Source organism: Magnolia sinica, chromosome 6 (genome assembly GCF_029962835.1).
Source record: "Magnolia sinica isolate HGM2019 chromosome 6, MsV1, whole genome shotgun sequence".
In the NCBI taxonomy this organism is placed as follows: domain Eukaryota; kingdom Viridiplantae; phylum Streptophyta; class Magnoliopsida; order Magnoliales; family Magnoliaceae; genus Magnolia; species Magnolia sinica.
Genome location: NC_080578.1, coordinates 42,049,817 through 42,121,905, shown reverse-complemented (window position 1 = coordinate 42,121,905; position 72,089 = coordinate 42,049,817). Strand labels below are relative to the sequence as shown.

Below are 72,089 nucleotides of genomic sequence, written 5' to 3'. Positions count from 1 at the left end.
CCCCGGGATGGAACATTGAAAAGTTCTGAAGTGGATCCTTAGATACCTGGTAGGTACTGTGGATGTAGGGCTATGTTATGGCGGATCGAAATCAAGCTACAAGACTATGTAGATTCAGATTTGGCAAGAGATATCGATAGTAGGAGAAGCACTACAGGTTATGTCTTTACTCTAGGTAGTGCTGTAGTCAGTTGGGTCTCTCAGTTATAGAAGACAGTATCTATCAATACAACGGAAGCAGAATATGTTATAGCTACAGAAGCATGTAAGGAGATAGAGTGGATGTAGGGTTTCATGGAAGAGTTGGAAAAGAAGTAAGCAGATTGCAAGTTGTACAATGATAGTCAGAATGCAATACACTTGGAGAAGAATTCAGCCTTTCATTCAAGGAACAAACATATTGACATCAGATATCACTTTTTACGTTCGTTACTAGAAGATGGATCGATCGCTCTGGAGAAGATTTATACAAGTGAGAATCCTATGGTTATGCTGACTAAGGTGGTCACACGGGAGAAGCTAAAGCTCTGTTCAGCTTTGATTGGTCTTCAGGCTTGAAGACGGGGAGGTGATACACTCCTGATGTAGAAGATGAAAGTTTATGGTGATGTGTCTCCAAGTGGGAGATTGTTGAGATGTGGAGCCACATTTGGATAGGGCTGTTGACTAGTCGAGTGCCCTGCTCGACCGGTCGAGTGCCTTGCTCGACCGGTCAAGTGGCCCACTCGACCAGTCGAGGGTTGGCTTGTAACGCCTCACCCAAGGACACAATATTGTCTGCTTTGCCCACAGGGCTCATGACTTTGTTCTTCGGGTTGCCCCCAAAACGCGTTGTATCCTTAAGGTGAGAACCCCACATATAGCCAGGTTGATCGAGCACTCCCTTTCCGATGTGGGATGAGCGCGCTGCCCCCGACCAATTGGTGCATTATTTTTGAAGCCCGACTGATCTCACATCAAGGACCCGGATGACAACCCATGCTCGGACCACAGCCCGGCTGGGCAGGCATCCACAACCCTTCAGGAGACAGAGCGTGCTCGCTCTGATACCATTTGTAACGCCCCACCTAAGGACACAATATTGTCTGCTTTGCCCACAGGGGTCACGGCTTTGTTCTTGGGGTTGCCCCCAAAACGCATTGTAACCTTAAGGTGAGAACCCCACATATAACCAGGTCGATCGAGCACTCCCTTTCCAATGTGAGACGAGCGCGTTACTCCCAACCAACTGGAGCGCTATTTTCGAAGACCGACTGATCCCACATCAAGGACCCAGATGACAACCCACGCTCGGACCACATCTCGGCTGACCAGTCGGGGTACTCCAACCATTCCATATCCACCGTCCATGGATTAGATGGTGTGGATGCAACACATCAAGTCAAGGTGGGCCCCACATGCTACCATGGTGGGGTCCACGTCCAATGTTAGGATATAACATATACGTCATGTTCAAACCCACCGTCCAGAGGTTTGGAAGGTGAGGATCTGAAGCACATACATCATGGTAGTCCCCCATGTGGGACCCATGGACGGACAACATGGTTGAAACCCATACATCAGAGGTGGGTCCATACATATGGGACCCACCGGCTTTAGATTAAGCTGATATTTATGTTTTCCCTCCATGCATGCCTGTCTAGACGAACAAGCAGCAAGCCCGTCTGCTGGACAATCCAACAAGGTGAGCCTGTCACGTGGACGACGTGGATCACAACACATGCTCATGGCAGGGTGCATCATGGTGGGCCACACACACATCATTATCATCACCATAAGAAAAGGAGAGAGAGAGAGAGAGAGAGAGAGAGAGAGAGAGAGAGAAGAAGAAGAAGAAGAAGAAGAAGAAGAAAGACTGGCCAAAGGGAGGGGACCCCACCACTATGGGCGCCTCAAAAGATCTAAACCATACATCATGATCATCATAAGGGTCCCATGCATGCATGGACCCTATAATAGAAAATCTGACATGGGGATGCCATCCCCACCATGCAAATTCAAGGGTCTAGATGACCCATCAATGAACTAGATCAAATAATGCATCATGGCTTGTGCATGCAACCAAGGTGGGCCATTGGCCACACCTAGGGAGTAAAATAGGATCTCCACCATTGATTGGTGGGTCCTACATGCCCTCAAGCAAGAATAGAATGAAGATCCATGGAGAAAATGAAAGAAACTACACATAAGATGCACCCACCTAGGATTCTTGAACTCCTTCCACCAATGGCTTCCAATGCTCCAAGGGGTGTGATTGAAGGGCTGAGATTGATTTTTGAGGGTTGGATTGGAGGAAATGAGCTTGGCATGTAGCTGGATTTTTTTAGGGAGCTTGGGATTGCTAGCAATGGAGAAAATGGAGAGAATGAGAGGGAAATAGAGAGATGAAGGAGAGAGAGGGGTAGGGTAGTAGGTTCTCTCACATAGGTTGGGTAGGGTGATCATTGCTTGTAAGAGAGGCATGGCTAAACTCATCATTGCCTTATAAGAGGCATGAGGCTATGGAGTAGGGTGGTAGGGTGGCTAGGTGTAGGGGTAATGTCATCCTCATAATGACCTAGGAAAATGTGTCATGGGTTAGGTATGTCCCACAACGTATGGTCCATGGCCATGATCATACACGGCCCACATCTCATGATCTAGACGTCGGATTGGCACACGAGATGCGACGTTGGAATCGCGGCGATGGCACGGTCGCAATGGCGAAGGTCTCGGGTTGAGTCGACTCAGGTTGATAGAGCATGACTTAAGGTCACGCACAAATGAAATCTATAAGTCGCGGGTCACCGAAATTTGACCGGGAGGACCATGAGATCCTAAGGAACAGAATGGACACTAGGACACGGGCCTGACAACTCTCCCCTCCTAATAAAAAATTTTATCCTCAAAATTTACTATCATGCAGGACAAAACAAGGGAAGAAGAGAAAGCATCACACACACACACACATATATAAACAATTAATGCAATACAAGGCATAATACAAGCACAATCAATCTGTAAAAAAATGGGGATAGCACTCCCTAATTTCAGCTTCGCGCTCTTAAAATGCCTCCTTAACAAAATGATGACTGCACTGAACCTTCACCAAAGGAATGACCTTGTTCCGGAGGACCTGCTCCTTCCGATCAAGGATGCGAATCGACTGCTCAATATAGGAAACATCCTCACGAACCTCAAGAGGCTACCAATCAATCATGAGAATGGTGTCTGACCCACACTTTTGTAGCATCAAAACATCAAAAATGTTGTAGATACCAGACAACTCAAAAGGTAAGGCAGGCCTATAGGCCACGACGTCAATGCGCTCAGTGATCTCAAAAGATCCAATAAACCTCAGGGCGAGCTTGCCCTTTGCTCCAAATTGAACCACGTCCTTCATGGGTGAGACCTTGAGATACACTCAGTCCCCAACTGCAAACTCTAAGGGACGATGCTGATGATCAGAAAAATTCTTTTGCCTGCTGTAAGCTATGCGCGTCTTCTGCCTGATGATGTCGATGACCTCTGACATTTGTTGTATAAGTTCGGGGCCTAGGAGACGGTGCTCTCCAACCTCAGCCCAACAACTGGGGGATCTACATAGCTTGCCATACAAAGCCTCGAAGGGAGTCATACCAATAGTCGCATAATAGCTGTTATTATATACGAACTTAGCCAGGCGCAAATGCTCATCCCAGTTACCCGAGAAGTCGATCACGCAAGCATGAAGCATATCCTCAAGAATCTGGTTGACCCTCTCGATTTGTCCATCGGTCTGTGGATGATACGCGATGCTGAACTGCAAGGCAGACCCCATCGCTCTCTGAAATCTCCTCTAAAACTGAGATGTGAACCTCAGGTCTCGGTCGGAAACAATCGAGACTAGAACATCATGCAGTCTCATGATCTCATCAACAAACAATTTGACAAGCCAGTCCAAATGCTAAGTCGTACGAATCGTAAGAAAATGTGCCAACTTCGTCAGAAGATCCACAACAAACTAGATGACGTCATGACCGCGCTGAGTCCCCGGCAAGCCCATGATAAAATCAGTGGATACGTGCTCCCACTTCCACATCAGGATGGCTGCAATGGACCTGGGGGTCTCTGATGATCGGCTTTGACACGCTGGCATGTGTCACACTCGGCCTCAAAATTGGCTATCTGGCGCTTCATCCTTGTCCAAAGATACTGACGCCTCATATGACGATCTATCTTCGTCGAGCCAGGGTGGATAGAAAACCACGATCGATGTACCTCGGTTATAAGATCTCTACATAACTCTAAAACATCCGAGACACATAATCAGCCTCTGAAGTAAAGTCCACCATCAGAACCAATTTGTCAGTCTAACTGACTCTTAGATGCTACCTCTACTCATCTGCCTGTTGAGCCTTGATCACCCTTGCGATAAGAGAGGGTTAAATCGACAGGCTCGATAATTGCACAATAGAAGGTTGTAAGCCAAACTCGAAGTCGAACGCTGACACATCCTCAAGCATCTTCCACTCCCAAATCATCATGTGCGCCACCAGGTCTCGTGGCTGACGGTTAAGGGCATCCGCCACCACGTTCGCCTTGTCCGAGTGGTACTGAAGATTCCATCCAACGTCTCTGCCTCATGTTCAACTCGAACTAAGAGAATAAATACTTCAAACTCTTAACGTCAGAGAAGAGCTCGAACCTGACTACATAAAGATAGTGCTTCCACACCTTCAATACGAAGACAGTTGCTATCGTCACCAAATCATGCGTGGCGTAGTTCAGGTCATGGACCTTAAGCTGGCGAGACGCATAAGCTACAGGCTTCTCGTGCTGCATCAGGACAGTACCCAAACCAATACACGAAGCATTGGTAAATATAACAAATCCATCACTCCCAGAGGGAAGAGTGAGGACAGGAGTAGTCGTGAAGCGGTCCTTTAGCTCCATAAATGCTCGCTCGTAGGCGTCACTTCACATAAACTCTGTGTCCTTCCGAGTCATCCTGGTTATCGGTGCTGCAATACGGGAGAATCCCTCGATAAATCATCGATAATATCCTGTTAAGCTAAGAAAACTGCGGATCTCAGACGCGTTCGTGGGCTGGCCCCACTGACGCACAGCATCAACCTTTGAGGGGTCCACAGCGACACCCTCCCTCGTCACTACTTGACCGAGGAACTTCACCTCCTCCTGCCAAAACTCGCACTTCTCCAGCTTCGCATACAGCTGGTGGGCATGAAGGGTCTGCAAGGCAATCTCCAAATGTTGTCATGGTCCTTACAGGTCCTCGAAAATATCAGAATATTGTCAATGAAGACTACAACAAACTGATCGAGATAAGACCGGAAAGCCTCATTCATCAACTGCATGAAGACCGAGGGTGCATTGATCAGTCCAAAGGACATGACCTGAAACTCAAAGTGACCATAGTGCGTCCTAAAAGCTGTCTTTGGGATGTCCTCCTCTCGGACTCGAATCTAATGATAACTGGAACGTAGGTTAATCTTCGAAAAGAACTGTGCACCCTGCAGCCGATCAAACAAATCATCTATCCTTGGGAATAGATACTTGTTCTTAATTGTGACCCGATTGAGCTCACGGTAATCCACGTAGAGCCTCAACGAGCCATCTTTCTTCCTGACAAATAGTACCGATGCTTCCCACGGTGAACTACTTGGACGAATGAAACTCAACTCTCACAACTCGTCTAACTGCTGCTGTAGTTCTCCCAACTCCATCGGTGTCATACGATACGAGGCCTTCGAGATAGGCACGGTACCAGGCACAAGAATAATCTGGAACTTAACATGCTGGCGTGGTGGCAACCCGGGAATCTTTTGAAATATATTGGAGAAATCATGGAGCACATGCAACTGCTCAATGCTCACTGCGATGGGCTCCTCTACTGCACATGACATCAAACAAGATAACAACTCCCCTCTAGGCTCAGCAACGAACTGGAATTGAGGCAAGCTAGGTATATAGAATGTGATTATCCTCGTGAAGCAGTCCAAGACAGCGTGGTATGTTCACTCCCCAAGTATAGGGTTGTGATGTAGTAATAAACTCGGTAAGACCGAGGTCGAATCCACAGGGACTGATACCTGTACGTTATCTGAAACCAAGTAGAACTAGAACTAGACTAAGATGCTATTTAAATCAAATAGAATTTAGGGAATAATTTGTGGAATAATTATCTAAAACTTAAGTAATTCAGAGGAAGGAAAACTAGGGATTCAGAGGATCCACTTGTAGAGATCAGGGAGATCTTATGCCTGCATCAAGGATTCAAACTGAACTTACTTGATCTGGTTTTCAAGAGATGAAAGGTATATGAATTAGAATGGATTCCATCATCCTACCATGCCCAGGAGACAAAGTAAATAACGGGATTAAACTAATTGCCAACCAATTGAAAGTACATGAAAGTTAGGAAGAGTACTATCATCCAACCATGCCTAGGAGACGATGGTGAACAACAGGGCCTCCTGACGTCATAAACATCAAAAGAGAAAAAGAGATATTCAAAGCCATTGCAAACCCATTGTAATTTCAGTCACAACAGACCATTAAGGACTGAGTAAATATTCTTTTAATAATCAACTCAAAACCAAGTTCAGTTCATGAAAAGCAGGAAATAGTGTCTCCCATCTCGCTACAGGCTTCACCTCTTAGCCCTAGCTAAGAGGATTAGCTACACATGATATGGGCTAAATTCTAATTAAAAGAAAGAAGAAGAAGAAGAAAAAGAAGAGGAAGAAGGAGAACCGTTTCAGCCGCTGTTCCTCTCTCTCTCACACGTCCACCTGCCTTCAGCCACACACGCTCTAGCAGCCAATCCGTTTTCCTTCCCACGTTCCCAACAGTAGCCAAACTCCTCCAAAAAAACACGGTCCCTGCTCTCTCTCTCCAGCCGTGGATAGCAGAAACCACCCTCCTTCCTCCACACGTCCCCAAAACGAGCGCTGATCTCCTTCTTATGCAGCCATCCGCCTCTGCTCCTCTCCATTCGCAGCAGACTCCTGGTGGGACTCTGCTCATCTTGCGTTAGTGAGCTGCTGGGACACAAGATCAGCTATCGGCTTTCTCAGACGTTCGCAGAACGTAACTGCGCATCCTGTTTTGCGCTGATGATTGGTGCAGCCCAAGATCGGGATTGGCCAGGAAATCCCATCCATCCATTGAACTTTCCATGAAATCTTAGCTCAGACGGTGAAATTTCAGGAGAAGTTTTGCGGTGGATGCAGAGATCCGATGTTTTCTTTTCCCGCTATCTGTCCGCTGTTTAAACAATCCAAACTGATCTCAAACTGTCTTTTACAATTTTTCCACCTAGGTGATGGTTACAGGCCTCTTTGGAATCCACTAGACGGTCCAGATTGAACCGATCACCTCAGTGGGTGGCCCACAAGAATCCACCGCAGGCTCTGTTGCGAAACAGAGCCTGCGCATGTGAGTGCTGTGATGGTCGGTGGGCCCCATAGTGATGTATTTTGAGAAATCCATTCCGTCCACTAGGTTCAGGATGAAAAACCCTCCGAAAATGAGTATTTTTTTTTGGAAAAATTGGTGTGGTCCACAAGCTTACTTACTCCGCCGTCCATCTGACGTTTAACAGGTAGGATCTTGTAAAATCTTGCATGGTCTCGAAATACCATGTAGGTTTGGGTCGTGGCCACCTCCAGAAGTACTTGGACGGTTCGGATCATCAATATGAACAATGGGTGGGGCCCACAGGCCAAAAACGGACGGGCAGCGGGTGCGCGCTGTCTCTGTTGAGGAGATGGATCGGGTCAGCGCCTGCTGACCGGTCCAGTTCTTCCGGTGCACAGCGAGTGTGCGTGCGCTGGATGTGCACGCCACTCAAGGTGGGGTCTACTTGGATGTATATGCGAGATCTGTTCCGTTCATCTCTTTTCTCATACCCTTATAATCGTGGAGAGCGAAGTTGAGGCACATCCAGATAGCAAGTGGGCCCCAAATCACGGTTTTAGTGGCTAAAGTGTCTATTGAGCCACTTCCACAGGGATCCGGGAGCTGATATTCGACATGTACGGTTCGTTTATGGTCCTCAGGCCATGTATGAAGTTTTGAGTTGAAAGAATGGAGGGAAGCCTGTGATCTTGCTTTCTGGACGTCTTCCAAGCCGCTTGAGTTTCAGTTTCTCGATTTTTGCAGCTCCCTGGCGTGTAATTCCGTAGATCTTGGTCCCTTGGAGTCCTTCCCTTGCCTTGATGCATTCTGGATGTTAAATCCATGCTCTCAGTACCTTTTCCCAGTCCAAGCTCGTAAATACGCCCTGCAATACAAATATGATTAAAATGGGCTATTAAACGGTACCTTGTTCATAAATCCAGGCAATAACTGGGTCTGATATGCAATATTTGACCCTCAACACAACCCCCAACCAGCATTTTGCTAGTCCCGAGCAAAGTATGCGAAAAATAAGTTGAGAATTACAGAACAATTTATAAACTCGAGTGATTTTTGCAGAGTAATCCAGATATGAGAATTTTTAGATTCATGACTGTTGGATATTACTTTCTCCTAGACTTCCAGCACACGGTAAACTTCATAATCAAGTTCAAAGTATTATTCCATTAATTAGAAAAAATCTAACCATTGAGATCTATGAATGTATAGTCTAATCTCGACTTGTCAACATTAAGATTCACCTCGATATTTAAGGATATCATTGGTAACAACTAAGAGAATTCACGATAACTTAACTTGGCTTACACATTATCTTTTTATTCTTTTAATTTTTTTAATTTTTTCATTAGAAGTAACGCCAAGAAGAGGGATCAGATCCTCACCTATAGGGAGCAAACCTAAGGTAAAGACTGTAGACCCAACTTTTTCACATATCATTCATGGGGAATTAAATCTACACCTATAGGGAGCAAACCTATGGTGTAGACCATTCACCCAATCCTTTCAATTTTCCAAGTTGGTTCCTTTCATGTTTAGTGATTACCAAGTTAATCTTTCAACATCAAACTGAAACCACGTGAGATGTGTCTGCGAATTCATGTCTCAATCAATGTTTACAATTTCTAGTAATGGATTAACGATTCAAACTTAGCTGTGAAATTTGATAGATAACCGAATCCAAGAGTCATAAAGTACCAACATCACGCATCTTGTAGTTCTAAATCCAAGATGGCCGTCAAAATCGCTTCGAATTCATATGAAATTCTAGAAAAATTTAAAAATTTTCACAATTTTTGTTCCAAGACCAAGAAAATGCTGGTTAGGTGACCTAATCTCTCACCCCCAACCTAAAATCTACATTGTCCTCAATGTAAAAGAAATAAGCATGCGATGCACATGGGACAAAAAGTAAATGAGAAGTGATAGAAAGATAATACCTGGATGAAAGAATCAAGAGGCTTTCCAAAGATTTCTACGTAAGAGCGGTCAGCACAAGAGAGAAACCAGCAGAAGTAAAATAAAATAACAAAAATACAATCCTACCTATACCACTTTCGTAGGTGCTCTCGATTGCATTTAGCGTATGCAACAAGCCTTTAAACCCCTAGGTTACCCCTAGTAGATGAGTTGTAGTCTCGTGAGGGTTTGCAGTAATATTACCCACAAACATTGAACTAACTATCGAAATGAAATAAAGAGCTGGGTTGCCTCCCAGGAGCGCTAAGTTTACTGTCTTTAGCCAGACAAATAAAGCAACTACCCTAGTCCTAAGAAAACAGGAAACCTACCTATACCTCCATCAGACTAGGAGATCAATCCTGGTAAACAGGATCAGTCAGAGGCATGGACATGTCCTCTGAATCAAATTTCTCGACAAATGGTTTCAATCGATGTCCATTGACTTTAAACTCCTTGCCATTGTCGGGATCTCTTATCTCAACGGCCCCATATGGAAAAACAGTGACAACAACGTAAGGGCCGGTCCAACGAGATCGAAGCTTACCCGGAAAGAGATGTAATCGAGAATTGTACAAAAGGACCTTCTGACCAGGCGTGAATGATTTTCGCAAAATTTGTTGGTCATGAAATGCTTTCATCTTGTCCTTGTAAATTCTCGAATTATCGTACGCATCATTCCGGATTTCTTCAAGTTCATTCAATTGAAGTTTGCGTAGCGAGCCAGCGTTGTCCAGATTGAAATTAAGATTTTTGATCGCCCATTACGCTTTATGTTCCAGCTCCACAGGCAAGTGACAAGCCTTCCCATAGACAAGTCTAAAGGGAGACATTCCAATAGGAGTTTTAAATGCAGTACGGTATGCCCATAAGGCGTCGGTCAATCGGATTGACCAATCCTTACGATCTGGGTTAACCGTTTTCTCCAAAATGTGTTTGATCTCCCTATTCGAAATCTCAGCTTGTCCACTTGTTTGTGGATGGTATGGGGTGCTCACCTTATGAGAGATACCGTATTTCTTCATTAAGCTCTCGAATGGTCTATTACAAAAGTGTGAGCCCCCATCACTAATGATGGCTCGAGGTGTTCCGAATCGAGAAAGGATGTTTTCTTTTAGGAATTTAATGACCGTGCGATGGTCATTCTTTCGACACGGAATCACTTCGACCCATTTAGTGACATAATCCACGGCGAGCAAAATATACAGATTTCCAAACGATTGGGGGAATGGTCCCATGAAATCGATGCCCCAGCAATCAAATGCTTCAATGATAAGGATGGGATTCAAAGGCATCATATTTCGACGGGACAATGCTCCCAATTTCTGACAATGCTCACAAGCTTTGCAAAACTCATGAGTGTCCCTAAACATAGTGGGCTAGTAAAAGCCACACTGCAGAATCTTGGCCGTGGTCTTTTTAGCAGAAAAGTGACCACCACAGGCCTCTGAGTGACAGAAGGAGATGACGCTCTGATGCTCATCGTCTGGTACACATCTCCTTAGAATTTGGTCTGGGCAATATTTAAATAAGTAAGGATCATCCCAGAAAAAGTTGCGCACCTCGGTGAAAAATTTCTTCTTATCTTGCGCAGTCCACTGTGTGGGTATGGCACCTGTAGCAAGATAATTAGCAATATCAGCGAACCAAGGTGAATGGGAGACTCTGAACAGTTGTTCATCAGGGAACATATCATTGATATGGGTTGCCTCAAGGGAATCAGAGGTGTTAAGGCGAGAAAGGTGATCAGCCATTACGTTCTCTACTCCCTTTTTATCTTTAATTTCCAAATCAAATTCTTGGAGTAGAAGGATCCATCGTATCAAACGGGGCTTAGAGTCATTCTTAGAAAGAAGATACTTAAGTGCTGCATGATCTGTGTAGATAATGATCTGGGATCCGATCAAGTAGGACCTAAATTTGTCCAAGGCGAACACTACAGCTAAGAGTTCCTTTTCCGTAGTCGAGTAGTTCACCTGGGCAGAATTTAAAGTTCTACTTGCGTAATGAATGACATAGGGCCGCTTATCTTTTCTCTGGCCTAGGACCGCTCCAAGAGCATAATCAGAAGTGTCGCACATAAGCTCAAAAGGAAGGCTCCAGTCGGGTGGCTGCATGATAGGTGCAGTGGTTAACGTGCCCTTAAGCTTGGTGAAAGCTTCCTGGCATTGCTCAGTCCACTCGTACGGAGCATCCTTTTGAAGAAGATTACATAAAGGACGAGAGAGGAGACTAAAGTCCTTTATGAATCGCCTGTAAAATCCTGCGTGTCCTAAGAAGGATCGCACGTCTCTGATGTTCTTGGGTGGAGGTAGGTTAGAGATAAGATCGATTTTTGCCTTATCTACCTCGATTCCCTTGGACGAGATGATATGCCCAAGGACAATTCCCTTCTGAACCATGAAATGACACTTCTCCCAATTAAGTACCAAGTTCTTTTCTTCACATCTTTTCAGCACACATTTAAGACTTTCCAAGCACTTGCTGAAAGATGGACCGTAAACAGAGAAATCGTCCATGAAGACCTTTAGATATTGCCCTACCATATCAGAAAAGATACTAAGCATGCATCGCTGAAAGGTGGCAGGGGCATTACATAGTCCGAATGGCATCCTTCGATAGGCAAAGGTGCCGTAAGGACATGTAAATATAGTCTTTTCCTGGTCTTCAGGGGCTATCTCTATCTGGTTGTAGCCCGAATACCCGTCAAGGAAACTGTAATAGGAATGACCAGCTAACCTTTCAAGGATCTGATCAATGAATGGTAAAGGAAAGTGGTCTTTCCTTGTGATGGTATTCAACTTCCTGTAGTCAATGCACATTCTCCAACCAGTAGTGACTCTAGTTGGCACGAGTTCATTATTAGCATTGGCTACGATGGTGATTCCGGACTTCTTAGGGACCACTTGAGTTGGACTCACTCATTGACTATCAGATATAGGGTATATAATACCCACATCCAATAGTTTAAGAACCTCGGCCTTAACCACTTCCTTCATGTTTGGATTTAGTCTACATTGTGGTTGCCGAGCGGTTTTTGCATTATCCTCAAGATATATGCGGTGAGTACAAATCGAGGGATCGATTCCTTTGAGGTCCGCTATCGTCCATCCTAGGGTTCCTTTATGCTCAATGAGAGTAAATATGAGCATACTCTCCTGTTCTTTCTCCAGGTGGGCAGAGATCACCACCGGGTATGTCTCATCTTGACCTAAATAGGCATATTTCAAATCAGAGGGCAAAGGTTTTAGGTCAAGCTTCGGCGGCTTGAGGTTAGACGGTAGAGGCACTACATCGGTTTGTGGTAATTCTTCAAATTGTGTCCTCCACCGGTTAACTTCAAGTACCGGTGCAGTATCAAGCAAGGCGCATGTCTCCCTAATCATGTCATCATCAAAATCATGGGAGTGAGCCAGGCACGTCTCCAGATGGTCGGAGGATAAGGTCAACGGTGTCGTATCTTCCACGAAAGAGTCAATCATGTTAATGTCGTGGAAATCATCATCATCCTCTGAGTTGCTGCCGTTATTAAAAAAAATGTTTGACTCCAATGTCAAATTTCCAAAAGACAGTCATGATACCATTCCTGCAATTGATAATTGCATTTGATGTGGCAAGGAATGGGTGACCAAGAATGACGGGAATCTGAGTGCTCATGTTATTGATGGGTTCGGTGTCCAGGATGATAAAATCTACAGGGTAGTAAAATCTATCGACCTGGACTAACACATCCTCAATTATCCCTCTTGGTACACGAACAGAGCGATCAGCAAGTTGTAGTGTGGTTAGGGTGGGTTTTAATTCACCCAAACCTAACTGTTTGTATACCGAGTAGGGAATCAAATTGACGCTCGCTCCTAAGTCAAGAAGTGCGTGATCAATTCGATGGTTCCCGATTACACATGATATGGTTGGGCTACCAGGATCCTTGAATTTTTGTGGCACGTCTTGCTTCAGGATGACACTCACTTTCTCAGCAAGAAGATTTTCTTTTGAATAATTTTCTGTCTTTTGGTCGTGCATAAGTCTTTCAGGAATTTGGCATATGAAGGTATCTGTTTAACGACATCAAGTAGAGGAATGTTGACTTTCACTTGTTTCAACACCTCTAGGATATCCTGAGAGTTAGAGAGAGGTTTTGGTGAAACCAACCGTTGGGGGAATGGAGCAACTGGCTTCTCTAGAAGTTCCGGTTCTACTTTTTATGGGGCATCACTGGATCCATCATTGTTGTCCTCTTTTGGTTCTTGAGGCTTTTCGGGCCTAACCGGAAGAGTTTTATCAATGATCTTCCCACTCCTAAGAGTGGTGATGGATTTAGCATGCCCCATCTGATTTGAAGAGCTGGGATCATTATTCTCGTACTGCGGTTTAGGATTAGGGAGAGGTTGTGCAGGAAGCATCCCCTTTTCTATAACCGTCATACGAGAATCTATCTTTTGCATAAAATCTGTGATTCCCCGCATTGCCTGAGCTAGCTCTTGTATGGGATTTTGAACCGGTTCCTCTTGAGGTTTCACTTTATTTGGATTTGATTGAAGAAACCTGGACGAGTCACCGTTTGTCCATTCCTCCAACTAAAGTTTGGATGATTTTTCCAGCCAGGATTGTATGTGTTGGAGTTAGGTCCAGTAAAAGGTCTTTGATAGTTGTTTACGACATTGGCTTGTTCATTCAACACTCCTCGAAAGGCGGGTATTGTAGGATAGTTTTCAGTTGTGTGAATGTTGCAATCACAGATGCCGCAAACAATTTCATTGACCTTATCCTTCTTTCGTTCCATGGCCTCAACTTTCCTTATGAGCGTAGTCACTTTACACTTGAGATCATCCTCTTCTTTCAAGAGATATAATCTACCTTTCTCCTTTAATTGAGTCGGCCTAGACGTGGTGTTCGCCATTGGGTAATAGTCCCAAGATTGTGTTTTTTTAGCCAGACTGTCGAGGTAGTCCCATACCTCGTCGACATCTTTATTAATGAACTCTCCATTACACATTGTCTCGACCATTTGGCGCATGGAAGATGTCAGTCCATCGTAGAAAAAATTTGTAATGCGCCACGTTTCAAATCCGTGTTGTGGGCATGAACTGACCAAATCTTTGAACCTTTCCCAACATTTGAAGAATGTTTCATCTTCCTTTTGGGCAAAGTTCATGATTGCTTTTCTGAGGGTAATCGTTTTATGATGTGGGAAGAATTTTTTTATGAATTTCCTCTGCATGTCGTTCCATGTGCTAATGGATCTAGGACGCAGTGAATGTAACCATGTCTTAGCTTTCTCTTTTAAGGAAAAAGGAAAGAGTTTCAGCCTAATTGTATCCTCAGATACATTAGGAAAACATAATGTAGCTATTATCTCATCGAACTCTTTCAAATGTAAATATGGACTTTCAGATTCAAGTCCATGGAATTTGGGAAGGAGTTGGATAACTCCTGGCTTGATGTCCACTTGTCCTGTGTTTTCAGGAAAAATCATGCATGAGGGCATACTCACTCCCGCCGGTTGTAGATAATCTCATAAAGTGTTGCCTGTTGCACCTCATTTTCATCTTGGGTATCCTCCACCCTTGGTGGAAGTAGAGGAGATTGGTCTTCAGCCATAACTTCAGTTAACTCAGGGGATTTCGAGCGGTGTCTAGTCCTGCGATGGATAGTCAACCCCTCAACCAATCCTCCTTCAGTCAAGAGACGTCGAGTGTTGTCACGGGCCCACTTGGGCATGAAAACACTCGCAGCCCTCAATTAAAAACCTAATCCTAAGAAAGGAAAAGAAAATCTAGAAAGAAAGAGAGGGAGAGTTGGAAAGGAATTACCAAATTGAAGCTCCTAAGTTAAGGACCTGCAAAATAAAACAAAAATAAGTTAGATTCTAAAAAGGAGAAAAACAATCCTTTAAAAGAAAGATAGCAGCAAACTGATTTCTAAAAGAAAGTGGAAAACTTCTAAAATGAATTAGGAAAGTCCTAAACTAGAAAATAAATTACTAAAAGAGAACTGAAAAATAGGAAGTAGAGAAAGAGGGTACCGAATTAGAGATTTCTATCTTAAAGGCCTACAAAATAGGAAGGTTAGTTTCTAAACAAAAATTTTAAAAATAAATTAGGAAACAAATTAGATTCTAAGATTAGAAAGTTACTAAAAATAAAAGTAGAAAGTTAATTAAGAAATAACTTAGTTTCTATTTCCTACAGATGAGAGGATACTAGAATTAGAAAATTTCTAAGATTTAAACCTTAATTCTAAAAACAGAAAAAGTAGAGAATTTAGGAAAGAATTACCAATTTAGAAATTTATGTCAGGATCCTACAAAACAGGAAACAAGTTAGTTCTAAAAATCAAATAGAAATAAAAATCTAAAACTAAAGTTAATAAAATCCTAATCTTAAACTAATCCTAAAACCAATTAATTTCAGAGAATCGTAACCATCAGTCCCCGGCAACGGCGCCAAAAACTTGTTCACTCCCCAAGTATAGGGTTGTGATGTAGTAATAAACTCGGTAAGACCGAGGTCGAATCCACAGGGACTGATACCTGTACGTTATCTGAAACCAAGTAGAACTAGAACTAGACTAAGATGCTATCTAAATCAAATAGAATTTAGGGAATAATTTGTGGAATAATTATCTAAAACTTAAGTAATTCAGAGGAAGGAAAACTAGGGATTCAGAGGATCCACTAGTAGAGATCAGGGAGATCTTATGCCTGCATCAAGGATTCAAACTGAACTTACTTGATCTGGTTTTCAAGAGATGAAAGGTATATGAATTAGAATGGATTCCATCATCCTACCATGCCCAGGAGACAAAGTAAATAACGGGATTAAACTAATTGCCAACCAATCAAAAGTATATGAAAGTTAGGAAGAGTACTATCATCCAACCATGCCTAGGAGACGATGGTGAACAACAGGGCCTCCTGACGTCATAAACATCAAAAGAGAAAAAGAGATATTCAAAGCCATTGCAAACCCATTGTAATTTCAGTCACAACAGACCATTAAAGACTGAGTAAATATTCTTTTAATAATCAACTCAAAACCAAGTTCAGTTCATGAAAAGCAGGAAATAGTGTCTCCCATCTCGCTACAGGCTTCACCTCTTAGCCCTAGCTAAGAGGATTAGCTACACATGATATGGGCTAAATTCTAATTAAAAGAAAGAAGAAGAAGAAGAAAAAGAAGAGGAAGAAGGAGAACCGTTTCAGCCGCTGTTCCTCTCTCTCTCACACGTCCACCTGCCTCCAGCCACACACGCTCTAGCAGCCAATCCATTTTCCTTCCCACGTTCCCAACAGCAGCCAAACTCCTCCAAAAAAACACGGTCCCTGCTCTCTCTCTCCAGCCGTGGATAGCAGAAACCACCCTCCTTCCTCCACACGTCCCCAAAACGAGCACTGATCTCCTTCTTATGCAGCCGTCCGCCTCTGCTCCTCTCCATTCGCAGCAGACTCCTGGTGGGACTCTGCTCATCTTGCATTAGTGAGCTGTTGGGACACAAGATCAGCTATCGGCTTTCTCAGACATTCGCAGAACGTAACTGCGCATCCTGTTTTGCGCTGATGATTGGTGCGGCCCAAGATCGGGACTGGCCAGGAAATCCCATCCATCCATTGAACTTTCCATGAAATCTTGGCTCAGACGGTGAAATTTCAGGAGAAGTTTTGCGGTAGATGCAGAGATCCGATGTTTTCTTTTCCCGCTGTCTGTCCGCTGTTTAAACAATCCAAACTGATCTCAAACTGTCTTTTGCAATTTTTCCACCTAGGTGATGGTTACAGGCCTCTTTGGAATCCACTAGACGGTCCAGATTGAACCGATCACCTCAGTGGGTGGCCCACAAGAATCCACCGCAGGCTCTGTTGCGAAACAGAGCCTGCGCATTTGAGTGCTGTGATGGTCGGTGGGCCCCACAGTGATGTATTTTGAGAAATCCATTCCGTCCACTAGGTTCAGGATGAAAAACCCTCCGGAAATGAGTATTTTTTGGAAAAAATCGGTGTGGTCCACAAGCTTACTTACTCCGCCGTCCATCTGACGTTTAACAGGTAGGATCTTGCAAAATCTTGCATGGTCTCGAAATACCATGTAGGTAAGGGTCGTGGCCACCTCCTGAAGTACTTGGACGGTTTGGATCATCAACATGAACAATGGGTGCGCGCTGTCTCTGTTGAGGAGATGGATCGGGTCAGCGCCTGCTGACAGGTCTAGTTCTTCCGGTGCACAGCGAGTGTGCGTGCGCTGGATGTGCACGCCACTCAAGGTGGGGTCTACTTGGATGTATATGCGAGATCTGTTCCGTTCATCTCTTTTCTCATACCCTTTTAATCGTGAAGAGCGAAGTTGAGGCACATCCAGATAGCAAGTGGGCCCTAAATCACGATTTTAGTGGCTAAAGTGTCTATTGAGCCACTTCCACAGGGATCCGGGAGCTGATATTCGACATGTACGGTTTGTTTATGGTCCTCAGGCCATGTATGAAGTTTTGAGTTGAAAGAATGGAGGGAAGCCTGTGATCTTGCTTTCTGGACATCTTCCAAGCCGCTTGAGTTTCAGTTTCTCGATTTTTGCAGATCCCTGGCGTGTAATTCCGTCGATCTTGGTCCCTTGGAGTCCTTCCCTTGCCTTGATGCATTCTGAATGTTAAATCCACGCTCTCAGTACCTTTTCCCAGTCCAAGCTCGTAAATACGCCCTGCAACACAAATATGATTAAAATGGGCTATTAAATGGTACCTTGTTTATAAATCCAGGCAATAACTGGGTCTGATATGCAATATTTGACCCTCAACATGGTACTCGGCAAGCTAATCCATACATAGGATGACGTCGAACTGTAACATCGACAATATGAACAAATCGGTAGGCAAGAAAGTTTCCTCAACCAAGACAGCGCAAGACAAACAACATCGGCCTAACACTGTAGTCTTCCCCAAGGGCATCGATACAGTCAATCCCTCACGGGTAGAATCTGTTGGCAATCCATTCGAACGACAAAAATCCTCGGATATGAAAGAATGAGATGCACTAAAATTGAACAGAACTCGAGCAATGCATGCAAAGACAGGAAGAATACCCTTAATGACTCCTCCAGAGCACTGCCGATCCTATTGAGCTGCATAGAATCTAGCCTTAGCCGAATGGGGAGGTGCATGTCCCATCTGAGGGTGTTGTTGCTGTTGCCGCTGCGGGGCCTCTGTGGTGAAGGTGGCTGCAGTCGCTGCTACTTGGAGGCTTCTGAGGTGCTCTCAACTACTGCTGCTGCTGATGAGGGCGGGGTCAATCTTGCATACGGTGCCCTACTCCATCGCATTTAAAACACATCCCTACAGACGGCCTCTGGGGTGGTGGTGGAGGTGCCGCTGGTGCTCGACGTGTCGTGTGCCTCTGCGTTGTCAATGTTGTTACTGATGGGGGCCACTGGAGGGGGCTTGTCTCTTCCGGTCTCTCCTCCAATCGTGATCAGCCTGTGTACCGGCCCAATCAGCCTCATAAATCTGAGCCCTCCATACTACCTCCTTGAAGGTCTGAAGCTCATGTCTGATAACACGGCGTTGGAGGTCGTAACGCAAGCCGTTCTCAAAATGGCAGGCCTTCCGCCCTTCATCATCAACCAAGTACGACGTGAACCTCGATAGCGCTACGAAACGGGCTGCGTACTGAGCCACAATTATGTCTCCCTGTACTAGGGTCTCGAACTCCCATGCTCACTGCCGACGAATGTGGTCGGGGAAGGATTGTTGGTCGAATCGGTCAACGAAGTCCTCCCATGTCCAGACGAAGTTAGCTCCTACTGCATGGGTGATGGAGGTCCACCAGTGCTCAGCCTTATAAATATGCAGCCAAAGGGACCCGCTGCTGGGTCATGCACATCATAGTCTCAAACATCTTCTTCACTTGGGAGTGTCATCTATCTGCTGCGGTTGGATCAGGCTCTCCCTAGAATCGCAGGGGATTGAGTCGAAGGAACTCTCTCAACCAGGTGCTGGTGCGCTCCTGCTCTATCTGCTCTAGGGTCTTCACGGGGAGCATACCATACCCCTAGAGGGCAGCTGTTATAGCATGAAGCATCTACTGCAACTGCTCTACACCAACTAGTATGGTAGGGGCTGCCCTGGCCTCACACAGGGGCGTAGGATTTGCATGGGTCTTGGGCGTAGGAACAGGAGGCTCCGGTGGGGGAATAGGGACTGTAGGAGGTGTACCTCAGGCAGAGGAATAGGATCCTCAAGTGGTGGAGCGGGAGCCGCTTGGGTCGTTAGAGTACCTTGGGCGCCTTGTGTGCCTCGTGTGCCTCATCTAAGCAACATGGTCTACAATAAAGAACAAAGGCGTCTATCAACCTTGAGAACCCTCAAAGGATCAGACATTAAGGAACCAATTCAGAAAGATTACTCACTTGGGACCTGCTCACCCTAAGCTCACAATAGATATGTGATGTTGTCCTAAGTTATTCCCAAGTTATACTTTGATACCAACTCCTGTCACGCCCCAAACTCAGAAATCAGGCTTACAAAATTTTCAATCACCGAATCCGGCACTTACAACCTCTGCAGTACCCCATTCTTAGCTCCCGGCACCCATATACCAGGTTCCAATCCTAGGATCCTATAAGGAGGATTTTCAACGTACATTTGGCTTGTAATAAGCATAACCAAAGGCATAACCCATGAACAATAACTAGAACTCTATCACAAAATCCACTATGATAAAAAACTTTGAATTACAATGCGCATAAAGGGAAATACAATGATAATAATAACAAATCTCTAGAAGCTCGACTGCACGCTCCTTCTCCTACTAAGCTACGGCTGTGCCTGACATCACCTGCATAAGCTTATAGAAAGCTTAGAGGGTGGTGAAAGTGTGTGTGCAATATAAGCATGCTCAGAATGCAATATCAAAGTAATGTAGAATAAACTGGTAAGTCCATGAATGCAATCAGCCGTACCAAGGCTATGCGATGCAAGGCATGAATGCTATCGGCCACACCAAGGCCATGCGATGCAAGGCATGAATGCTATCGGCCGCACCAAGGCCATACGATGCAAGGCCCATATAGCCAATGTCATGCATAAGATGCAGCCTAAGCATACCAATCCACATATCAATCCAACTCATCTTTGGAGCATCATATATCAATACAGTTCTCTCTAGATAATCACCGGGGTCTAATACACTATACACCACATTGCTGCCCTACACTTGACGCATAACCATGCAAGCGGAAGAGACCTCACTATCTGCCTGACCAATAGTCAGTCAATATCTATCCAGCACGTCGATAGTGGACCCATTTACGAGCTGGTCATACTCAGCCTAGTAATTGCCTGCTCCCCTTGGGTGGGTAAGGCCACACCCCCTTCTAACTGACCACGACATAGTAGGAGACGCGGCCTCATGGTATTCGGCCCTCATGCGCTTATGCATCCACTCGGTCTCAACGTTATAGCATGTTCCAGTACCGTCATGTTTAGGGACTTTCACCCAGGGACATCCTTCGAGCACCATGTAGAGAGAAGATTTTCAGTGTCCAAACCTGCCATTCACGATATGCATGTGAAGGCTATAGCCTTGATGTCGTTAGGGCAAACAGTAATCATAATCACACAAAGTAAGATGTATGAGTCACGCATCCAATCATGCATCAATCCTACACATACCGTGCACTCATGTGGGACAACTCCGCCTATCAGGGAGTCCTATAAACAACTTGCCCAATGGCATATGCAATGGTCAACCACATCTCATAACAAACATATAGATGATGTGTATAGGCATGTAGCATGATGTTATGCTATCACATACTCATAATCGGCATTGATAATTAGCCTCGATAATCCGCCCATATGCAAGGCGGGGTCCATAGATGAACAACCAATCTATATCATAACATAAGGATCGGTCCTCAACTATGGATATATCAAATCCGATAGCACGGATCCATCTGTGTACGACGATGATGGACCATGCAACAACAATGGGGCACAATAGTTTGGGTTAACCCACTAAGAGAATGATGAGAATGGGCCTAACAAGGCCTAAGGGAAGGTCACAATGTGGACATTTAACGATCATTGCCCATCAATATGGACATTTAACCAACATTGCTCCCAAGGAGTGGCCCACATAGAGCCTAACATATAGTGAGCCCATGGCCTCACATAAGGGCCGGACATAGATTATAATGGCCTCATAAGGGCCCAAAATATATCACATCGGGCCTCATCAAATGGGCCAAAAATACATCACTATGGGCATCACCAAATAGACTACAAATACATCACAATGGGCCTCGCATACATCACTTTGGGCCTCACTCATGGGCCTTAAATACATCATTCTGGGCTTCACTCATGGCCACATATGCATCACATCGGGCCTCGCCAAATGGGCCTTATAAATCACATCGAGCCTCATCATATGGGCCTTATACACCTCAGATTGGGCCTCACATATGGGCCTCATACACATCAAATCGGGCCTCACATATGGGCCTTATACACATCAGATCGGGCCTCACATACAACACATCGAGGTGGGCCCTGCACATTTCAAATGGGCCCCATCAGATGGACAGTGTGCCTACCATACACACATCAAGGTGGGCCGCATAAGTGGACGGCATAGATGAAACATGTACAACATGGTGGGCGCTGTGATTACACAGCAGGTGGGCCCACCATTCATGGCTGGACAGGATGGATAAAACACATATATCGCAGCGGGCCCCACCTAGATGGATAGCGTGAATACACAACAGATACATGAGGCGGGTCCCACCATCTAAAGGGCTGGACGGTGTGGATAAGACCCATACGTCAAGGTCGGCCCCACATAGATGGACGGCATGGAGAAAAACATACATCATGGTTTGCCCCATTCAGCACACCGTCTAAATGGACGGTGTGGATACAAATACATAAATTAAGGTGGGTCCCACCTGACACGTGTGGGGGTGGGTCCACCCCGCAAACAGATGGGCAGTGTGTAGAAAATACATACGTCATGGTAGCCCACAGTGCTTGCCGATGTCAACTAGCAATGGGACCCACCGTCCTAACATTGAACGATGTGGATATGGAATTCATACATCAAGGTGGGCCCACCCACACGTGTGGCACGTGTGGGTGGATCCCACGTCATAAAAGGGCGAACGGTCTGGATATAACCACACCTCATGGTGGGACCACTGAACTTGCTGATGTCCATGGGCAGCAGCTGCTGCTATGTGGGGTACTCCAGCCATTCCACATCCATCGTCCATGGATTAGACGGTGTGGATGCAACACATCAAGTGAAGGTGGGCCCCACAAGCTGCCCTGGTGGGGTCCACGTCCAATGGATGGACGGTTGGGATATAACATATACCTCATGTTCAGACCCACCATCCAGAGGTCTGGACAGTGAGGATCTGATGCACATACATCATGATAGTCCCCCACGTGGGACCTATGGACGAACAGCATGGTTGAAACCCATACATCAAAGGTGGATCCACACATATGGGACCTACCGGCTTTAGATTAAGCTGATATTTATGTTTTCCCTCCATGCAAGCCTATCCAGACAGACAGGCAGCAAGCCCGTCTGCTGGACAGTCCAGAAAGATGGGCCCATCACGTGGACGACATGGATCACAACACATGCTCATGGTAGGGTGCATCATGGTAGGCCACACACACATCATTATGATCACCATGAGAGAGAGAGAGAGAGAGAGAGAGAGATAAAGAGAGAGAGAGAGGAAGGAGAAGAAGAAGAAGAAGAAAGACTAGCCAAAGGGAGGGGACCCCGCCACTATGGGCCCCTCAAAAGATCTAAACCATACATCATGATCATCATAAGGGTCTTATGCATGCATGAGCCCTATAATAGAAAATCTGAGGTGGGGATGCCATCCCCACCATGCAAATTCAAGGGTCTAGATGACCCATCAATGAACTAGACGAAATAATACATCATGATGGGGTCCATGGAGGATGGCTCCATCATGGCTTATGCATGCAACCAAGGTGGGCCATTGGCCACACCTAGGGGGTAAAATAGGATCTCCACCATTGATTGGTGAGCCCTACATGCCCTCAAGCAAGAATAGAATGAAGATCCATGGAGAAAATGAAAGAAACTACACCTAAGATGCACCCACCTAGGATTCTTAAACTCCTTCTTCCACCAATAGTTTCCAATGCTCCAAGGGGTGTGATTGAAGGGTTGAGATTGATTTTTGAGGGTTGGATTGGAGGAAATGAGCTTGGGATGTGGCTGGATTTTTTTTGGGGAGCTTGGGATTGCTAGCAATGGAGAAAATGGAGAGAATGAGAGGGAAAGAGAGAGTTGAAGGAGAGAGAGGGGTAGGGTAGTAAGTTTTCTCTCTCATAGGTAGGGTAGGGTGATCATTGCTTGTAAGAGAGGCATGGCTAAACTCATCATTGCCTTGTAAGAGGCATGGGGCTATGGAGTAGGGTGGTAGGGTGGCTAGGTGTAGGGGTGATGTCATCCTCATAATGACCTAGGAAAATATGTCATGGGTTAGGTGGGTCCCGCAACGTGCGGTCCACGGTTATGATTATGCGCGGCCCACATCTCATTATCTAGACGTCGGATCGGCGCACGAGACACGACGTAGGAACCGTGGTGATGGCACAGTCGCAATGACGCAGGTCTTGGGCCGAGTCGACTCGGGTTGACAAGGCATGATTTAAGGTCACGCGCAAATGAAATCTATGGGTCGCGGGTCACTAAAATTCGACGAGGAGGACTGCGGGATCCTATGGAACGAAATGGACACTAGGACATGGGCCTGACAACTGACCAGGCCCAATTTGAGATTGTGTATGCCCAAGTTCCTAAACATGCACTTGACATGTTTTTATTGCCTAAACTACTTGGAACAAGTGTTGCGGTGGAGAATATGGCAATTCGGGTAGCTAATATTCATGCTGATACTAGGAAAAATTAAAGAATCCTACTGAACAGTACAAGTAAGATACTAATAAATGCCGCCACCCGAAGTACATATTGTGAGCCAAGTCCGTTAAAGAACTCGAGAAAGTTGAACACGTATCGTGAACCAAACTCGGGGATGAGTTTTTTTTTTTTCAAGTGGAGAGGTTTAATGTAGGACGAGGATCAAGCATGTTCCTAATGCACATGGACTAGAAGAAGCTCAATGAGAAATCGAAAAGAACTCAACATAGTTCGACTGATCGACCTTTGTGGTCAATGGGTTGAAATTCCTCCTGAAATTCCAGATTGTTTACTGGCTGATTTCTGCCAGTTTAGACAGGTCTAAATATTGTTAATAGGTCTGTTCAACAAGTCAAAATACTGTGTACAAGTTTGTTCGACAAGTCAAAATATTATTCGACAAATCGACAAAACGGGTTAATATGTCGAAAACAGAATTTCTGATTTAAATATCTAAACACTTTTTAGTTGTTTCGACCTGTCGACTCGATTGGTCGACAGACGATGGAAATTTATACGTTCTTTGGAATTTATTTTCTTATGTGATTGATTACGTTTTTAGGATTTGTTTAGGATTATTTAAAGGGTGTTAAACTCATTTTTATTATTCATTCAATTTATGAAAAAGGTGAGCTTAACAATAATAGGACTATGCTAAATAAAAATTAAAATGCTGAAATAATAAATAAATCAAAAAACTCAATTACACTAGTATTGAAAAATTGATTCAAACTAATTTGTAGGACAATCTACACCCAAAACAAAGTTTAGGTAAGACAACCTTATTTCACGAACGATTGTAAGGATCAAGATCTCAAACCAAGCAAGAGAAAATAAAGCTATCTATTAAAAACATTCACTACTTTTGCATAAATAAAATTACAACAATTTTCACATATGCAAAAGGTAAACATTCACCATAACACTAAGAATTATAGTGGTTCGATGTGTACAACAACTGTTCTCAAATAGCCACACCTACTCCACTCCCAATAATTACTATTCATGTGATATTGACTTTCACTAAAAACAAGGTTTTCACTAGGTCACCTTAAAACTTGATACAGTTGTGATTTTAAAGGGCTGTCACAAAAAAAAAAAAACCTCTCACTAAGATTTTCTGGCTATCTTAGAAAAACCAATATAAGAGATTTTCTGGCTATTTCAATAAAACCAAAATACAAAAGATGGAATATACTTATCTTCACCTTAAAGACGTATCTCTTGATATAGCCTGTAGAACCGCTTCTCTTGAAGTAGATTGCTTAATGTCCAGTCATATAAACAAGGGTTCTAGGTTCTAGATTGATTTTAAATAGATTCAAACCAAAGGCTACTTGTTTAAATTCCTCAAGATCTTAAAGAAGAGTATCTACTCTCTTTATAGAATAAGATTCATAAAATATGAGATCTAGGAATTGAAACGAAAAGCTATTAAAGAAATATTATAAATATCATGCAATAGCTTGACAACAATGGGGACTTCTTTCTCTCTCTCTCTCTCTCTCTTGATGAAGGCTTTTATCATCTTGGATTAGTAATTTTGGATTGAGAGAAGGCCTCCATTTATAGGCTGAAAAGTTGTTGCTTCGACTCATCTAAGGACTAATTAACAAATTTTCAAATTTTAAGCGCGATCGGATAAAAGAAAACTTCGATTGGTCAAAGGCCCTGCTCGACTGGTTGAGGGCCCTGCTCGACTAGTCGAGCAAGGGCTTCGAATGGTCAAGCAAGAGCTTCGACTAGTCGAGGGTGCCAAAATATAGTTGCTAGACTTTAAGTTGAGCACCCCTCGACTGGTCGAAGACCTCTCTTCGACTGGTTGAGTAGCCTTCTCGACTGGTCGAGAAAGTAACGGAAAAATTCATTTTTCTGAATTCAAACTTGGACTGGTCGAGCCACAACTTAAACTAGTCGAACCTAAGTCTAAACTAGTCGAACTATAGCCTAACATAAGTATAAAAACCTATATAAGTTTGTATCTTAAAAGAACCTAAGCCTAAGGTCTTTCTAGGGTCTGTTATACTTGAAAAGACTGAACATTGAAGTAGATGAGATGATTGAACTTTATGGAACTTGTTCTTCTACTTAATTCTTCAATAGAACTTATAGTTGAAGATGGAGCTTGATCTTCTAGTCGAAGTGTAGTAAGACTTGAACTTAGTAAAGCTTGAACTTTCCATCTTAATCTACTTCATGACTTAAACTTTAGTAGAGTCTTAAACTTAGTAGATTTTGAACTATCTTCACTTGAAGTAAGGTCTTGAACTTTCCATCTTGATCCACATTAGACAGACCACTCCATAAGCTGTTTTGTCTAAACAAAATTTGACAAACAAAGACATGCTTTATACAGTATAGTACTTCCAAATCTATCAATTAAAACTTCTTAAAAATGATTTATTTCTTCTCATGGATTTGAAATTCTCTTGTGGATTCAAGAGCACCCTGTGGATTCAAGGTATTTAGCAATATAGGAGGACGGTGATCAACCTCATTACGTCCTTTCCTATGTCAATGGCTGGAACTATTCGATGGATAGGTAAATCTTATATGCAAATGTAAACATTCCACCCTAATAAACTTTGCATTCGATCATGATCTGGAATTGATCGTAAACTCAAACATCCAAACACTTAGCTAGGAAACCAATAATCTAGAAATCTTGATTAGTAATTTACTACAGGCCTAAAAAACTACATAGCCCAATCCAAAGTAACATAAAGACATTACAGAATTATCTAAACCCTTTATTATAATAATAATAATAAGATCAAAAGAAAAAGGCCATAGTACAAAAATTCGTGCTAGTGACCGTCTCTTTTTTTGGAGCCCACTATTAGACACTTGGTGATCACCACAGAGCGGCCTGAATTTAGAAAATACGAGTACGTCAAATTACCCCTACTTGACAAAAGTCAACTATAATCACCCAATAGCTGCACACAAATATCTAAGATCTCTAGGTCAGTTGTATCTACATTAGTATATATTGTCATTGGCTAGTAGAATTATAATTTTCCCTCAAGTATTAAGAAAATTATAAGTTTTAGCACTTATCCAACCAATCAAGAAGTACCTTGTGTCTAATGGCCAATTAGAAGACACCTCACCCCTTTAACTTTTTCATCTATAAATACTCTTCATCCTTATTCATTTCGAACTATAATTTCTTTGGCGAAACACCCAAGTCTTTACTAATAACACTATTCTCTACCAAGGAAAGAAAGGGAGTTAAAGAAAGTAAGTAAATGAGAGAAACAGGAAATCATTCAACCTTACCCATACATCAATCCAAGCTATCACACGCATAGAAACTTCATTCAATTGTTAGAATAATTAATAGGACTATGCCAAGACTCTTCGCTTGTTAAAGGTAGATCATTTATTATGCGAAGACTGTTCATATGTGAAGATAGAAGCAATGCTGGCCCTAGGATTTGTGCTGATGAAGGCGAATGGGAAGTCCTTTCTCAGGTATTGGCATCAGATCCACTGTTATCTTCTCACTTGGAAACATCACCTCCCATCTGAACGTTTTGATGACGTTGTGAAGAAATACAAGTATTTCTAGCCGAGCGTACCCTTTTCCGAGGCACATTCGTGGCCCCCTCCAAATGGCATATAATGAGTGTATGGACTCGACCCATCCCCTTCAAATCTCGACGGGTCGAACTTGTCCGGATCCGGAAAGTAGTCTGGGTTCTTGTGGGTTGAATTCGGAGTCCAATATAACTGCAGAAATGAATTAAAATCAGTAGCTTAGTTCACATCCGGCCACACATGATAATGATAAAAGGTTTCAAATGGTTTAATCTAAGATTATTTTTTGTATCTTCCATCCATGACAAGTCCCATCATATCAATGGTTGGGATTAATATTTTTGAAACGTGATGCTTATCTGAGTGACTTTAAATTAGGCATGTACATTGAATGGGAATCCCCCGCAGACTATCGTTAAACCATTCATTCATTTTGTATAGCTTAGCCCATTTGAAGATTGGACCAGGCCAACGGGCTGGCTGAGCTTGGCCCCGGAGCCGAGTTGTCATCGAGCCGCCCGGCTCGTTGCCTCCCCTGATAATTGAGCTGAGATGATTTCTAGGCCAAAGCATCTACCCTTTGTGGCCCACCTGATGGATGTCTCTTGTCATGCACACACATTCAACTTTAGATCTAATGTAGAGCAGGTCACAGATAATTTCATGGCAATGTAGACCAGAAAAGGCCTGATCGGAGACGGGGTTGATCTGGACTATCAGAACTTAAAAACGGATGCATCTCGCAAATCAGAATGAGTTATGGGACGTACCATGTATGATTTTGGGGTAGGACGAGCTACTTTAGCTACCCAACCCTGCTATGTCAGGTTCCTCATGCCGAATTTGTGACATTCCATCAGATCGACGGTAGAAATCCTTGTTTATTTTCATTTCTACTATTTTAGTAAGTTTTAATTTGATTGTAACTCTTTGTTCATGGGTTTTAGGAGTTGTGTCCAACACAAAGCATTTAGGGGAACATCATGGTTTAGCTAAATAAGACACTTATCAAAAACCATGCTCACCAGTAGGAACCACGACTGTCTATAAATAGTAAGTTAAGTCGTGATTTCTAGGAGTTTTAGTTATAGTATGATTCCGAAACTTCTTCTAAAGCTTAGTATCCCTTTATAAAAGGCTGTAAACTCGTTTATTGGAATCATCAATCAATTTACGGTTGTTCTGGAATTATTTTATTTTCTTATTTTTCCTTGTAGATTCGAGGCATCTCTGTGAGGAGTCAAGAGAAGTTCCGTAGATTTAGAATAGTTATCCCCCTAAGAAAGATGGTGCTCGACCTCAACATGTCGGCAATGGCCTTCCTGAAAGTTCCTTGAGCTGGCGGTGCGAGTCTGATTGCCTCACTCGCAACATTACATGAATATTTCATTTTTTGTAGATCTTCCCAATCGAGCAATTCTCCGGTCCCTTTCGTCGCTGCGATCTCCATTTGCTCTGTAATATCAAGAACAGTGATATTGAGGTAAGATCCCTTCATTTCATGTTGTAATTTTTTGCATTCTTGAAGTGAGAAATGGTTATAAAAGTAGGTGGCAAATGTAGCTGGGCCTGCATTAGATTGAAGCCCGTTTTTCGAACTGATAGGGCCAGGCCTATCTAAAAGATTGATTATGCTTAGTCCATATGTAGCTAGGGCTGTTGACAGGAGGCAGTCATCCCCCTCCCTCTTCCTGTAGCGGGGCCCACCGCGATGTCTCCCGTCTGTCCATTAGTTTTGCCAGTTTAAACATGAGCCCAAAAATGAGGTAGATGTAAAACTCAAGTGAGGCACACCACAGCCTACCATAGAAAACTTTGGGGATCCATGGAAGGGATCCAAGGATGCAATATAAACATTATAGTGGTGCCACGAAGGTTTCAATGGGTGCTTCCAATCCCAATGTTTCCTGTTGTGTGGCCCTCTTAAGTTTTGGATGTCTTGTTCTTGGGCTCATGTATAAACATCATCAGGGAAAGTAATGAACGTAATGGATTCTCTCGGACATCATGGTGGCCCCATAGGGTGCATAAGAAACTCGCAGGGCCTGAGTTATCTTAGGCCTGAGCCAGGCTTGGCCCATCAACAACCATGAATGTGGGGGGCAATGATGCCCCACCCTTGAAACCTTCCTAATACCCACCATGATGTTTATTTGCCATCCACCTGCGGACCTGGGTGAAGGGAAATCACAAATATCATCACGATCCAAAATTTCCGTGGTCCTTGAGATGCTTTCATTGGTAGGCATTCAATCCCCACTGCTTCCTATAGTGTGGTCGATCCACTTGAACTTTGTATCCGCCCAATTGTAGGACTCATGCCCTAAAATGATGGTCAACTTAAACTTTGCGTCCGCCCAATGGTGTAGATATAACACATATCATGTTGGGTGCCACATAAATTTGCCATGTCGACACAGTACCAATGCTCCGCAATGTGTCATACCCTATGCAATTAATCCGAGTCCCAATGATTTATTTATTTATTATTTTTTTTAATTTTAATTTTAATTTATTTAACTGTTAGCTTGTTAGTACATCCCACTGTCAGTTCACACGTCACTGTTAGCATGATACGTGTACTGACAATGGGGTGTACTAACATGCTGACAACGAGTTGCATGACTCATTGCTCAAGGAGTGGCTACGCTCATCTTGGCATGATACGTGCTCACACTAGTCAGATGGTACACCAAGCGGATGCTTGTGTACCACACGACACCAACCTGACTGGTGTGGGTAAGTGTCCTGTGAAGATGAGCGCTTGCGCTCCTCAACTTTAGAGTTGTACCAACAGTTCAAAGGAAATTAAAATTACATGGCCCCACAATGATGTATTTATCATATCCATACTGTTCATCCATTTTACATGATCAATTTAGATCTTGATCCAAAAAATGAGTCATACTCAAATCTCAAGTGGACTACACAAATATCAATGGGACAATGATTCTTATTATTAAAACATTCCTAGGGCCCACCATAACGCTTATTTTACATCCAATCTATTCATATAGTCACACAAACTTGGATGAAAGAGAAAAAACTAATATCATATTAATCTAAAAATTATGTGACCCCAAAAGAGTTTCAATAGTAGACGTTTAATCCCCCATTGCATTTTACCATGTGGTCCACTTGATTTTTAGATCTATATTTTTTTTTTGGCTCAAGCCTTATGAGGAGCTGGCCAAATAGACTAACGGTTTGGATATAACTCATATTTTGAGGAGACTCATATAACTTGGTGACGTGGACACATCATCTAGGTTGGTGGTGTGTTGAGGTCGAGTCCCGTGATGAGGTATCCGTTATATTTAAACTGTCCATCCATTTGGCAAGCTCCTCATAAGGCTTGAACCAAAAAATAAGATAGATCCAAATATCAAGTAGGCCACACCACAAAACGTAGTAGGGGATTAAACGTCTGCCATTGAAACGATTTTGAAGGTCATGAAAGTTTTAGATCAATCTAATATTTGTTTTTTCCCTTCGTCCTTCTATGCGTGACCTTATGAACAGATTCGATGGAAAATAAACATTATAATGGCCTTACGAACATTTTAACATTGAGAATTGTTGTCTTCAATGTTGATTTTGGTGTGGTCCACTTAAGCTTTGGTTATGACGTATTTTTGGTCTCACGATCTAAAATGATTTCGTCAAATGGCTGAACGGGTGGACATAATAAACAAATCATTACGTGGCCCATGTAACTTTGATATCCTTTGAATCGTTCCAACAACTCGGAGCTAGAGGAATATCTGTACGACACGTACCCACATCAGCTACATTGGTGGTGTGTGATACACCAGCCAATCCAATGCTCGGGTCGACTTATACTTGATCGAGTTCGATCCAGTTCCACGTCAAAATCGGATTGCCTACTGAGCCACTCAGGACGCTTTTACGGTAAATTGTAATATATACAAATCTCAAGTTGGCCATGCCACAGGAAACAGTGGGAATAATGATTTCAACCGTTGAAATTCTGATAGGGCCCATAGTGATGTTTATTTGTTATCCCACCTGTTCATAATATCAGAAGTACATGCATGAAGGGAAAACACAAATATCAGCTTGATCCAAAACTTCCGTCGACCTGAAGTACTTTTTAATGGTAGATGTTTAATTCACACTATTTCTTGTGGTGTGGCGCATTTGAGAATTTTATGTGCTTGATTTTTGTAATCATACAATAAAATTAAATTATAAAATGAATGGACCGAGTGGATAAAATAAATACGTCATGGTGAGTCTCACATAGTTTACTCAGTATGCTTAGGGTTCCTCAGTACGCAATCCGCTTCCTTCAACGTCGTGAGTCGGGATCGAGAACAGAGGGTGACGTGGGAGTGGATTAGCCGTTACACGGTTAACACCTTAGAGGGCGTTACCCTAACCATGTTGGACCCACCTTTGGTGGTTTTTTTTTTTTTTTTTTTTAATATCCACGCCGTCCATATGGTTTCCCATCTTATTTTAGGACGCGATAGAAGATCCAAATCTTAGGTGGACCACACCATTGGAATGTCAATTAAAAGCTTTTTTTTGTGGGCCACAAAAGTTTTGGATCAAGTTTATATTTGTATTTTCATTTCACCCATTTCTGTTTGATATTATCAACAGGTTTGATGACAAATTAAGATTACGAATATCTTACTGTGGGTCCTCTGAAATTTTTAATGGTGAGGCATTCAATCACCACTGTTTCCTGTGGTGTGGTCCACCTGAGATTTGAATTTGATTTCAGGTCCTATGTCCTGGAATGGGCTAGAGAAACGGATGGACGGAGTGGATATACAACACATGATCAAGGTGTAACACCTAATCCGCTCCCGGTGACGTGATAATCGGACTGGCCTATTTCAGCAAGGGCGCATAGATGGGCTCGCCTGATGAATGGCCCACATGAGCAGCGTAGGAGATTGATGGTGCTGAGGAACCTGAATCATGTTGAGGTGGGGCGGTGGATCCATACCATCCATCTATCAGGTCATACCATCAACAGTCCGATCAGTTGAGAGCTGCACCTACCGGACTATCACAGTCATAAAATCAGCGGCTATGAAATGTACTGCAAACTCAAAAATGGTTAGCGGGAGAAACTGAAGACTAGGATCATCCACCTAGTGTGAATTTCAACTAAGGTCCATCCGCCGATGGGACCCACAAGATGGAAAGTCTAGATTCAACACCCCCACGTGCCCCACCTTCCACCCCTGATTAGACAGCTTGCATCTGATTTAACTCTCAGGACACCTTGGTAGACCTCAGGCATTTCTGCAGGATATTTCATGAGGAATGTTATCGCACAGCTGCTCGTATCCCGGCCAGCGAAAAGCATCATCAGTATGTTATCCACGACCTCCGTCTCTGTCATGAACCGCCCGTCTTCATCGGCATTTTCAAGGATATACGATAGCATATCTTGCGTGGGCCCCACGATCTACCGTTCCAGATCCACTCTCCTCCTCCTGATAATGGACCGTACGTAATTCTCTACGGGTGGTATCTGCCGGTTTCATCGTCCGGTGATAACTAGTGCCTGGAATGTTCAATGGAAATCCCACAATCCCTTTAACCAGCAATTCGAACTCATGCTCGAGCATCGACACATGATCTTGATTTTCAATGCTCGTGAACAGACGGCACGCTAAAGAGAAGGTGTAGATCTTCGCAAGAGGCAATACCTCCACGTCTTCCTTTCCTTCCCATTTTCCATGCATGTGTCGTTGCATTAGGGCGTCTATAATCCCCACGTACTTCTTCAACGCTTCAGGTTTGAGGAAGGTCATCAGCAGCTGCCGGGTTCGCTTTGCTTCAACACCAACGATATTGATTATCGACGAAGGGAAGATGCGTTGCACTGAAGTGGGCCACCAAGACACAACGAGCTTGTTCTCATTGGAGAAGAGGAACTTGTTACCGGTGGGCCCACAGAATACAGCGATCCGTTCTAAGAGCAGCGACGTTTTGAATACTTGAGTGCAATGCTTTTTCATCCTCTCCATTGTGAACTTCTCTCTGGCGTCCCATTTCGGGCCTCTCGGAAGGGAGACCGGATCCTCTGTTATCAGGTCAACAGAGAATTCCTGATACCCTAATTCTCATTGGTCCACGTCACCGCTCACTAAAAAATTAAAAATAATAAAAAACAGCTTGGGACGCCAAACCATTAGGGTAACAGGGATTCTCTGTAGACCTGATAACAGAGGATCCCGACTCCTCGGAAGAATTCGAGAGTCTCTCCGACGATGGGCCATCCCAGGGTGGGAGGCCTGCGGGATCGCTGTGGTCCTTTCATGTGTAGACAAATAAAAAAAACACAATAAAAATGGAGAAAATTAGAAGGAAAGAGCGAAAGAGGAACTCCATTGCTGTTGATGTGAAAGAGAGGCTTGCATGAGGTCGGTTAAGTAAAAAAATACATCACCTTTGGGCGGGTCTTACACACTTTTGCTATGGGAAATTGACTGTAATCGCATCGAAAGTTTGGGCAAATTACCTAGAAAGCTACCTCATTCCATATATCATTAGAAGGGCTTTTTGACATCTTTTGGAGACTGTTTCAGATGAAAATGTCCCTGACCTTAGTTCAGGAGACGTAAGGACCTGGAGTGAAGCAAAAGTCACCTGCTGCTCCAACCCTCGAGAAAGTGACAGATCGGCTACTCCCCGGGGCACTAGCTAATGGCTGGTGCTCGGCACTCTGTGGGCCCCACCACCACGTATGTGTTTCATCCATGCCGTCCATATATTTCTCTAGATCATTTAATAGTAGGAGTCCAAAAACGAGCGATACTCCAATCACAGTGGGTCTTAGGAGGATTTTAATAGTGGATATCCAATCACTATAATTTTCCTCCAGTGTGGTCCACCTGAGATTTATATCACTCTCGTTTTTGGGTTCAAACCATAAAATGATATTTAAAAGTGGATGAACGGCATGGACGAAGCACATACATCATGGTGGGGCCCATAGAGCATCGATCACTAGCACCACGAGCTTCGAAAGGGGCAAATGTTGCATTTATTTACCTTTTAAAGATTATTTTCTTCTTCTTCTTCTTTTGTTTTCCTAGAAAAGTGAAGATCTAGGGACCAACAGCCAGAGACCGATGTTGTTTCTCCTTGTCGTTTCTCTCGTCTCAAAGCCTCTTCCATTACGAGCTAGTATTTTATTTTGTTTTAACTGTAGGCATTTGCCAAAGTAAAGGAAGATCAGAGTCGAGAAGGCGAGGATTTCGGTTGTCATGTGAAAGAGAGTGTAATGTAGGGTACACCTTGATCAAACTTCTACCATTGGATAATAGACAACCACAACATCACGTTTGTGACGGTATTTGGATCGTGGCTGTCACTTGTCATGACCGTGGTTGTCATGTTATATGGATCGTCATCCTTAGCTTACATGAGTCGTGGTTGTCAACTGTTATAAGTCATTTTTGTTAGGGAATATGGCATTGGATATAACTACGACCCATTGTGCTTCATTACCATGACCCAACGTGTATGACAACCACGATCTATTGTGCATTTGAACCACGCCCCATTTTCCATTACAACCAGGACCATTTGCGCTTTATAACCACGACCCTTCATACTGGCCTTGATTCATGGTTCTACCTCTCAAGTATTCAGAGTGCAAAGAAGTTACATGTTTACATATGATGGTGGAGACTCAAAGGGATTTGTTGTGAGTGATGATATCACTTATCGACAGTTGCTAGATAAAATGCATAAGATTACGAAGACTGGGTCGGATGAATTCGATTTGATAATTAAAGTTGTGTACGATGACGTAACTTGGAAGTACGAAATACACAATGTGTCGCGATTTCAGCGGATGAGTTCCAAGTGACCGCACGGGGAATGACCGATGTACTGAAGCTAAGAGAAATGAAGTGTACGTGTGGTCAGTTTACACAGTGCTTGACAAGATACAACGAGACATTTCAGACGAAGTGAAGGTTTTATGTGAGAATATGAAGTCTCTAGAAACTAGAAGATCTGATGGCAGACCCAAAAAGGTTTAAACTATATCCTAGCGAGAAGATAGGCTATCACTTATATGCTCGAGATGCAAACGAATTGGTCACAATCGACGTTAATGCACTTTCATCCTTGCTAGCTGAGGATGAGGCCAAGGCTGATGATGGCTTTTTTTTTTTAATTGTTTGTGATAATGTAATGTGAAATGTAATATAGTTATTGATTCATGAACTTTAGTGCATGTTAACCACCATCCAATGTGGATGCTAACCACGATCCATTGTGCGTTTGAACCACGACCCATATAGAAAAATGTGAACTTAACAATGGGTCGTGGTTATCATGACAAATGGATCATGATTGTCATGTTCTATAGGTCGTGTTTCTCATAAGGTCATGGTGGTCAACAACGGATCAACAAGGATGACAACCATGATCCATTATAACTGTAAATCATGACCTATTTAACATTACAGCCACGACCCATATCAATTATGACCAATTATTCATGTATACCATGACCCATATAACACGACAACAACGACCCACAAATCATTCCAATCAGGATCCATGTATCATGACAACCACAACTTATACAACCTTACAACAATGACCCATATACAATGATAGTGGGGACCCATGTATCATGTCAACCACGACCCAATGTAGATGATAATCAAGAGCCTTTATGCATATGAACCACAAACCTAAAGATCGGAATAGTGTACATAACATAGGTCGTGGTTTTCGTGATATATGGATTGTGGTTGTCATGTTAATCGGTCGTGCTTTACTTAGTTCCGTAGTTGTCAACAACGATCCGATACCGATGATAACCACGATCCATTACAAACATGACAACCACAACATACGTAAATGGTCAACCATGTTCCATGCAACACGACAACCACGACCTGTATAACATGACAACCCCGAACCCATATTAAATGACAACTATGATCAATGCTTCACATCAACCATGAACCATATAACATGACAACCACGACCCATAGATCATGACATTTGGGATCCATATTTCATGACAATCACGACCTATACAACATTACAACCACGACTCATATACAATGACAGTCACGACCCATGTATCGTGTCTCGAGCGCGATCACTGGGCTTGTCTTTGTCCGAGTCGATTATATAATCCAATGAGCACCTACTCGAAGTTGGCGGACCAGGTGTGTAATAGCTTCTTCTGGGTTCCATGCTGATGTGAAATGGCCTATTCTGGCTTCCAGGTAAACGAACTCGATATTTTTTAACATGAGAATAACGATCCATATAACATGATAACCACAATCCATAAAACATGAAAATCACGACCCATATCAATCGATACCACGACCCATGTTAACGTCCATATATCATAAAAACCACAATCCATTTTACATGAAAACCACGAAAAAAAAGAGTCAACAATGATCCTTTGCTTGGGTTGTGTATTGACAACGTGAAGGATCGTGGTTGTCATCTACGAAGGGTCATATTTTTCATTGTGGAAGGTGAAGATAACTTTGATCAAGTTCTGACAACGAAAGCCCTCACCATATCCAGTTTGAAGCCCAAGTCTTTGGCCCACAACCCTGTATCGTGGTTATTATGTTATATGGGTCGTGGTGTTAATGTTTGATGGGTCGTAGTTGACATGATGATATATATCGTAGTTTTCATTGTATATGGATCACTGCATTTGTAGATTATTGTATTCAAATTTTACGGACCAATATGCCCTCGACATGTAAAAAGAGGTAATGATAGAAGGTAAGGTCAGCGCCGTATTTATGCTATGTTGGTATGTCTCATAAGATTTTGGTTATCTCTTGGTTGTGGGACAGATCTTATGTAAATTTTCAATCTACACCGATTGTTAGTTGTTAGAGTATGTACTAATCTTTATCCAAAATTACGAACCTTACTTATAGGCGTAGTTAAGTATACCGAAATAAACGGTTATAAGGTGTTGAGAACTATGTAGGTTGTACATCCACCTGATAAAACTTATTTTTATGCTATGCCTTTATATACGTACATTACATACGATGGTCAGTTTATATGACATTTATATACCACTGTGGACCCCATATATCTTAGTTTGTACTGAATTAATATGTCGCATGTACATACATTAAAGTTGACGTGCTAAAGTCGGAAAGTTCGCTTATGATTCTAAACGTAGAACATCAATCGTTGATCATCTGGTTCAAGTCTATGGGCCCATCATAAATCGAATCTAATCTGTTGGAATTGTTCATGGATGATGGATTCCTTCAAAAATTTTGTTAGTGACCCGTATCAAGCCATCAATGGCCCACACTGCGTAAAGATGACAAATTATGGGCTTTTACAGAAAATATTGGTTGATCTATTGTGGTCCATTGGATTTGAATATTTTGACCATTCTTTGGGTAATTCTGTTTCTTGATGTTACAAATAAAATGGACGATGCGGATCAGAGAAAAGATAATTCGATGTGACTTAGAAACGTTCGAGGCTGGAAGATATACAATGTAAAGAAACCACTTGTCCCCATACGGAACACCAACTTATCTTAGAGCTTTTTCTCTAGGACCCCTTTACTTTTTTTCCCTAACCTTTTTTTTACTGATTTTGAATCTTGTTCACTGGGCCTCTCCATCGCCACTCAGTGAGTACATCTACAAGTTCAATGCAGCTCAGTCAAGATAAATGGCAAAACAAGGTAATGGTTGACAAGGATGGTGTATCGTGGTTATTATGTTATGTGGGCCGTAGCTATGAACCATGACCCAATGTATATGACTATAACGATATGTATAGCATGCCAATCATGATCGTGGCTGTGATCGATGTTGATATGCCGAATGGATCGTGGTTGACAGGGTCAGTGTATCGTGGCCCACATGTTATATAGGTCGTGACTGTAAACCACAACTCAATGTAGATGACATTAACGATATGTATGGCATGACAACCATGATCATGGTCGTGATCATGATTTGTTTCTATAATGGATTGTGGTTGACAATCAAAGTGGATTGTGACTCACATGTTATGTGGGTCGTGGCTGTGAACCACGATTCAATATAAATGACAACAACGATCTGGATGGCATGATAACCACGATCGTTGTTGCAATCGTGGTTAGTTTGCCTAATGGATCGTTTGCCTAATGGATCGTGGTTGACATGTACATAGATGACATCAACGAATCGTGTACCACGACTATCAACCACAACCCAGCACAGATGACAATCACGATCCAACATAGATGACAATAACGAACCGTGTAACATGATAACCACGATCCTTTAGAACTCGTGATAAATACGACCCTTCGTGGATTTCAACCGCGATCCGCTGTGTAGTACAATTACGACCCATGTTAGATTTTGCAAGACCATCTTATTATTGATTAACAATCCACGACCATATTGGAATGCAGGTCGAAGCAAACTAATCATGACCACATGCTTAGACTTCTAAAGGGCACAGGTCTTTCCCAAGTGATCCATCAGTTTTTTAAAAGACTTAGTTGAAGATATGGAGAAGAAACCTGATAGAAAGAAATTATTTAGAGACAACTATTTTGGATTTCTGCTTGAATTTCCATTTGTCGAGTGAAGGGCACAATCTCAGATCATGCATTGCTTGGTGCAAAGGCATGTTGGTGATATGAAATTCGATATTCAGGGTACCAAGATAAAATTTACTGAGCTTGATTTTGCGTTAATAATGGGTCTTATGTTTGGACCACTAAGGATAGATGGTAGCAGTCGTGCCAGGGCCGGAAGAGCACAGGCCGGAAAAGGCATTAGGGAGACCTACCTGAGTCCAGGTGACATGAGTAGACAAGTATTGAAAGAAGCCTATTGGTCACTCGCCGATAAAGAAGAACATATGGACGCGGTGAAGCTGGCTCTAATAATTTGTGTTGAGAGTCTATTAGTTGGATCTCCGCAAAAGAATAAATGTGTTGATATGTTTATCGACATGGTTGATGACTTATATTATTTTAATAACTATCCCTGGGGACAGTGTGGGGTATGATTATTTGAAGAATGAAGTTAATGCTGCGTTTGACATTATTCAGGGGGAAAGGGCGATTGGCCAGTATCCCAAATCATACAACATATGTGGATGCGATTTTACACTACAAGTACGTTATTCTTGTCCTGATTCATACTTTGAGTTTGAATTTTTTCTCCATACATGTCAACCAATATGTAATGCATGATAATTGTTCTTAAACAGATTTAGGCCCACAAATGGTTCCCGCAACTCACTGGTGATTGTAGGTGGGCCGTTAGAAGATTGCCTACAAGGATTCCTTGAATGCTAAATTGGGGTCTCAAGAAAATAGGCAGATATTAAACCATATTCGTCATCTTCACAGCTGTGCCGGTAAGATTTATTTAATTAGTAGTGTAATTTAAATCATGCAGTATATTTATAATTAATAAATCAATTTTACACCTATGAAGTGGTAAGATCTTAGTTTCTTACACATGTACATGGACTTAAATGGTTATATCTATTTTTGGAAAGGCAATGCTTTAACTATTGTAGTATTTCTTGTGCTTCATAGGTGCACATCCCTCTTAACGTGAGGGGGCATGTGAGACCCGTATCCTAGCCCGTACCATTCCGTAGGCTTCCGCGGTCCTCCCAGTCGAATTCCGGCGACCCACTACACGTAGATAGCAGTTGTGTGCAACCCTGAGTCGTATCCTGTATTCCAGAGTCGGCTCGACTTAAGACTTGTACCCTTACGACCGCGCAGTCATAGTGATTCCGACGCCACGTCTCGTGCGTCAAGGCGATACCCAGGCAAGGAGATGTGGGCCCGCATTCAGTTGGAGGAAAATGCCTCCCATTGCGAATACTGAGAGAATCTCTACAACACATCAAATTAATCCATCAATCAATGTCAAGTACACAACCGTACCTAGCCCATCCCTCTCCCATTTCCCAAGTCAACCCTTTCTTACACAACCCATACCCATCCCATTCATTTCTTACCACAAGTCAACAAGCACCATGCCCACGCATCTCATCACTCCATCTCACCACTCCTCTCTCTCTCTCTCTCATTTTCTCACTCCATTCCATGCTACCAAAGAGAGGAATCATCTAAGCTAGCTCTATGAGAGAGCTTTGTGTGGCTCACTTCCTATCTCCCAATCCCACCATCCTAAGTCCATCTTAACCGTTGAAATTGTTTCTTTGGAGCTCTAACATGTATTAGCGGAAGAAGGAAGAAGAGATCTTGAGGTGGGTGATCTACTGTTGATTTCCATTTGAGGGCCCACTTGTATGTGGGACCCATTTGATGTATGTGTTGTAATCTTGAGGGGCCCATAGTGGCGGGGTCCCTCCATCTCGTCTCTTTCTCTCTCTCTCTTTCATATTTCTTGTGGTGATGATGAGGTGTGTGGCCCACCTGATGTGTGTTTGTGTGTGGCCCACCACGAATGTATTTTTATCCATGCCGTTCACCTAGTTGGGCCCACCTTGCTACCTGTCCAGCGAGCAGGCCTACTGCCTGTCCGTCTGGACAGGCAAGGATGAAGGTAAACATAAGTATAAGCTTTGATTCCAAAGCTAGAGGGCCACCTACGTGGACCACACCTAATGTACGGGTTACATCCAGACCGTCCATCTGTGGACGGTGAGGCCTAGACGAATGGAACAAACAAATATCAGCTTGATGAAACGCGGGTCCCATGTGATATTTATATCATCCAGACCGTCTAGGCACTAGGTCTGGATGAAAGGAAAACAAAAATATCATCTTAATCCAGATCATGATGGCCCACCCACGTGGTGCCACCATGATGCATGTGATTTATCTACATCGTCCATTTGTTAAGGACGTAGGCCCCTGACGCCATGGTCCTACATCCAGCCGTCCATCTAGGATGCTGGATGACTGGTTTGTTTATACACACACACACACATATAATAATAATAATAATAATAATAATAATATAGTATTATATATATATATATATATATATATATATATATATATATATATTTGCATATGTGGTGGCCCCACGTGTGACCCACCTTTAATCCATGTATTCTACATCAGCACCGTCCATCTGGACGGTGCCATGTAGGGTCTAGGGTCTGCTGCTGATGTATGTGGGCTACACGGGTGGGACCCACTAGCAATATAGCTGATGTTTGACGTCAGCAAGATTTGTGGAGCCCATGTGAGGTCTGTGTTATATCCAATCCGTCCACATCGTGGGACGTGGGCCACCTTGACGTGTGTGTTATATCTACACCTTTCATCTGAGTGGCCCACCTGCTGGACGTGCAGGGCCTACCTATAATGTATGTGATTTACCCTCTCACCGTCTAGCCACGTGGGCGTGGGACCACTTTAAAGAATGTGTTCTCCGCACTGTTCATCTGTTTTGACAGTAGGTGGAGCCCATGTTAATGTATGTGTTGTGTATCCGCCCTGTCCATATCTCGATGGTGTTGTGTGGAGCCCATGTTAGTGCATGTACTCTATATCCAGCTGTCCATCTATCACTGGACATGGGCTGTACCTCAATGTATATCTACACCGTCCATGGGACGTGGGGTCCACCATGATGTGTATTGTATTTATGACCCATCTTGATGTATATGAGGTCCATTGGTGCGGCCCATTGATGTGACCCACTTGATGTATATTAAGGCCCATGGGTTACGGCCCACTTGATGTGTATTAAGGCCCATAGGTCATAGCCCATTATGATTTATGATGTATATTGAGGCCCATAGATCGTAGCCATTGTGATGTATTTGAGTCCCATGGGTCATGGCCCTTGGTGATGTATATTAGGCCCATGTATGAGGCCCACCATGATGTATGTATTGTATATCTATGTCGTCCATTCGTGCGGCCCACCATGTTGTATGTATTATATATCTATGATGTCCATTTGTGCAATCGTCATGATGTGTATTATATATCCATGTCATCCATTTGTGTGGCCTATAGTGATGTATTTGCGACCCATATGATGGGGCCCAATGTGGTATATTTGTGGCCCATTGATGAGGCCTAAAGTGATGTATTCATAGCCCATGTGGTGAGGCCCAATGTGACATATATCGGGCCCTTATGTGAGGTCTTGGGCCTACTGTACGCTTAGCTCTATGTGGGCCACTTCTTAGGAGCAATGTTGGTTAAATATCCACATTGATGGGCGATGATGGTTAAATGTCCACATTGTGACCTTCCCTTAGGCCCTTTGTTAAGGCGATTACCGATTCTAATTTGTCGAGGCTGATTCTAATTGTCGAGGTTGATTCTGATTATCGAGGCTGATTTCAATTGTCAAGGCCGATTTCGATTATCGAGGCCGATTCTGACTGTTAAGGCCGATTTCGATTATCGAGGCCGATTTCAATTGTCGTGGCTGATTCTATAGACCGATTATTGATGCTGATTATCGGTAATGGTTGTCAATACCGATTATGAGTATGTAAAAGCATGACAACATGATACATGCCCATACGCATCATCTGCATGTTTGTTATGAGATGTGATTGACCATTGCATATGTTATTGGGCAGGTTGCTAAACGACTCCCTGATAGGTGGATATTGTCTCATATGAGCGCATGATATGTGTAGGATTGATGCATAACCGGATTGTATTACTCATGCATCTTGCATTGTGTGTTGTGATTACTGTACGCCCTAACAATATCAGGGCCATAACCTCCACAGGAATATCGTGGATAGCCAGATGGGAAATTAAAAATATGTTATTAGCATCGGGCTGTCATAGATGACCCTAGGTGAAAATCCCTAAACCCTTTTGGTACTATAGGACACTTTAATGTCAAGACCGAGTAGATATATATAAGCGCATGAGGGCCATATACCTGTAGGCCATGTCTCCCACTGTGTTGTGATCGGTTGGAAGGGGGTGTGGCCTTACCCGCCTGAGGGAGTAGGCAATGCTAGGCTGAATCTGACCAGCTTGAGGAATGGGTCTGTTATGAACGAGCCGGGCCCCATCTTAGTAGGCGGATAGTGAGGTCTCTTCCACTTACCTAATTGTGCGCTTGATGGGGCGGCAGGTGGCGTAGAGTGTACTAGACCCTAGTGATGATCCCAGAGATGTACAGTATTGATATGTGGACTTATTGAGCAGGAGTTACATACTCATTTATTCATTCATTCACTATCCACTCGGGCTGGTGGTGCGTAACTATTTGTTACATGTACCTTCGCAATGGTTAGGATTTCGGTTGAGGTGCGTGACTAACCTGAGATCAGGAGTTTACCACATTGAGCCTAACTATCCAAATTTAGGTATAGGACTGGTTTAGATAGAAGTCCCTTGTGGTAAACACCGTAGCCTACAATACTATATACTATCATCTCGACTTCACACTCCAGCATGGTCATTTCATTCGCACTACATATTGTATTACATCCTCAACATCTAATATTTGGCTCTTTATGACTCCTCATTTTCATAGTTGATTTATTTTACATACTTTGATATTGTATGACTCATGGACTTGTCAGTACTTTTATTTACTTTGATATCGTATGATTCATGAACTTGTCAGTATTTCCCCTTACTTTGATATTTGTGTGCTTTGCACTTATCTCGTGCACACACTTACACCACCCTCTAAGCTTTTTATAAGCTTATGCACGATAGATGCATGCAGGTGACGTTAGGTTGCAGCAGCATTGAGCTTAAGATCGTGTAGCGGTCTTCTGGATCTTTGATTTTCAATTTATGTATTTTCCTTTTAGTATTGTATTTAAATATTTATATTAGTGGATATGTGATGATGATGTTGCCTTTGTGATTTGGGTAAACTTGTGGTTATACTTCTTATGAGATAAATGTACGTTGAAAAATCCTCCTTGTAGGATCCCAGGATCGAAATCTAACGTATACGTGCTGGGAGCCGAGAATGGGGTATTATGGAGGCTGTCGGCACCGAATTCAGCAATCGAGAATTTTGTAAGCCCGGTTTCCAAGTTTTGGGTGTGACAAGGCAGCACTAGCTGATGGCTACTATTTATCCGAGGAAGAAAGAGGTCACTTTGTACGACAGCTTGAGTATCAAATTGGAAGAAAAAAATTTGCTGGTTGTCATGTAAGTAATGGATGGACTGAGGTGGTTATTTCATGTTCTTGATAACAGATTAGTTTGGTGGGAGAAGCCATGGAATGTAAAGCCATTCGCTGATAGGCCTAAGCAACATAACTTGGACGATTGTGGCGTATTTATGCTGAAATATATAGACTTCTTGTGCAGCATGAGTGGAATTGACTTTACGCTTGTAAGTATATATTTATTCATCTATATTCAATCTTAATTGCTTTGTACTTTGTTTTAATATTAGTTCGTTCTGTTTCTGTAGGAGGAAATTTCAAAATTTAGAAAGATAATTGAATATGACTGTTTACAACAGACAGGAGCAGAAGATGTTGCATTGGTAAAAAACAGCAAGAAGAGGCATCAGGTAGACCAACAAAGAAAGCCAAACACTGATTTGATGTTGAATGATGAATGGATTGATGTATTTGATGTTTCTTTTTCTTATTATCATCTATAATGGGTTGGTGAATGAGATGGGTCGTAATTGCCAGTGAACAATTCAAAGTTGTATTGCACTTAGGCTCGTGACCTTCAGCCACATTGGTTGACATGCACAATGGATCGTTGTTGTATATGGGTGGTTGAATGTGGATGTCAAAGATAATCCATATATCGTGAAAACCATGACCCCTGTAACATTAGAATTACGACACATATCATCTTACAACCACGATTCGTATAACATCATAACCACGACCCGTCTAAAACAAAAACCACAGTCCATAACAGCAACAACACAATCTGTATGACAAACACGAAACTGTCATGTGATCTGATCCCGTGGTTCACATGCATATTAGATCGTGGTTATTGTCCACATTGGATCGTGGTTGTCATCCATTTCGGTTCGTGGTTCACAACCATGACCCTAACCCTGTCCCGTGAAAAGCCTGCATGATATATGTACATTATGGCAAGTCATGGAAGTGAGTGTAGTACCACAACCCCTAAGCATGAAAACCATGACTCATATAACACAAGAACGACGATCCGTAATAGCCTTCAAGCCATGATCCATATACCATCAGAACCACAGCCCATGTAACCGGACAACCACAGATTCTGTACATGGCATAGCTCATGGACGGCTCGGTGCTTATGTGTTTCGTCCATGGCATACATAATCCATGCCTTGCCATACACGTTGAAACAACAACAACGATCCAGGCAACATGACAAACACGATTCATATAACATGGCAAATACAACCCATATAACATTACAATCATAACCCACATAACATGTCAAACATGTTCCATGCAACATGGGATTATGACCCAAGCAATCCACGGCCCATATAACATGAAAAATCATGAGGCTTATAACATAAAATTCATGACCCAAGCAATACACAGCTCATTAATATTCAAGTTAAACGTCTCCAGTCCATCTCTCATTATCTTCTGCTTAATTCCAGGTGTTCTTTTTACAATCGCGATCTATGTAGCACAATCACGAACCAATGTGAAAGCGAACCACGATCACATGGAACGATCGTTGTTGTTATACACATTGGGTTGTGATTCCCAATAATGATCCATTGTGGAAGACAACTGCGACCCTTTGTTTGTCATATCCACGATCATTCCCTTCAAATTCAACACGACCCTCCGGAAACAGCGTCACATTCTTCTTCTTCACAAAATCACATTAAAGTCACTAGTTTCCCATAGTCTATTGGGCACCAAGCGCGACCCTTTGTTATCCACGTGACCGTTCCGAATTAGCACGACCCTTCAAAATCGGCGCCTTAACTATTGAATGGTTAGCCTATAAGAGTGGTACTTTGGTGATACTTCCACAAGCCAATCTGCATTCATGCATTTCTTTGCTCTTTCATTCAAAATAATGGAGGATATATTCGAAGAAACCATAGAGCCCCTATCGCATTCTTCCTTTATTCGTGATCTCTTCTCTTTCCTCAGGATGTTCACGATCTTCCTGAAGCTCAACGGCCTCCATAGAAAGTTCTAAAGATAATTTTCGAACTTCGCTAAGTCGACAATTTCAACGGGCACCCAGCCAACACAAAAATGTTAACTACTTCCATTTCCTTCTGCCTTGTCCTTTGCATCTCTTGCGTTTCTTCAGAATCATCGTGCGGATAATAAATACTTCCCATACAACATGACAACCACGACCGCTATAACATGACATCCAAGACCATAATCACAACACAATAGGAAGAACATTCTCTTCAATGGGACCCAGCGAGCTCTGCTGAAAATCACTTGCGAGAATGTCTTGTTTAAGCCTGACCTTCTCAATAGAGTTTTTATTCAGGCTAAAACAAGTCATCCTCTACATAGTTTTTCTGCATCATTAGTTACCGGCTGAAGAGAGATCTCCTTTCTACTGTAAATGTGATTATGTTCGTAGTTGTCATGTTAAATCGGTCGTAGCTATCTTGCTTGAAAAGAGGCCGAGATGTATTTATGGTGTTTGTCGTGTTAATTGGGTCATGGCTTGCATGTTAATTGGGTCGTGGCTTGCATGCTCAATGTGACGCTTATTCCGAACAGTCGCTCTGAATCCGAAGGAAAGGATTGTAGTTATTAACCACCGAAGATGAGAGTGAGGAGGATGATAATATCCCCATTTGCAAACTTAAGTGGAAGAAACTTGCAGAGTCTTGGCTTGCATGCTGAGCTTCTCTTCTTAAAGTCACTGTATTATATGGGTCGTGGTTGTCATGTTCTATGGATTGTAGTTGTCATCGATTGTTTGTTTAATTTTACAATGGATCGTGATTTTTAGGTTATATGGGTCATGGTTTGTAATGTAATATGGGATATATTTGTCATGTTATATGAATAACAATTCTCTTCAACGGGCACCCAGCAAGGTTTGGTCATGGTTTGCATGGTAGATTGGTTGTGAAGATGACATGGGTCATGGTTCACATGAATAATGGGTCGTGGTTCTCATTTAACAACAATGATCCACTATTCACCATAACCACGACACAACGCTAGGGACAATCGCGACCTACTATTGATCAAAGTTTCATGGGTCATGGTATCGTTTGATATGGGTCGTGGTTGTAATGTTGTATAGGTCTTGGTTGCAATAAAATTTGGATCCTGAATGTAATTATTAAAGAGTCGTGATTGTCTTGTTATACGATTGTGGTTGTCGTGTAATATGGTTCGTATTTGATGTAAAGCATTGATCGTAGTTGTTATTTGATATGGGTTTATGTTAATCATTTTACATGGTCATGGTTGCACTGTTGCATGGGTCATTGTTGACAACCACGACACTGATTTTTTGCACTACCCATTTACATAACAACTACAATCATTATATCATGAAAACCATGACCTATTATTATGTACACTATTTCCATCATTGTGTTTGTGGCTCAGATGCATAAAGGCTCATGATTATCATCCACGTTGGGTCGTGGTTGACATGAAACATGGGTCATGACTATTGTTGGATATGTCTTGGTTGTCATGATATATGGTGAATGGATTGATACATAGGTCATTGTTGTCATTTTATATTGCTCGTGGTATACATGAAGCATTGGTCGTAGTTGATTTGGGTCGTGGTTGTCATGTTAAATTGGTTGTGGTTCACAGTTGTAATGGTTCGTGGTTGTCGTCCATGTTAGATCATCATAAACAACCATGATCTTATGAAAAATATGACCCATACAACATGACAACCACGATCCACCTGTCATGAGTGCCACGACCCGTTGTTAAGCTCACCATTTCCTCTATGGGTCGTGGTTCAAATGCATAAGAATTCGTGGTTATCATCCACATTAGATCATGGTTAACATGCACCAAATGAATCAATAAGTATATATATATATATATATATATATATATATATATATATTATATTATTGCAAACAATAAAAAAAACTAAACCAATATATTAAGTCATAATCAGCCTCGACCTCAGCCAGTAGGGATGAAAGTGCATCGATGCCGATTGTGACCTATTCATTTACATCTAGAGTATTTGGGTGTTGACCTATCTTCTCCTTGGGATGTAATTCGAACTTTTTTTGGTCTTCTAGCAGATATTCTCATTTCTAGAGGCTTCATATTCTCACATAAAACCTTCACTTCCTCCGAAGTGTTCCATTGTGTCTTGTCAAGCACTAGGTAAACTGACTCTCAGTATATTTGATGATGTATTTCATTGATGTAGAATGAAGAGCAGTATTTATACATATCAAGCTGATACTTATCACAAGCCGCTATCACATGAACACAAGGCAACAATATTTTTCCAAACTCACTGCACGTACACTTCATTTCTCTTAGCTTCACTACATCGGTCATTCCCTGTGTGGTCACTTGGAACTCATTCATTGAAATCACAATACATTGTGTCTTTCGTACTCCTAAGTGATAAAGTTCGGACAGACTTTTTGATGCCTAAGGAGTCAAAATTCCCTTACAAGCCAAGGCCTCATCCCGTCGGCGAAGGAAGAAGTTTTGGATTTTACTCATTGATTCGAGAAGTTTAGTGACAGGGTACTCTCATGCATCTACGAACAATGCATTCATGCTTTCGACAATGTTGGTGGTTACGATGTTATACTGCATGCCAGGAAAGAAAATGGATGCCCATCTTTCTTTTTCTATACCATTAAGGAACAGATACGCTGTGGGATTCAACATTCAAATGCATCACATCATCTCCCAAAACATGGATGTTCGGTATGTCTTAACAGCATCCCAACAGTATTCCCTCATAGAATCATTTGAACATGCCTTCTTCATGTTTCCAAGTATATGATGAGCACAATATCCATGGATCGCATGTGAGAACATGTTAGGGACTTTACTGACCAACCCTTTATGACGATCTGACACTATCACTAGTCCTGGAAGATTCCCGATTGACTTGGATAAAATCCCAAGGAACCACCTCCAACTATTATTGTTCTCAGATTCTTCGATCCCATATGCCACAGGGAGGATGTGATTATTTTCATCCAATGCAGTAGCCATGAAAAGAACACCCTTTTACCTTCCTGTCAAATGTGCCGCTTCAACACACAACACCCTCCGAACATGCAAATTTAGGCTTCTGATGCACTGTCCAATCGCAATAAAGCATCGTTCAAAACTATTTGTTTCGTTGTTCACCTGTAACTCCGTCACAGTCCCTAAATTGGCCATTCTCAACTCATGAGTATAGGCCGGAAGCTCATTATAAGAACCCTCATAAGATCCCAAGACTTGTTCCGTTGCAATCTCTTTACCCTTCCACGCTTTCTTGTAACTGATCTCAACGCCGTACATCTCACTCATACGATATTGAATTTCTTTTGGCGTGCAAGTTAGTCCCGAACTTATACGACCAACACCAAATTCACTACTTATCAAACTGGTGGCTTGGCGATGATCTCTTCCCTTCCTCCTTGAGGTTACTATATCAGGACCGTCATCCATGATCGTTGTCTCAGAGTGGCGTAGCGCCTCAAACGACATGCTACATAATGCTTCGAGTTGTAAATCTTTATTTTGAACATCCCTATGTCGTCCAGCTTTGAAGCATGCATTCTCCAACTACAATTTTCTATAATGCACCCAATCGTATATATCAGCTTGTTAGACTTCAAGACCTTATACTAGAACTTGCGGTGCATCACATATATTGTAATTGACCTTTGTCCTTAAACACTTGCCCGATAGATATTTCGTTTGGATCTTCCACAAATTTCGGATATCCTTGATAATCTGAATTGACAAAAGCATCATTAGATAGGGCGAAGACAGTATTCAATGATCTAGGAATATCTCCATTTTCTTCATGCACCACCATGGGTAAATTTAAGTTTATAGGCTGCGGATTGACCTGCATGGATGGATCAACAGACGGATCATTGACGGATGGGGTTTAGAGATCGCACTGGTCAGCTGTTCCTCGAAATTGATCGTTAATTGAAGGGCCGCCTCTATCGCAATCGTCGAGTCCTTGATCATGATATTTATCACTACTTGATGGGCTAGGTATGTCACAGTCATCATTCCCAAAATCATGATGTGTATCATTACCTGAAGGGCTGCTTATATCGCAATCATCGAGTTCCCGATCATGATATCTATCACTACTTGATGGGCCAGGTAAATCGCAGTCTTCATTCCCCAAATCATGATGTGTATCGTTACATGAAGGGCCACTTATATCGCAATCATTGACTCCTCAGTCGTGATATCTATCATTACATGAAGGGTCAGGTATATCAAAATCATCGACTATCCGATCATTTCTTGAAGGCTATGAATGAAGAGACGATGGGTTCGCATGTAAGGTATAATCTATGTTGTAATCCTCAATGAAAGGACAACGCCTCACTTTCTCTACAAATAATGGTATTTGTGTTGAAAGAGCCTGTCCACAGAATAACATGTATGCATTAAGATCTTCATCGTCTTTGATTCTATGTGGGCGTAGGAATCCACGAATTGCATCACCATACACAACTTTAATTATCAAATCAAATTCATCCGATGCAGTCTTTGTAATCTGATACATTTTATCTAGCAACTGTTGATAAGTGATATCATCACTCATAACAAATCCCTTTGAGTCTCCACCATCGTAGGTAAATATTCCCTTGTCATACACACTCTTTCCATCATAATAGCATAATATAGCCCTACGACCCATACTCCTTCCAATATTGGTTATTCTGCAAAAAAAAATAAAAATGAATGGGTACAAGTTGTGAGCAATGTAGGATACTGGTTGTCATCTTAAATGGGTTATGGTTATTATCCACATTAGTTCGTGGTTGTAATCCACAATGGGTTGTGGTTGACGACAACGACCCACTGTGAATGACAACCACGAACCACTCAAAGGGTCGTGGTTGTTTTGTTATAAGGATTGTGCCTTTCACTGGATTGTGCAAGGTCCAACTCGTTGGGTTGTGGTTGTCATATTGTATGACTCATTGTTTTTAAGCTAGAGGGGTCGTGGTTGTCAGCTGATGAGGGTCATGATTCTCACGTTACATGGGTCGTGGTTGTCACGATATATGGATCGTGGTTGTTAACCATGTTCAACGACCCATTGCAACACCTTAATCATTCATGAATTTCGTTGCTCTTTCAATCAAGATAATGGAGAAGATATTCGATGAAGGCATCGAGTCCTTCTTGCGTTCTTCCTTTATGGAAACCATGTTCAACGACCGATATACAACTACGATCCATTATTCATCCTAATCACGATCCAAATTTGATGGCAACAACGATCAATTGTGCATGTGAACCATGATCACACGACAGGGTCATGATTGTTACGTTAGATGGGTCGTGGTTCTCATGTTACATAGGTCATGGTTTTCACAATATATGGATTGTGGTTGGCAACAACGTTGTACGATCCATGTACAGTCGTGATCCATTGTTCATTAAGACCACGATCCAATGTCCTGTTATTCTTATAATTAAATGAAAGTTCACTTGTCGATTTTATAGTCATCTTGCAGAGTTCACAGTTAATGTAATTTTCAGGTACAATAGAATGTCATGTAGGTCGTGATTGTCATGTGTTAAGGGTCATGGTTGTAAGGGTCGCGTTATAGTCCTAACTCATTGGCCCCACTGTGTTACATTATGGTTGAAATGTTATATGGGTTGTGGTTCACAGTTATATAGGTGTCGTGATTTACACTTAGGAGCCACTCAAAGGGTCGTGGTTTTCAACCAAAATGGGTCGTGGTTCATAGGGTAGTGAAAAGCACGATCCTTATAACATGACGACCACCACCCATCTGGCATGATAACCACGACCCATAACATTTGCCAACCAAGACCCATATAACATGATGAGCATGACTCATGTGTGTGCGAAAAGCACGATCCTTATAACATGACAACCAAGATCCAATGTGCATGGGAACCCGGTACCACGATCCTTCGCGTGAGAACCTTCTTGACTTTAATCATCCTTTACCTTAGTAAAATACCTACAGTATAAAATAAAATACGGACCTCATAATAGAAGAGGATTTCAGACAAGGTCAAACAATGTCCCTCTCAGGCAGTTGGTCCCTGGATCTTCTCTTTTCTATAAAAATGAAAAAAGAAGAAGAAAGTCTGTAAAAGGTAAAAGTGCCCTAGTTTGTCAATTAGCGTGAGTGTTGAGTTGTCTGGACAGAGAAGCTCCATAGGAAGATCAATCAACCGTCTGCCTCAACTAGATGTGGGCCTGAACTCGACAGAGGTAAATCTTAGCCTCACATCCCATGTCCCAAAATACTAGGTAATTAAAACCCTTAAAATTGATTAGAAAATCATAGGGTTTTTAGGTTAGAAAACTTTTCTTTAAACTGCAGAAAAATCTCTAAGTTTTCTACCTTTGTCGATTTATCGACAGACGGTTCGATGAAATCTAACCTTGTTGTCGATGTCCTCGAAACTCACTCGATAATATCGAAATGAGGACATAAGATGTCCAGCAACCGCATATACCTCTTGACGAAATTATTGATGTATCGATAGTTATATTGATATCATCGATAATTGAATCTCGAGTCTATCGAAGTTGACTCGATAAAATCGACATCATATATAATGTGTCCAAGTTCTGCTAAGACAAAGCACAAAATCCTCGATATATCGAAGTCTCCTTGATATCCTCGGAAGTCAAATTTCAATGATATCATTAGCCCTTCGATGATATCGGTTATGGACACTGTTTTCCAGCAATATTTTTAAGTTGTTCTATCTTGGATTGAGGGTCACTCAATAGAATCGATATTCAAATATCGATGATATCGAGGCTGTGTCGATCGCATTGAGAATGGACATAAACTGTCCAGCAAGCCTAACTAGAAAATCCTTTGAATTTGCATCGACATGACTATCGATATCATCAACATTCAAATTTCGATGATATCGAGTGTGCCTCGATCATTCTTTTAACCTGAAAATTTTCAAAGACAAGTCTCTCTCATTTTTCAAGTGTTGAGGAATCGAACCTCGTGTCGATGAAATCAGAGTTTGAAATCCGATAACATCGACGCATGATCGATTTTCTCGACCAGCTGGCAAAATGTTTCAAAAGCATTTGACATTTGAGTACGTGTCATCGAGCGGACAGTCGATGTTATTGAGAGTATACGCTCAATGATATCGAACTCCATAAAAAATATGACCATTTTATATCCGTTGGAACCTTCTGCCTATTTAATGAGAGCTTGCCCTTGGTTGTTGGACAGAGAAAAAGAGATAGTGCTTTTGTGTACTTAACCCTAGATCATATACCCTTAGCCTTTTTCTCTTATGGGAGTTCATCCTCCAATCCACCCTCATTCAAAAGAGTGGATTGGGGAATGAACTTCTGTATTCAAAGATCCTCCAACTACCACCTTAATGGCAAATCATTAAGCTGGGATGACTTGAATGCATAGATAATTAGAATTGCTCTATCTCCCTTATAGGAAAATATTCAATAGAGTAGGATTCCATTATAACCTAACACGTCACCATGTATTGGTACATCTTCTGAGTTATAGATCAAGGAAGCTAAAATTTTTCATCAAAGGAGGAGATCTTCAACAATGTACTAAAAGTTATTAGAGTCCAGAGGACCCTTGTGATCATTCCTTCTGTAGGATTGGGTCTAAGGTGTTTCTCACCCCTTGCAAGTCCTTGTAGGAGGCCTCCGGCGAGAGTGTACATGGTGGGTGCTTTGTGTTAACCCTTGCTCTGTGAAGAGCATAAACTCTTAGGTCCTTGTAATAGGTCATTGACTAGGGTGGTCTAAAAGTTGGGTGCTTTGTGTTGACCCTTGCTCGTAGGAGCATAAACTTGTGAGTTTCCTTGAGTGGATCCTTGGCCAGTGCGCCTAAAATTGGGTGCTATGTGTTGACCCTTGCTTGTGGGAGCATAAACTGTCAGCCTAGGTGTAGGTTGTACTGGTTAGAGGTGAACCTGATTTAAAACCTCCAATTTGAGGTGAACCTGTTGTGAAACTTCCTCAGTGAAATCCAGTACACTCAAGGGTTGAGTGAGTTTGCCTGGAGTAGGGTAGACAAGTAGTCGAACCACTATAAAAATGACTGTGTTTGTGATAGATATTAGTCTTTGATGACTTGTGTGATTTCTTTAAAAGCCTTCACAATTGGATCTCTAAGATCACACCGCACATACAGTCACATCCATCATAAGCTACAAAATGTATCTTACCTGTCAAATAGTATTATGATTGGATCTTCTATTTGGCTTGGAAGCCATTAGAGTTATCTTGAAGAAATCCTGATTCATTCATTTCTACTTAGGACAAGTTTGATAGGATTTTAAATAAACCATAAAATTTTTATAAAAGTCCTATTCACCCCCCTCTAGGACATATTGGCGTATTCCTACTTCAACTAAAGCGGTCATTACCGCAATTTCAATTGGTATCAAAGCGGGTTTCTCTTAAAGTGCTTCACCGCCTAGAGAGTGATCTTGACTGAAGTTGATAACATGGCCAAAGGAGAGGGCTCATCGGTCATTAGACCTCCAGTATTTGATGGATCAAATTATGCATACTGGAAGGCTAAGATACACTACTTTCTGAGATCTTTGGATCATGATGTTTGGGATATAGTTGAAAGAGGATATGTGCCACCATATGAAGAAATAGTACTTGAAAATGGCACAACGATCACCAAACCAAAATCTAAAGAAAAGTGGACAGCATTCGATAAAGAAAACCAAACTGCTGAGGCTAAAGCTATGAATGTTATCTACTATGTTGTGTTCCAAGATATTTTCAATCAAATCAGTATGTGTGGGACAGCCAAAGAAGCATGGGATTTGTTGAAAACAACCCATGAAGGAACAAGCACTGTGAAGAGATCTAAAATACAACTCCTGACATCACAGTTGGAAAGTCTCAGAATGGAAGAGCATGAGACCTTCATGGAGTTTTTCACAAAAGTGAATATCATTTGCAACTCCATGGGTGGATTAGGTGAGAAAGTTCCGATCTCAAAAATTTATAGAAAAATACTAAGATCATTACCGGAACAATTCAATCCTAAAGTAATAACCATTGAAGAATGTAAAAACATAGATGAAATGAAAGTAGAAGAACTAGTAGGTTCCCTACAAACATTTGAACTACACTTCAAATAAACCCCTAAATCCAAAACTACTGTCCTCAAATCATCAAAGAATACACCAAATAAGGACATTGAATGTGAAAGAGAAATTGAAGATGAAGAAGTGGCTTTATCAGCACAGCGGTTCAAAAAATTCTATCAGAAAAATTATGGCCGTCCATTTAAAGGAAGAAAGGTGGACAACAAACATTCTGCAAGTAAATTTGATAAAAAGACCAAAGAACCACAATGTTATGCCTGTCAGAAGTTTGGACACCTGTCTACTGAATGCCCAAATAGAAAAACTAAGGGTAAAACAATGGCTGCCACATGGGATGATGCAGAAGAATCGAACTCAGAATCTAGATACTTAGAAAATGATGGAGATCAGAAATCTTTGAAATCTCCACTGCTCCAATCATTCCCATTGAAACTAAGAATGTGGAAGAAACGTAAGCCACTAAATCATTTCCTTCAGATAATGAGGAAACTGAAAAGGAAGAAGAAGAAGAAGAACAGAATAAACTGCAAGATGCTTACAATTAACTTTACATCCATAGCATTAATATAGTAAGAAGACTTGGAATATCAAAAAATAAAAAGGAATTACTACAAAAAGATCTAGATAAAACCTTGAAAATGAATACACATCTAATTAATGATCTACAGCAATATCATTCTGATAATGATAGATTAGAAAGAATCAACACCTTCCTTAAATTAGATTTTAAAAAATTAAATAAACAGGTTGACCTATTGAAAGACAAAAACATGCTCCTTCAAAATGAAAATCACACTCCTGTTTGATTTAGAAGAAACTAGAAAACTCGCTAAAATAAACTATAAGTTTTCCCAAAGTGGTAAGAAATTAGAAAAACTCTTAGGAATGAAAAGACAAGGAAAGGACAAGAGTGGCTTGGGATATGATAAATTTAAAACAAAAACTAGAAATGCGGCACCAATGGCGGAAAAATCTATTGCTTCAGGAAGTAACACAAGAACTACTCCAGTCTATCATTTATGTGGTGATTCGGGTTATTATAAGTTTGAATGCTTGATACCTAGGAGGACACAACAGAATTTTGGTCAAAATCATTTTGGTAAAATCAAACCAACCAAAAAAATACAAGACATCAGGAGTCCACCTAGGAATATGGTTAAAAATACACATCCATCACCACCTAGAATGAATGACAGAATGAAGGAGTTATTGAATCAAGTGGCCGAGTTAAACGAGAAAACTAAATCTACCACAGTCAAAAATGTTGTCACAAAATGGATAGTGAAAGAAAAGAAAAATTGCCTGATAACTCACTCTATTCATATACCCTGAAATATTAAGCATGGAAAGACAAGTCCAGATCATGCATCTAGATCGAGATAGTGGCTGAAATGATGCAATTCTGTTGAACTCTTAATGTTATATCTGAGGTTTCTCACCTCATCTTTTGTTCATAAACATCTTAATGTTTATAATTTTTGGTTGTACAATGCTTGTACAAAATTTTTGCTGTGTATACTGGTTGATATAAAGAAATACTTTACTACACATAAAAGATTGTCAATATGCTGATAAATGATAAGTATACATCTTCGATATGTTTATCGATAATTCATGGGGTCTCTCGATTAAATCGACCAAGTATCGATATCATCGACGTTTTTTTTTTTTTTTAATTAAATCTAAGAAGTCATATGATCAAGACTGTTATCGAAGATTGTCTCGATAATATCGAATGGGGACCATCTATATCATCGAAACGACGTTCGATGATATCGAAGAATGCAGCCCGATAAAAAGCGGTCGAGTGGGAAAAATCACATTTCCTTTCTAAAAAGATTTTTTCTCTTTCCTTGCTCATCCCCTTCAGCCGGAAGTTCATCAGTGGGTTCCGGACATTCCTCAAATCAGGTAATACTCCTTTTATCCCTCTTCACTATCAAGATTTCATCTTGATCTTGTTAGGGTATTTCCTGATCTTCAAAAGGAACTTTGCTCCTCTATCTCTTTAAATCCCTTTCTATGAGAATCAAAAAATGGGGAAGGACAAGGGGAAATCGTCCAGGCCTGGGGAATCTTCGCGATCATCCTGACAGAAAGTTCTTGCTCCAAGGGAAAGAGCAAGAGCTACTACTCGTGGGACTCTCTCTCGGCAGCAAACACGACCAACCACATGCGGCGAGCCCCAATCCGGAGCTCCAGCACCTCCTCCTACCAGAGTAAATTCGGCACTGGCAAAGTACACCAGGAGGAAGTTAATTTTTGAGAGAAGGGTCGACAGGGAATGTCCACAATTGTATAATCTAGAACCCCTGCTGGCAGAAATCGGATGGCTACCTCTACTCAATTTTGGGGGTCCTTGTCACTATGAACGAACCTACCATATCTTTGCCGCTTGTCATTCGCCAGTATCTGATCCCCCATCCATCACAGTTTCTGTTAATGGTGATGATGTAGAGATCACTCCAGCATCAGTTGCAAACATTCTTAGGCTTACACTATCACCAGTTAGTCTTCCTAACTTGGACTTAGAGAGCCCTGAAACCGGGTCCATGGTTACTAAATTTCTCTATCATGGTCGTGATATCCTCTAGTATCAAGGAAATGCACTAAAATCAAAGTTCATGGAACGTCGGTACCATATTTTGCATGGTATCTTTGCCTCAAATATATATCCTAGAAGTACTAATCGGTCTGATCTCACCGGGTTCATCGCCATGATAGTTTATTCCATAGCTGTGGGAATCAAAATCTGCCTTCCTACCCTGATCGTCCGGTAGCTGGTATATGCCATTCATACGTCTCGAGACGTGCACTTGCCCTATCCTTGGATCATTAACTCTATATGCAATGCGATCGGCTTTTTCACGACAAACGATCTGGAACTTCCCCTTCAACACTTCAACAAGAACAATATTCGAAGGATGGATTTAAAGTTCCACAAATTTCCCGAAGATGAGGAAGGGATTCAAGAAGAATGTGACCGTGGTGAAGGGGATGCTCTAGCAGAAGGTGCTGGAATGGATGAGGGTGACCCTCCTGCATCTCAATAGGCTCCGCCCCCGTCTGACCCTGGTCATGCAAAATGATTCAAACTACATCAGGATCGGATTGGCGCGATACAACGAGATGTAGTCCAGCTGAAAGAGTCAACCAATGCACGATTCAATATACTGGAACGTCTGGTGCAGGGGGTGCAACAATCCGTCTAGCAATTGGTTGATCTGCTCACCTGCCATTGGGATGATACAGCGCCGTCCTCCTCTGCTCCTCCGCCTTAGTGAAGACATCCGAGATCCGTCACATACACTCTTCTCTTATATTTGCGTATGGGCTTTGGTATCTTTTTGAATGCTCTACGATTCCATGAGTGTATGTGATACATTACTAACCTACAAAGTATGATGTTTTTTTTTGTGGTTGTTGATGTGCCCATGGATGGGCTGAATTTTATTTTGGTATGAGATGAATGATTATACTACTGCCAATCTTGGGCAGTATATGTATATTTTGGATACTTTTGGTTATGGCAATTTATATATCATCAATCTTTACTGCCATGTTTCAATTCTGAGATCCCTTATTTTATCTAGTTTATATCATCTATGGGATGTGATATGTGTGATGCTTTATCATTATATTATTTTCTTATCTCACTGTTCTCTAATTGATCTGCTATGTATACTTGGTTTTTGTAATGTGATGTTGGATTTCCATCCATCTATCATATGCATATGATCCCCGAAATTTGGTTCTCCCATGTTATCTAAACTTCAGTCAAATATCAACTGTTTTGTTATCCTTTGCCAATGACTGACAAAAAGGGAGAGAACAAATCCCACACCCTGAAGGAAAATTGTGTGTATTTGCTTGTGATTGGTGATGTAGGTGTTAGGGGGAGCACCTGCAACAAGATAGGGGGAGTTTGCAGTAAGGGGGAGCACCTGCAACAAGATAGGGGGAGTTTGTAGTAAGGGAGAGCAGCTTTTGAATGTTTGTGTATGTGAATCAATTAACATTGTACAATTGTGTAAAGATCATAAACACACAATTTAGGATGTCAAGTATAGAAGTTGTTTTAGGATATTTTGGTATTTTGTCATGTAATTGACAAAGGGGGAGATTGAAAGTGCCCTAGTTTGTCAATTAATGTGAGTGTTGAGTTGGCCAGACAGAGAGGCTCCATAGGACGATCAGTCAATCATCTGCCTCAACTGGATGTGGGCTCGAACTCGCCACAGGTAAATCTTAGCCTCACATCCCATGTCCCAAAACACTAGGTAATTAAAACTCTTAAAATTAATTAGAAAATCATAGGGTTTTTGGGTTAGAAAACTTTTCTTCAAACTGCAGAAAAATCTCTAAGTTTTCTACCTTTGTCGATTTATCAACAGACGGTTCGATGAAATCGAACCTTACTATCGATGTCCTCGAAACTCACTCGATAATATCAAAATGAGGACATAAGATGTCCAGCAACTGCATATACCTCTGGACGAAATTATCGATGTATCAATAGTTGTATCGATATCATCGATAATTGAATCTCGAGTCTATCGAAGTTGACTCGATAAAATTGATGTCATATATAATGTGTCCAAGTTCTGCTATGACAAATCACAAAATCGTCGATATATCAAAGTCTCCTCGATATCCTCGAAAGTCAAATTTCGATGATATCAGTTTTGGACACTCTATTTTCCAGCAATATTTTCAAGTTGTTGTATCTTGGATCGAGGGTCACTCGAAAGAATCGATATTCAAATATCGATGATATCGAGGCTGGGTCAATGGCATCGAGAATGGACATAAACTGTTCAGCAAGCCTAACTGGAAAATCCTTTGAATTTATCAATGCATTGACACGACAATCGATATCATCGACGTTCAAATTCCAACGATATCGAGTGTGCCTCAATCATTCTTTTTACCTGAAAATTTTCAAAGGCAAGTCTCTCTCATTTTTCAAGTGTCAAGGAATTGAACCTCGTGTCGATGAAATCAGAGTTCGAAATCTGATGACATCGACGCATGATCGATTTCCTCGACCAGCTGGCAAAAGGTTTCAAAAGCGTTTAACATTTGAGTACGTGTCATCGAGCGGACAGTTGATGTTATCGAGAGTATATGCTTAATGATATCGACCCTGCTCGATGATATCGAACTCTGTCAAAAATATGCCGTTTTATATCCGTTGGAACTTTCTGCCTATTTAATGAGAGCTTACCCTTGGTTGTTGGATAGAGAAAAAGAGAGAGTGCTTTTGTGTGCTTTTCCCTAAATCATATACCCTTAGCCTTTTGCTCTCATGGGAGTTCATCCTCCAATCCACACTCATTTAATAGAGTGGATTGGGGAATGAACTTCCACATTCAAGGATCCTTCAGCTACCACCTTAATGGAAAATCATTAAGCTGGGATGCCTTAAATGCATAGATGATTGGAATCGCTCTATCTTCCTTATAGGAAAATATTCAATAAAGTAGGATTCCATTATAACCTTGACCCAACCTATCGCCATGTAATTGTACATCTTCTGGGTTGCAGATCAAGGAAGCTGAAGTTCTTCATTAAAGGAAGAGATCTTCAACAATGTGCTAAAAGGAACTCATCTGCTTATCTATAAGTTATTAGAGTCTAGAGGACCCTTGTGATCATTCCTTCTGTAGGATTGGGTTTAAAGTGTTTCTCATCCCTTGCAAGTCCTCGTAGGAGTCCTCTAGCAAGAGTGTACATGGTGGGTGCTTTGTGTTGACCCTTGCTCTATGGAGAGCATAAACTCTTAGGTCCTTGTAGTAGGTCCTTGACCAGGGTGGTATAAAAGTTGGGTGCTTTGTGTTGACCCTTGCTCGTGGGATCATAAACTTGTAAGGTTCCATGAGTGGATCCTTGGTCAGTGTGCCTAAAATTGGGTGTTATGTGTTGACCCTTACTCATGCGAGCATAAACTGTCAACCTAGGTGTAGGTTGTACTGGTTAGAGGTGAACCTGATTTAAAACCTTCGGTTTGAGGTGAACCTGTTGTGAATCCTCTTTAGTGAAATACGATACACTCAACGGTTGAGTGCGTTTGTCGGGAGTGGAGTAGATAAGTAGTCGAACCACTATAAAAATGAGTGTGTTTGTGATTGATATTAGTCTTTAATTACTTGTGTGATTTCTTTAAATGCCTTCACTATTGAATCTCTAAGATCGCACCGCACACACAGTCACATCCATCATAATCTACAAAATGTATTTTACCTGTTAAATAGCATTATAATTGGATTCTCTATTTGGCTTGGAAGCCATTAGAGTTATTTTGAGGAAATCCTGATTCATGTATATATACTCAGGACAAGTTTGATAGGATTTTAAATAAACCATAAAATTTTTATAAAAGTCCTATTCACCCCCCTCTAAGACATATTGGCATATTCCTACTTCAACTAAAGCCATCATTACTGCAATTTCAAAAGGTGTGTGAAATCCTACATTCGGCCATTCCAAAGATCATAAATTCTTCCGTATAATCCGCGGGATAATGGATTGGCCACTCCCCCTGTAACCAGCCATGGGCCCAACCATGACATATGTGTTACAGTGAAAGGCACGATCGTTTGTTTGTTTTTACAGATCATTTTAGGGCTTGATCCCAAAAATGAAAAGGATTATTTTAATGGTCTACGACAGTCATTCATCACTGTTCCTTGTAATGTTGTCTGCCTGTGATTGGAGTATCGCTCATTTTTGGACTCCTACCATTAAATGATCTAGAGAAATATATTGATGGCATGGATGAAACACATACGTGGTGGTGGAGCCCACAAACCGCCAACCACCAGCCATTGGCTGGTGCCCCGAGGAGTAGCCGATCCCTCACTTTCTTAAGGGTTGAAACCGAAGGTAACTTTTGCTTCCCTCCAAGTCCCTACGTCTCCTGAACCAAGGTAAGGGGCATTTTCGTGTGAAACAATCTCAAAAAGTTGTCAGAAGGCCTCTATGTATGTGTTTCATCCATGCCATTTATATATTTTTCCACATCATTTTATGGTATGAAACCAAAAATGAGCTATATCCCAATAGAAAGTGGACCACATCATAGGAAACAGTGATGAATGAGCATCGTCGACCATGAAAATGATCCCTCTCATTTTTTTGGATCATGCCATAAAATGATCTGTTAAAACAGATGAATGATCGTGCCTTTCACTGTAAAAATAGATGAACGGAATGGACAAAACACATACGTCATGGTTGGGACAATGGCTGGTGACTGGGGCCATAATAGAAAACGATGGGGACAATGGAACCCACTGTTAGAAGTGGACATGTAACAACCGTGACCCATATAAAATGACAACCACAACCCATATGGGCCCACATTGAAGTATGTTTATTGTTTATGTCGCTCATCCTTTTGTTGTGTGATTTTTAGGGCTGTAAGACATGTATCTTAGTCTGTACCATTCCGTAGATTCTTGCGATCCTCTCTATCAAATTTGGCAATACGCGACCTATAACTGGCATTTGTGCGCGACCCTGAGTTACACGCTGTCAACCCGAGACTTGTACCCTAGCGACCACGTCGTCACCACGATTCTGATGCTGCGTCTCCCACATCGAGGTGATATCAAAGCCAGGAGATGTGGGCCCGCATTCAGTTCGAGAAAAACGCCGCGTGTGGTAAAAATTAAGAGAATCTCTACCCTAATGTCACCTCAATCAATCAATCAATCCCATCAAGGGTCTAGTACAAGTCAAGTACTACATCACTTAACCCATCACTCAACCCATCACTCATGATAATATGATAGTATGATAATATATATATACACGTTTAGGTGGTTGTCTGTACGTGTGGGCCTCATGTGGGACCCACCTATTTTGAGAAAGGGGAGTGGCTGGTGTACGTTTATAGGAGCTGTATAGTTGCTGTATTGATGTCACCCGGCAGCTTGCGATCCACCTTGATATATGTTGGATATCCCCACCGTCCATGGGCTAGGACGGTTGGCCTAATCGTGATGTGTGTGTCACAAACACACCATCCATCGGCTTTCTATCTGAACCATCCAGGGACGTGGGTCCCACTGTTATTTAACGTCAGCACATTTTATAGGTCCCACGTGATGTAGATATACATCCAAGCTGTTCTGATGGTGGAACCCACTGCTGGACTGATGTCAACAAGTTCCGTGGGTCCTACGTGATGGATATGTACATCCCTGCCGTCCTAATGGTGGGACCTACTGCTGGACAAAGTTTGGATGGTGCTAATGCACCTGAACAAAGTTTGGATGGTGCTGATTTATTTGGACAATGTTTGGGCAGTGCTTCATTAATGGGCTATGTGCCCCATGGATTGATAGTGTACAGTGATACACATGTTACACCTACAACTATTGAAATGATTTTGGTGTGGTCCAAGCTCACTTGAGGACCATTGGTGCGGCCCATCCATGAGGCCATCATGATGTATTTTGGCCCATGGACGGGCCCACCTATTTGTATGGTTAGGCCCATGTCGTGTGGCCCATTTGATGTAATCAAGGCCCAGATAAGTGGCCCATTTGTTGTATATGAGGCCCACGCATGAGGGCCATGGTGATGCATTTACGGCCCATTTAATGAGGCCCATTATGATAGGTTGGAGGCCCATGGCCGCGGCCCATTGAGATGTATCTAAGGCCCATGGGCGCGACCCATTGAGATGTATCTAAGGCACATGGGCGCGGCCCATTGTGATGTATTCGAGGTCCATAGGCGTGGCCTTTGTGATATATTTGAGGCCCATGGGGATGCCTTTATGGCCCTTAAATGAAGCTCAATGCAATGTATGTGAGGCCCATGAGGGAGGCCCAATCTAATGTATGTGTGGCCGTTACGTTGTGTATGAATCCCTTATATAGGCTACCCTTTGGGAGTAATGTTGGTTAGATGTCCACATTGATGGGCAATAATGGTTAGATGTCCTCATTGTGACATTCCCTTAGGCCTTGTTAGGCCCATTCGCATCATTCTCTAAGTGGGTTGACCTTAATTGTTGGACCCCATTTACATGTTCTATCTATTCTCATTGGGTTATCCCAAGATGTTTGGCCCCCATTGGTTGTTAGTGGGATTACCCCTTTTATTTTTAGAGTCCATATAGGACTCATTTGGGCCCCATAGGGCATCTAGCAAGCCATGCAATAGTACAATGAAGGAACCCTTTCCGGATCTCTAGGTTTGTGGGTAGGCCGCTTAGGCCCAACCTTAATATAGGGGGGATACATGATCATCATATAATATGCTTAGTATAGCTCTATGATACATGTCCATACTCATCATCTGCATGCTTGTGATGAGATGAGTGATTGATCATAGCACATGCCTTTAGGTAGATTGTTATGGGACTCCCTGATAAGGGGAGTTACCCACATAAGCACATGGTACGCGCATGATTGGTGTATGACTGGATTATTTGATTCATGCATCTCACATTGTGTGGCATGTATACTGTACGCCCTAGCAACATCAGGGCCTTAGCCTCCACATGCATATCGTGGTTGGCGGGTTTGGACATCGAAAATCTTGTTCTACATGGGGTGCTATAGATATCCATGGGTGAAATTTCTTAAACCCTTATGGTACTAGGAGGTTGCTCCAATTTCTAAATCGAGTGGATGCATGAGCGCTGAGTGTCGATTACTAGAAGGTCGTGCTTTCCACTGTGTCATGGTTGGTTAGAAGGGGGTGTGGCCTTACTTGCTCGAGAGAAGGGGGTAAAGCTAGGCTGAGTTAAACCAACTCAAGGAATGGGTCTGCAATCGACGAGCTGAGCCCAATATTGACAGGCGGATAATGAGGTTTCTTTCACTCACCTTGTTGTGCGCGATGAGGCGATAATTTGGTTTGGTGTGCACTAGACCCTAGTGATATTACAGAGTTGAACTGTATTGATATATGGATTTAGATGAGGATTGGTGTGCTTGAGTTGCATCTCGCATAACATGGCCTTAGTATGATCGACATTTTTCATGCCTTGCATCGCATAGCCTAGATACGGCTAATATATTCCACATTACTCTAATATTGCATAATTGTATTACTACATTGCGCTCACACTTTCACCACCCTCTAAGCTTTCCGTAAGCTTATGCACGACCGTTGTGTGTAAGTGACGTTGGATCACATCCGCGCTGAGGCAGGAGCGCGTAGCAGATCATCTTGGAGCTTTTTGTCTGTCATCATTGTATTTCCCTTTATACGCATTGTACTTATAAGTTTTTTATCATAGTAGAAATGTGATGGAATTTTTAGTTATTGTTTATGGGTTATGCCTTTGGTTATGCTTATTATGAATTTAACTGACGTTGAAAATCCTCCTTGTAGGATCCCAAGATCAAAATCTGGTAAATGGGTGCCAGGAACCGAGAATGGGGTACTTGGAGGCTGTCGGCGCCGAATTTGGCGATCGAAAATTTTGTGAGCCCGATTTCTGAGTTTGGGGCGTGACAGTAGTTGATATCAGAGCATAACTTAAAAATAACTAAGAACAACATTACATGTCTACTATGAATAATTAAGTCCCGAGTTCGGATAGCTTAACAATCTTTTGTTACAGACCCTTAACGTGCGTACTTTCGAGAAATTTCAAAGTTGATAGGCGCCTTTACCCTTTCTTGTAGGATATGCCGCCCAGGAGAGTGACCCGATCGACTCCCACTTCACCACCTAAGACTACCGCTCTACCACCTGCGACTCCCGCCCTACCACCTACGATCCCCACTTCACCACCAGAGATTCCTACTGCCCATCCTGAGGATGCCACTCCTTTACCAGAGACCGGTGTGGATCCAACCGTACCCATGAGTGCTTCCCAGTTACAGCAGATGTTACAGGATGTGACGGCCGCCCTTTAGGGGTAGAGCAGACACCCTATTGTTTCGCCAGCCCAGGCAGAGCAAGAGAGCTCAAGCGCCCTTTTTTGAGAGTTCCAACAACTCAATCCCCTGCATTTCCAAGGCAAGCTAGACCCGACAGTAGCTGAGAAAGGGTGCTTCGATGTGAAGAAGATATTTGATACAATGGGATGTACGACCCAGCGATGAGTCCGATTAGCAGTGTTCCTTCTCCAGGGTGAGGCTAAGTATTAGTGGACATCAGTCTCCTGAGCAGCAAGCACCAATTTTGAGTGGACCTAGGAGGACTTTGTTGATCGGTTTGACCGAAAGTATTTTCCTGATCACATCCGACGACAGCAAGCATTAGACTTCAAGGCCCTAGTGCAGGGTGATATGACGGTAGCTCAGTATGCGACTCATTTTCTAGTGCTATCCAGATTTATGCCGTACTTAGTAGATGATGAGGAGTAGAGAGCCCGTCGTTTTGAGGATGGCTTGCGTTACGGTCTTCGAGGTCTTGTTATTGGGCATGAGTTCCCGACTTTCAAGGGGGTGGTACAGAAGGCCCAGATTTTTGAGGCTGAGTGTGCCGGTTCTCAGAGTGATCGTGGTTAAAGGAGAGATCGGAAGAGGCAGGCTCCTTTTGGTGACTCCCAGCAACGTCAACCATAGCAGAGGTGCATAGGTCACCCATCCTTCTGAGCACCAGCACCACCTCCAGCACCACCTCAGAGGCAGTTCACCGGCCCCTATTTTGGGTGAGGTGTGACGAGGCACCGTATCTGGGAGTGTCCTCACCCTTAACAGCAGCAGTAGCCTGGAGGTTCACAGCAGCCTCCACCTAAGTAGCAACAGAGACCCCCATAGCAGCAGCGACAGCAGTCCCCACCACCGAGGCCCCCTCAATAGTAGCATCAGCACCAGCCTTCAAGGCCGTAGCAGCAGAGGTAGTAGTTTCAACCACTTCAGCAATAATAACAACAACAACATGCTTAGAGGGGACAAGCACCTCCCAAACTGGCTCAGGCTAGGTTCTATGTAGCTCAGAAGGACCCACAGTCATTCGAAGGGGTCGTTAAGGGTATACTTTTAGTCTCTACATGCATTGCACGTATGTTGTTTGATTCTGCTGCATCGCATTCCTTTGTGGCTGAGAGTTTCTGTCGATCGACTAGTTTGTCATTGGAGTCTGCTCGTGAGGGCTTATCAGTATCGACTCCCTTGGGGAAAACTGTAATGTTGGGCCGATTTTGCTCATCTTATCCTGTTCTGGTTGAGGATATCTTTTTGCCTGCCGATCTATTTGCATTACCGATGTCGGAGTTCGACGTCATCCTGGGCATGGATTGGCTTGCCGAGTACCACGCCATATTGGACTACTCTGCAAGGACAGTCATATTTTGTATACCCAGCTTGCCACAGTTCCAGTTTATTGCCAAGCCTAGAGGAGAGTCGTTGTCTTGCTTGATGTCATGTGCCATAGAGGAGCCCATAGCAGTGAGCATCGACCAGTTGCCTGTGGTTTGTGATTTTTCCGATATGTTTTAAGAGATTCTAGGATTATTGCCTCATCGACACATCAAGTTTTAGATTGATCTCGTGCCCGGTACCGCGCCTATTTCGAAGGCCTCATATCTTATGACACCATTGGAGTTGCGGGAACTGAAGAAGCAGTTGGACAAGTTGCTCAAGTTAGGCTTTATCTGTCCAAGCAGTTCACCGTGGGGAGCGCTGGTACTCTTCGTGAAGAAGAAGGATGGCTCGTTGATGCTCTACATAGAGTACTGCGAGCTCAACAAGGTTATGATCAAGAACAAGTACCCACTCCTGAGGATTGATGATTTGTTTGATTAGCTACAGGGTGCACAGTTCTTTTTGAAGATTGACCTATGTTCTGGTTATCATCAGATTCGGGTCCGAGAGGAGGACATTCTAAAGACGGCTTTCATGACGCGTTGTGGTCATTTTGAGTTTCAGGTTATGTCCTTCAGACTGACTAATGCATCCACGGTATTTATGTAGTTGATGAATGAGGTCTTCTGCTCATATCTCGATCAGTTTTTTGTGGTCTTCATCAACGACATTCTGATATATTCGAGGACCAGTGAAGAGCATATGCAACATTTGGAGGTTACCTTACAGACCCTCTGCGCACACCAACTATATGCAAAGCTGGAGAAGTTCAAGTTCTGGTAAGAGGAGGTGAAGTTCCTCGGTCTCGTGGTGACACGGGAGGGCATCGCTGTGGACCCCTCAAAGATCGATGCAGTGCGTCAGTGGGGCCAGCCCATGAACGCATCCGAGATCCATAGTTTTCTTAGTTTGTCAGGCTATTACCGGCGTTTCACTGAGGGCTTCTCCCATATTGTAGCTCCATTGACCAGGTTAACTCGGAAGGGCATAGAGTTTGTCTAGGGCGACGCATGTGAGCAGGAATTCGTAGAGCTGAAGGACCGTATGACGTCCTTACCTATCCTCACTCTTCCCTCTGGGAGTGATGGATTTGTATTTTTTACCGATGCCTCGTATATTGGTTTGGGTGCTGTCGTGATGCAGCATGGGAGACCTATGGCCTTCGGTCTTGTCAGCTTAAGGTTCATGAGCCGAACACCCCCCAAATGATTTGGAGCTGGCTGCAATTGTCTTCGCACTGAAAATATAGAGGCACTATCTCTATGGGGTTAGGTTTGAGCTTTTCTCTAACCACAAGAGGTTGAAGTACCTCTTCTCACAGTCTGAATTGAACCTGAGGCAAAAGCGCTGGATGGAGCTCCTAAAGGACTATAATTTCGATCTTTAGTACCACCCGGGTAAGGTGAATGTGGTGGCAGATGCTCTCAACTATCAGCCACGTGGCCTGGTGGCACATATGATGGTCCAGGAGTGGAGGATGATCGAGGCTATAACAGAGTATGACTTTGACTTTGGTCTGCAGTCTTCTATCGTTCAACTATCGAGCCTGTCGATTCAACCCTCTCTTATTGCAAGGGTGATTGAGGCTCAACAAATAGATGAGTCGCTACAAGATTATCGAGTAGTGGCCACATTCGAGGGGCACGCGGATTGGCAGATTAGTACAAATGGTAGACTTTGCTTCATAAGCCGATTATGTGTGCCGGATATTCCTGAGTCACGCAGAGATCTTATGACCGAGGCACATCGATCGCTGTTTTCTATCCACCCTGGCTCGACGAAGATATGCCGTGACATGAGGTGACAATATTTTTGGACAGAGATGAAGTGTCAGATCGCCAGTTTTGTGGCCAAGTGTGACACATGCCAGCGTGTCAAGGCCGATCATCAAAGACCCCCTAGTTTATTGTAGCCGTTGAGCGTCCCGATGTGGAAGTGGGAGCACGTGTTGACAGATTTTATTATGGGCTTGTCGAGGATTCAGCGCGGTCATGACACCATCTGGGTTGTTGTGGATCGTCTGACAAAGTTGGCACATTTTCTTGCGATGCGTGCGATTTGGTCTATGAACCGGCTTACGAGGTTATTTCATCGAGGAGATTGTGAGACTGCACGGCATTCCAGTCTCGATCATTTCTAACCGAGACCCAAGGTTCACGTCTCAGTTTTGGGGGAGCTTCTAAAGAGCGATGGGGACTGATTTGCAGCTCAGCACCGCATATCATCCGCATACCGATGGCCAGACCGAGAAGGTCAACTAAATCCTTGAGGATATGCTTCGGGCCTGCGCGATTGATTTCGGGAGTAGCTGGGATGAGCATCTGCGATTGACTGAGTTCGCATATAATAACAGCTAGCAGGCAATCATTAGTATGACTCCTTTTGAGGCACTATATGACAGACCGTACAGATGACCAAGTTGTTGGACCGAGGTTGGGGAGCACCGTCTCCTAGGTCTTGAGCTTGTGCAGCAGACGTCAGAGGTTATTGATATCATCAAGAAGAGGATGCGCACAGCTCAGAGCCAGCAGAAGAGTTTTACTGATCACTGACGTCCTCTCTTGGAGTTTATTATAGGGGACCATGTGTATCTCAAGGTCTCACCCATGAAGGGCGTAGTTCGATTTGGAGTGAAGGGCAAGCTTGCCCCGAGGTTCATTGGACCTTTTGAGATCATTGGGCACGTTAGCACCGTGGCCTATCGGCTTGCCTTACCATCTCAGTTGTCTGGCATCCACAACATTTTTCATGTCTCTATGTTAAGGAAGTGTGTGTCAGACATTGTTCCTATTATTGATTGACAGCCGTTAACTTTCATGAGGACGCTTCCTATATTGAGCAGCCGGTTCGCATCCTTGATCGGAAGGAGCAGGTCCGCCAGACCAAGGTCATTCCATTGGTGAAGGTTCAGTGGGGTCACCATTCTATTGAGGAGGCTTCTTGGGAGTGCGAGGCTGAGATTTGAGAGTGCTATCCCTATCCTTTTTATGATTGATTATGTGTTGTATTTTGTATGTTGTCTAAGATTTTATATAATGATGTTATGTTTCTTTTTCCTTTTAAGTTATGTCTAGTTGCAATGATTGTGTAAATTTCAAGGATGAAATTTTTATTTGGAGGGGAAAGCTGTAAGACCCGTATCTTAGTCCATACCATTCAATAGATTCTGGTGATCCTCCCTGTCGAATTTCGACAACCCGTGACCTGTAACCGGCATTTGCGCATGACCCTGAGTCATACATTGTCAACCCAAGTCAACTCACCCCAAGACTTATACCCTATCGACCGCGCCGTCCTCATGGTTCCAATGCAGCATCTCGCGTGTCGAGGCGATACCCAGGCTAAGAGATGTGAGCCGGCGTTTGGTTCGAGAAAAACACCGTGCGTGGCAAAATCCAAGAGAATCTCTACCCTAATGTCACCTCAATCAATCCATTAATCCCATCAAGGGTCAAGTACAAGTCAAGTATTGCATCACTCAACCCATCACTCAACCCATCACAACCCATGCCTCTCTTACACAAGCTACCCTAAAAGTCAACAATTTCTTACACAAACCATCCCTCTCTCCCATCCATCACTCCATCACCCATCTCTCTCTCTCCTTACAACCCTCTCTCTCTCTCTCATTTCGCAAACCCATTTTCAAGCAACCAAAAATATCTCACGTCCAAGCTTTCCAAGCTCTCATGGAGAAGCTTTAGTGTGGCCCACTTCCTACCCTCTCATCTCCTATCTC

General features: G+C 42.6%; 1 non-coding gene and 1 pseudogene across 1 annotated transcript; one reads left to right on the top strand and one right to left on the bottom strand.

Moving 5' to 3' along the window:
- Positions 1-14,423: 14,423 nt before the first annotated feature.
- LOC131250474 (small nucleolar RNA R71) lies at positions 14,424-14,530 on the top strand. The gene has a single exon (XR_009173399.1). It is a non-coding gene; the product is annotated as a small nucleolar RNA R71 (small nucleolar RNA).
- A 4,135-nt stretch (positions 14,531-18,665) lies between these two features.
- On the bottom strand, positions 18,666-50,453 carry LOC131249605 (beta-amyrin 28-monooxygenase-like; annotated as a pseudogene).
- Between the last annotated feature and the right edge of the window lie 21,636 nt (positions 50,454-72,089).